The 72089-nt window shown below is 40.1% G+C and overlaps 1 protein-coding gene across 1 annotated transcript; it reads left to right on the top strand.

The window, feature by feature from the left end:
• The first annotated feature begins 31191 nt into the window (after positions 1-31191).
• On the top strand, positions 31192-64167 carry chrna4b (cholinergic receptor, nicotinic, alpha 4b). The gene is made up of 6 exons (XM_034173309.1): positions 31192-31628; positions 40679-40830; positions 49232-49276; positions 49363-49472; positions 54334-55756; positions 63937-64167. The coding sequence occupies exons 1-6, from the start codon at positions 31568-31570 to the stop codon at positions 64060-64062; spliced, it is 1917 nt and encodes a 638-aa protein (XP_034029200.1). The 5' UTR covers positions 31192-31567; the 3' UTR covers positions 64063-64167.
• Positions 64168-72089: the final 7922 nt, after the last annotated feature.

Genomic DNA, 72089 nt, shown 5'->3' with positions numbered 1-72089 from the left:
GTCACTGGATCAAAGAGCCATGTCTTTGATTAAAGAAAGAAAAAAATCAATGTCCACTCTGCGGGGGTCTGTTCTCTGTGGGCTTATAGCATGTTAAAAAGAAGCATATCTGACAAAGACATCTACAGCTGCATAATATCTCTGCCTGCACCTCTTTTGTCACGCTCAGGTATAGTAACAGTTAATCATACTGCTGGAAGTCAACAACATTGTTGCAAAAAGCCGTAAAACCCTCAAACCAATGGTAGACGAAGCTGCAACCAGAAATTACATGGTGAGATGCTAAAGAGCTTCTCTCATTCATGTCCACTCCACATACAGTAGTGTTCAGAATAATAGTAGTGCTATGTGACTAAAAGATTATCCAGGTTTTGAGTATATTTCTTATTGTTACATGGGAAACAAGGTACCAGTAGATTCAGTAGATTCTCACAAATCCAACAAGACCAAGCATTCATGATATGCACACTCTTAAGGCTATGAAATTGGGCTATTAGTAAAAAAAAAAAAAAAAGTAGAAAAGGGGGTGTTCACCAATAATAGTAGCATCTGCTGTTGACGCTACAAACTCAAAACTATTATGTTCAAACTGCTTTTTAGCAATCCTTGGAATCACTACACTAGTATTTAGTTGTATAATCAGTTTTCATGATTTCTTCACATCTGCAAGGCATTAATTTTGTTGGTTTGGAACCAAGATTTTGCTCATTTACTAGTGTTTCTTGGGGTCATTGTCTTGTTGAAACATCCATTTCAAGGGCATGTCCTCTTCAGCATAAGGCAACATGACCTCTTCAAGTATTTTGACATATCCAAACTGATCCATGATACCTGGTATGCGAAATATAGGCCCAACACCATAGTAGGAGAAACATGCCCATATCATGATGCTTGCACCCACATGCTTCACTGTCTTCACTGTGAACTGTGGCTTGAATTCAGAGTTGGGGGTCGTTCTGACAAACTGTCTGTGGCCCTTGGACCCAAAAAGAACAATTTTACTCTCATCAGTCCACAAAATATTCCTCCATTTCTCTTTAGGCCTGTTGATGTGTTCTTTGGCAAATTGTAACCTCTTCTGCACATGTCTTTTATTTAACAGAGGGACTTTGCAGGGGATTCTTGCAAATAAATTAGCTTCATACAGGCATCTTCTAACTGTCACAGCACTTACAGGTAACTCCAGACTGTCTTTGATCATCCTGGAGCTGATCAATGGGTGAGCCTTTGCCATTCTGGTTATTCTTCTATCCATTTTGATGGTTGTTTTCTGTTTTCTTCCACATGTCTCTGGTTTTTTGGTCCATTTTAAAGCATTGGAGATCATTGTAGATGAACAGCCTATAATTTTATGCACTCTGCGTATAAGTTTTCCCTCTCCAATCAACTTTTTAATCAAACTATGCTGTTCTTCTGAACGATGTCTTGAACATCCCATTTTCCTCAGGATTTCAAAGAGAAAAGCATGTTCAACAGGTGCTGGCTTCATCCTTAAATAGGGGACACTGATTCACACCTGTTTGTTCCACAATATGACGAACTCACTGACTGAATGCCACACTACTATTATTGTGAACACCCCCTTTTCTACTTTTTTTTTTTACTAATAGCCAAATTTCATAGTCTTAGAGTGTGCATATCATAAAATGCTTGGTCTTGTTGGATTTGTGAGAATCTACTGAATCTACTGGTACCTTGTTTCCCATGTAACAATAAGAATATACTCAAAACCTGGATTAATCTTTGTAGTCACATAGCACTACTATTATTCTGAACACTACTGTACATATAATAATAATTTTTTTGTTAGTGGATTAGCTTTTCAGCTAACTTTGAAAACAATTTGCGGATCAATTAGCTTCCGCAAAGGTTTGTTCCGCTAACATTTAGTGATTAGTCAATTAACATTAAAAATGTCTGTAAATCCTAAAATCATACATGTTTCTTCCTGTTTGACCTTTATAGGTGTTTGGCACCCAACATCACAACCAACATCCATCCATTTCTCAGCTAGTGGAGCAGATAACATCAGTTTTACAGCAAATTTGTACAAATGCTGGTACACGCACCAAATTTGGCATGCTGATTCCCAAGATAGTACTTAACAAATCTGGTCAACTGGCTGCTTGAAAATTCCAGATGGTGGCCATTTTCCAAGATGGCTACCCAAAATGACCTACCTAAAATTACTTTTTTGCATTGAAACGTTTCTGATCACAATGGATCTGTTTTACAGCATCAGTGAAATCCAAGATGGCGCCTAATTCCAAGATGGCCATCAAATCAACCCAGAATAATTTTTTTCTCACAAAATCAATCAATCAATCAATTTTTTTAATATAGCGTCAAATCACAACAAACAGCCAAAGGCGCTTTATACTGTAAGGCAAGGCCCTACAATAATATGTAAAACCCCAACGGTCAAAACGACCCCCCCTGTGAGCAAGCACTTGGCTAACAGGAAGAAACCTCCAGCAGAACCAGGCTCAGGGAGGGGCAGTCTTCTGCTGGGACTGGTTGGGGCTGAAGGAGAGAACCGGGAAAAAGACATGCTGTGGAGGGGAGCAGAATGTTGTTACTTGTTTGATTTGTGTGATCTTGATGTAAAATTGTAGGTTTTCAGGTTATGCTGGAATTTAATTTTTCATGTTCCAACAACAATGGCACTTGGTATAAACTTGCTATTTGTTCATGTTGACTGCAAATATTAAAATTACAACACAATATATTCAACACTTAACACCTTGACTAGGTCGACATGAAATAGTTTCAAAACATGCTGGCTGGAATCTATTAATACTGAATGTAATAAACTTCACTCTAATTTGGCACATAAAAATACAACATAACAAATACCATAAACGGAATTTGGCATCAATATAATTTTAATCGATAAAATAGGAGCTTTTCTTTGGAAATGGGAGGAAGCCAGCATACGTGTGGAAAACACTCATACTTTACACAGAACAGCTCAGGTCAGAAGTGATCTAACCTGAGACCTTCTCACAATGAGGAAACAGTGATAACCACTATTCTGCCCTCACATTTTTTTTAAATTCAAATTCAATTTTATTAATTTATATAGCGCCAATTCACGATGAGATCGTCTCAAGGCGCTTCACACAACATAATAAAAACAGAAAAAAACTGATTTAAAAATTTAAAAACACAATAAAAAGGCAAAACCATAAAAGAATACAAGAATAAACCTTTTAAATTATTGATGAATATTCCAATTTCATGGAACAGTACTGATTACTAATGTTTACACACACACACACACACACACACAACACACCACACACACACACACACACACACACATACATACACCCTGTAATGACAACTGTGAGCAAAATTTTGAGGGAAAAATTCATTTTACTCCATTTAGAAATAAGGAAGTAACATAACAACATGTGGAAAAAATGAAGCGCTGTGAATACTTTCTGGATGCACCGCAGCGTTACTTCACCTATAGCTAGCTTTAGAGCAACAGTTGCTTAAACTACACAGTCAAACAGTTGCCTGGCCTTTTCTCCTATATGGTGGATGGAAAAAAAAGCAACGCAATCTTTGTGGATTCAGAGCAAGTGTGCGTTCACCAAGAATGATAAGAATAAATTATACATGACTGAGGTGCCTTAGATGGCTCTGTCACAAGAATATATTCACATTGTCGTAAAACTTGCAAATACTTTTTAAAGTTTCACAACAAAAATGCCACAACAAAAATGGGTGAAACTCACTCACTCATCTACATTTTTGCTGTACAGGCCTGACACAGTTATCAATGTGAGGGGAAAAATATAACCATATTTAAAGCTACAGTATGCAGGATTTGGGGGGTTTTTTTATTAGCAGAAATGGAGTGTAATAAACTGTTTATTAGTATAATTAATTACCTGCAACAATGAATCAATGTGTTTTCATGTGCTTACAAGGAGCGCTTCATATTTAGATGGGACTGGGGCCCCTCATGGAGCCTGCCGTGTTGATATAGTAGCCCAAAAGGGAAATACTTACTCCAGGTTTCACATTTTGCAGAGTGGCCTGGAGTCTGAAAAATAAAAAGAGGAATCAATGGTTGCTCACCTGTTCTCTGTCTGCTGGTTACTAGTGCAGGCTGAGTTTGTGAGTCCCTATTTTTATAAAAATGGAGGGTCATACCTGCAAGAGAGCGTGACTCCCCATCGCCAAAGAAGTGTAGCGGGATGAAGGTCCCGGGTCCTGATTAAAAAGATGTTCCAGCTAGCTTGGCTAACGGGGAATTCCCTTTGGCTGACCTGGTAGAGGAATGGTCTTTAGTGCGAGGCGTCCGGGTTCAATCCCTACGCCATCCCGGCCGCAAAGGTCCTGCGGTCACAGAAACGAAAATCGTGACCGGTGACAGAATAATGCAATCTGCAACCTCACCACTAGATGCCACTACATTCTACCACACTGTATCTTTAACTTTAAATGACAGGTCATTGATTTTGCAGAATATAACTCAGCCAAATCTGAGATTTTTCACATACAAAACCGACAGTGCTGCTAGTTTGATGGTAAAATTTAAACAGATAAAGTTTCTCTTTTTCTCTCTGGCGTACGGTATCTCTGACGACAACAAAAAAGTCTTCTCAAGTTCACTGCTTTTTATGGAAAGAAGTGATGGGGAGAGGAAAATACTGTAGGTGGGAAAGAAAAGGAGCTATGAGGTGTATGTGTGAGAGAGAGAGAGAGAGAAAGCGAGAGAGAGATGAGGTGAGGAGGCGGAGAGAGGAGATGCAAGGGAGGGAGTAATATATCAGGGAGGGTGGAAAAGAGAGGGATAAGCCACACTTGAATGACGGGTTCCAGCAGAGTGAGCAGTTACGTGTGGTGTTAAACTGATTCATCCACATCTCTGTGATTGTTCACACTGACGTAGACTCATGGACCTGGAACACGTCAGGCCCTCGGCTGACGTGGAAGGACAAGAACTCTTCTTCTGCAAAACAACCACTTGAACCATCCTGAGACTTCACAGAATTCCACACTTGGTCTACGCCAGCTGTGGACCTGATCTGGAATGACTCAGACCATCAGGACTGAAGTCCAGCAGATGTTGGAAGAAGTTCAGTTATAGACTCGGTCTCTACTGAGGTGCTATGGATCTGTCCAAATGGTTACTATGATGAGCTTATTCTTCTTCAGCTTTCACTCACAAGGTAAATCCTGAACAGCAGCTTTAACTTTTATCAGCAATAATGTAAAAAAAAAAAAAAAGCTTGTTTGCACGGTTAGAACGTGCAGCCTTCAGAAGGAAAACCTGTGCAGGTTTCTGTACTTGCATTAAATAGGGGACTGGAGCACATCTGTGTTTCTTTCTTATTGACTGATAAGATGTTCGCTGCAGGATCACTTGTTAAGTAAAATGTATTGCAGTTCATGTATCATTGGTGTATGAAACGGCATTAATCAAGTTGTGGACAGAACTAGGTCCAGTCGCTCTGTCGCAGTAACTAGCGGCATCAGAAAACATAAAGAGGAAGTTCTACAATTTTTAACCAGGATGTTTTTAGGCTGAACTTTACACTTGAGACCAAAACCATTTTAAGTGGCCCAACATTTCATTTGGGTGTTAAAACCATCACAGCCTAAACGGCTAATACTAGTAGTAGTAGTTGAATACTTGTTGCCACTGAATAAGCTCCATTGTAATCCAATTACATTTTTTCAGCAAATCCGATTGATTAAGTGTGTGAGATTTCAGACCGTAAATATCGGGGTAACGGTGGCAACTGTTTCACATTTGGATGTATTACTTTGCGCTGAGGCTCTCGTGGCACTGCTCACAGGGACGTTAGCGTCATGATGTAAACACAAAATTAGCATGCCTGTTAGCGGTATAATGGAGTTGAGCTTTCCGTTCAGTTTTGTTGTTTATACTCTCATACCAGGAAAGTTACGCTATGCTAACAACAGCTGCCTTCATCTTCTGGACTCCTAATGCTATATCCAGGGTTTCATGTATCCCATAATCCCTTGCGCGCCAGAGAGACACTGCAGTCAAAACAACATAGAGAATGTTGAGCAATAATGTCTATAAACCCAGAGAATATATTCACGAGAGTTTTAGGCACAATCTAATAATAGTTTTATGTTGCGATGTAATGGTGTTGTCTGTGTGCACTGGTTAAAGTGCAGCGTGATCAGAGCATCTCAATGCAGTTCTCAGTGTTACTGAGATCTCGCAGTGCAGCGACCTCTCCGAAGTTTGCGGGATTTGAAACCTGAAAAGGGTGGATGTTTTCTACTACCCTATATGGTGGCCCCCAGTGGTGAACAAAAGGCAAGCAGAAGCAGTGCCACTGTGCTGCAGCACAATAGTAAAAACCTGTTTTTATATGAATTGGAAGCTAAGCAATGCCACTTTTGGTTTATTCAAATTTTCTGTGGAAAATAAAATGAATACATGAAACAAAGAACTGTATCAGATTTCACTGAATCACACTGAATCATTGCATAATAATAATAATAGTAATAAGTATGATCCCTGATTGTATTGTAAGCCTCTCTCTCTATAGATTTTATATATATATATATATAAAGATAGATCTGCTGTGGGACACTGCCAGCAATGACAAATCTGTTGCTTACATTAATAGATAAAACAGAGTTTTCCCCCCATTATTTTAAAACCTTAATATTAAGGTGAACATTATGAACAAGAATTAAATGTTACTTCAATACAAAGGAAACGGGAAATTTAATATAAACAAGTTATTCTCACATTATTTCATTGCCCATACTTAGAGTTTACATATCACTGTATATATGTACTAGTATTGATGGTAATCTCATGAAAGTGAAATATCACAAGATTTCAACAGTAACATTCAAACTGAAAACTACACATATTAAACAGTAGTTGTCCCAAGCAAGAAGCTGAACCTTAAATGCATCTAAAATAGGTTCCAGCTTGAAAAATTAATTTCCCTATAAATCACTGAAAAATCTACAAATATAAATGTAATTACTGCTGCATCAGATGTCATCAGGTGACTTATTAATGATATATTGTATATAAAGAGTGAAAAATACACTTGTGGAATGAGTTTTTTTGGAGATGTGTTGGAGGATGTGGATCTTGAAATTTGTTATTCTGATTATTGAGATCTCAGTGTGCCCAAGTTTCATTCACAGAGTCGTGTAAAGCACCTAACTCTTCCACAGTCACCGGTAAATAAACCGCCCACACTTCTTCAGGGAACATAAATTGCACACGTTACTGCTCTGGTCAAAGTCAGGAAATCTTACAACCTCCCACATCCACACTCACAGTCATCAGACTGGAGAAGGTTTGACAAGGTTAAATGTGGCGGATTGGCCACGACTCGAGCCACTACTATATCACTCATTCCACTAAAAACCACGTTAATCAGGATAAGCAGAACACATGCTGGCTTGTGGAGTTGTGTAGAGACAGATTAGAACCATGTCATCTTCATATCTGTTTACAGCTGCAGCGCTGTTATTTCTCACCAAGCTTTGTCCAACAGGAAAAAAGTTTGCAGTGCACTTTATTTACTGTGTACAACCTGAACATCTTACAAAAGGAAAATGCTGTGATATATCTGCGTGTAAATCCTCGTTTGTAACACTGTGCTGCTGCATGCGTCGTCTTATTATGGTTAGCCACTTGGGGCAGTGCTGCACGCAGTCGCAGAATACAGCAGAGAATAAGCAAAAAAGAAGGAGGCAGGGCGAATTTTTCTTCACACAAGGTTTGTCGCCATCATGAATAAATAATTAGGCCTACTAGCGCGGCTACTTTGCATGCAGACACATGGCGCAGCGGCGTGCACTTCATCACTGAGCCACACTGGCCATGATTACATGGAATTCAGTCGAATATCCCCTTTTCCACTTACAGTTCAACTGCTGACTAACTACAATATGCAATAGTTGGTCAAAAGGTAAAAAAAAAAAAAAAAAAATATATATATATATAATATATATATATATATATATATATATATATATATATATATATAGGATGTTTCAGTTCGAAACAGGCCGACGACGGCGCGCTGGAAGCGCTGCAGGACGTCCCGCTCTGTGGAAAGTCCTTACAGCGACAGAAACACCCATAATCTCTCATCAGCCGTTAAACTTTTCACCAAAAACCAGCTTAATTTCTCGAATAGTGTCCCTCGGATATTCCTCACAGGTCCAAAAAATTTTGATAAAGCAACGCGTGCCGTCGGAGCAGCATGTGAAACAAAGGAATTCAGCCGAGAGGGCGGGACCACATCTCACTCAAGGCCTGCCCACAGTGAAATGACGTCACGACACGCGTGAAAAAACTCACGCAAGCGCACGAGAGTTCAAGCATTGGTGGAATCGCACGTCATTCAAATCCATATAGTTAAAAAATAAAAATAAAAGGGTCGGTTTATTGTCTAATAGACCTCGATATTATAATAACCAAGTGGCCTCTGTGTGCGTGCATGTGTAAGGCTTCGATCACAGAGGAAATGGGGAGAGCTGACATTTCCATTTGGTGTGCTTGTGTATTTTGGGTCAAGACTGAACGCTGCAAAATGGAAAATTGTTAGGACTAATATTTTTGGAGAAATTTGGGATATTAGCTAACAACAATGCACCATGGGAGTTTGGGGTTTTAAATGTTGCTATTGTGGTTCATGTTAGTTATCAGTGTTGTTAGTGTTATTGATTTGTGTTTTTGTAGTTCAATTGGTTTAGTCAGTTTAGTTAAATGTCATGTTGCCACTACCATGAGTGAAACCTGTAGTGCTTTTGATGTCTTCCCCCACAGTCTGTGTTTGTGGGTGTGTAAGATTAAAAACACTGCTTGCAGCAGGATGCAGAAAAGACAAAAAGGTGTGTGTGTGTGTGGTGTGTGTGTGTGTGGTGTGTGTGTGTGTGTGGTGTGTGTGTGGTGTGTGTTGTGTGTGTGTGTGTGTGTGTGTGTGTGTGGGTGTGTGTGTGTGTGTGTGGCTTGTGTGTGCCTGAAGGCATATAATTTCAATCATGAACAACCTGGGGAGAGCTGACATTTGCTGTTTGGTATGCTTATGTATTTAGGATGAACGCGGCCAAAATGGAAAGGTGATAGGACTAATATTTTTGGAGAAACTACAGATATTAGCTAACAACACTGAACAATGTGCTAATTACATTCTGGACTCGCATGCCATTCCACCAGGGGGCAATAAAAAATCTCTATATTGAAAGTGTACCTGCATACATGGTGTGTGCATAATTTTGTTTAGTAAATTCAATGTAAGTCCATAATCTAATTGTAAATATGTTAAAAACACACAGATGACACAAGAAAGTGAAAGCACTTATTTTTATTGTGGTCCATTTAAAAATCAAATGACAAAATAGAAGTAATAATAAAATAAAACTAATAATACTACTGATGATGATGATGATGATGATGATGATGATGATGATAGCAGTTAATGATTAGTCAATAATGATAGTAATAATTAGTCAATAATGATTAGTCAGATAGTCAATTAAGACAGTAAATGAACAAAAAAAATTATACAATTAACAGGAAATGAAGGATTGAGTTCTTCTTCTAAAAACTGTTGAGGTCTAAGGTTCTAAAAACATTCTGGACTCACACACCATTCCAACTCATTATAGAAATTTTGCACAATTTATTACCACCCTTGAAAAATGTCAGCTGCCTATTTTATAAACACGACCCAATCTAGAGCCCGTGGTTCCCTACAGCATGCTAGTTATTTTTACAATTGAATAAAAATATAGCTCACACATTCACTTTTGGTGGAACTGATTTAGTGTTGACATGCTAATAAAAAAAAGAGGGTGGGGGGCATCACACATTACTTTTTTATTACATGCTGGCATGCTTAAAACATTTGCAGAGTACTGTATCTTTTTTCTATTAAATTCTGTGTGTGTGGAAGACTAGCAAAGTCAGAATTACATTGTTCACCTGTTGTACTGTATGTATGACAATAAAACTCTTGAAAAAGGGGTCCATTATAGAGCAGTTAAAAGTTGGAAGGAAAAAAATGTAGACATAATTAATTTTACAAAATAATAATATGTAAAATTAATTATCTGAAGCTATGAATTTATTATATCAATAAAATTCATAGCTTCAGATTATTTCAATTTCCACAATACAGCCACTGTGACAATTATCATCTTATGTACAGTATAAAAGGCAGCTGTATGCATCTATGTATTTCTGTGAATAACTGCCACATCATTTGTTAGAGTCAAACAAAAGGGGTACCATAGCATTTATTTTATCATACAGAATATGTAGAATACTTTGATTATGGACACTAGTTCACACAATCACATTTATTTTATCGTCCAGAAGATGATACTTTCATGATGCACATGAATTCACACAATCATCCCCAGGGGGCATTCATGTCATGCAAAAGTACAGACCATCATCTATGTAAGTTCTGAATTACTCTCAAACCATTACACCACCGAATCCAGGGACCTATAATTTATAAATCTGGACTGTCCATCACAAATCAACAAAATCTCACCTCCAGGCCTGGCTGGGTACAGCGATAAAACATGTCAAATGAATTCAGAGATCATTTTTTTCATCCTCTTCAGATGTTTCTTCTCATATGTTGCTGACACACCAGAGACCTCATACCACCTTGCAGTATTCAAATCCTCCTGATATTACATTCTGCAGCCTTATCATTCAGATAGTGCACACATTGCTATTTACTGTGTGCCTTATGAGAATATCATTGGGAGCTGAAGCATTACCATACTGACTAAAGCTTTTATTACTTTTGTGAGGTAATAAAGGAACACGTGGGGTCTACTTGCTGCCTTCTTTATTCCTGCTGCTTTTAATTCCTTAAATATGGTTTTCTTTTTGAGTCCCTGTTTTGGAGGTTGAGTACCATTATTTGTTTCTCTTTGTGAGCTTTTTGAAAAAGGTTTGCTCTTCTAAATGACACACTCTTTGTTGCAGCTCACGTTTTTCTTGTTATTACAAGTCCCAAATGGAGGCTACAATTGTAGGGTTTTTTTTTTCTCTCTCTCTCTCTCTGAATTAAATTCAGAAAACCCATACAAGCTTTTAGCAAAGACTGGTCCTGCATCAAATTCTTCACTTACCTATTTTGCACACTCATTAATGCCTGATGGACCTGTTTTTAAACTGTAGCAGCAGTTTCCTTAAAGTATAGCTCATCTAAAAATTTGAATTAAAATGAACACATTTAGAAATTAAAATATTCTTAAGAACTATTTATGCATTTTCTCAACATTTACCGGCAGCCGCTTTTAGGATTTCTTTAGCTTTATCTTTGTTTCGTAATAACCAAAGAGCCCCTTAACCTCTCACCTTAGAGTTGTACTAAAACCGATGAGATAAGTTGATGACTAACAGGGGTGTATATCACGAGTTTCCTCATGATACAATATCTACTCTTTGGTCAATGATATATTTCCTAATATCACAAAGTCTGTCACAATTTCATGATTTCAAAGGCTTGTGATTGATTTGAGGCAATATCATATGTCCATTATCTGCCTGCCACTATAGGCTGCTACAACCTTCCGATGTTTAGATTTAGATAGTGCATATGGATGGAAATGGCAACACAAGGATGATATGGGAATTTAAAATAAAGGCATGATGATACGATCAATGCATTCACTTTGTATTGATGATTGGAACATTGATTGGTGAATTGATACATTGATCTGAAATGATCTATTATTACCTCTACAATCTCATACGGGGTCAGTTTTAGTGAGAGGTCATTCAGGTTTAGGTTCCAATGCACACGTGGAAACACACTGGATGTTCCCAGAATGCATCATCACTCACTGATCAGTGTTTTCCTCAGTAACAAGGGAGGAAAATGGAGTGTTTTTGAAAAAGTTGTGAATAACTTTATTGTACGTGAAACTGATCATCTTATGTTGAAGGAAACTTCAGACATCTGTCTTCACAGTTCATGTATGGATGGAACATGTGAAGTGAATGTTCACAGAGAATAAGAGGACATTTCGTGAAATGACTGAATGATTTGTGGCGAGCAATCTCACACTGATTTTGATATTCCCCCACCCTGGTGACGCTTAATTTAAGTAAGTAGGTACTGAAAATGGATGGATCATTTATTTAGGCTTCTTGGTTGTTCAGATCATTTGTTTTGGAGACATATTTTCCTTGACCTTTGACCAAACTACTCTAAAATGTAATCACCTCTAGATATCTATCCAAGTACTCACCAAGTTTGAAGCACGTCCATCCAGATGTTTGAGTTATCTTGTCAACACACACACACACACACACACACACACACTGACTGGCAAAAACCAGAAACCCAATTTTTTTATAAATGAGAAAACTGCAGTTTAAAATGAAGACGTTTAAAAAATAGGTAGCTGCCATTTTTTAAGGGTGGTAATAAATTATGCAAAGCTTCTATAATGATTTGGAATGGCGTGCGAGTCCAGAGTGTAATTATCAATGTCCATTGTTTACTGCTGTTACATAATGTCTCCAAAAATATTAGTCCTATCAACTTTCTGTTTTTGCAGTGTTCATCCTTGACCCAAAACACATAAGCATACCAAACGGCAAATGTCAGCTCTCCCCAGTTTCTCCGTGATTGAAGCTAGACACACGCATACATGTACACAGAGGCCACTTAGCTTTTAATATATAGGTAGATTTGAAGGAAAGCGCATTAGAAATGCACAGATTTCTGTAAATTCTTTCATATTTTGCACACTGAAAATTATTTAAGCAACCAATTATCTCAGCATGCCAACTAAAAATGTGTCATTCTGGAGATACTGGGTTTTGCATGTGAACCCTTCATGTGCAGTGCAGGAGATTCACAGGATTGGGGTTTGGAACTGCTGTAGTAAAGACGTTATGCAGGGTGAGATAGAGTAGATCCAGTCAGAAATCTACAGTATCTGCAGAGTGAGTCAGCGGTATGTGCACATTCCTTGAAAAATAAATAAATAAATTTTAAAAGTCATCATTGTACTGGTTGGTCCTCCAGCAAGGTGACAATCACCTACTGGAATAGGAACAACAGCACAGTTGTAAACAGCTCTTATTTCTCATTTGTAATTATACTGCTGTGCACCGAGCATTCGCCTACTCACTATGTGTGTCATATGAAACAATATTGCATTTTTTGATTGATTATTTCCCTCCAAGGCTGCAGTGATAACCCGGTGAAAGAGGGGAAGGAGGGCTGTGAGTGGGAAGAACTTATAATTAAAGTCGTTCTATAACAATTGGTGAACTAACACTGTCCCCGAGCTTAAATGTGGCCTCGTCTTGTACAGGTGGTGTTCCTATGTGTGCACTTCATCGGAACATAATGGCACATGGATGCCTGTGCATGGGAACCACCGTGTCAGCAGAGACTACTATAAAAGACTACAGTCTTTTATGTATAGTAATTAAAGTGAATTGAATTTTGCAACAACAGATTACAACATATTAGTTTAAACCTCAAGCGGCTGTTGACTTAATCAAGTCCTATGTGGATTTCATAAGAGCAACAAAAGAATTGAAAGCCCAGCTTCATGTTATTAAGACAATAGTTCCATTCAACATTGACATTTTTCAGTCACGTTGTAGTCCACCATTGCATGTGTAAATAAAACGTCTGCTGGTCACAGAGCTTTGTCTTATCGTGCCCCTGTCAGATTCTGTGGAGACTTTCAAGTCTAGACTTAAAACGCACTTATTTTTCCTTTCGTATGTCTAGCATACTGGTATACTATGGTACTATGCTTCCTGCCCTTTTAAATTAATTTTATTAGTAAACAGAGTGGGTCTCGGCCTCAACTTTATCTAAAGTCTGGGTCTTTTAGTAAAGGTTTGTGTCATAATTTCGGCCAGATCTGGGCTTTGATTCGGGTTTTCCCTCTTTCTTTTTTCCCCTTCACGTGTTTTGATTTGTCACTTTGTTTCTTTGTTACTTTTCTTACTTTGGTCATGGTTCAGTTCTGTTCTTGTTTTATTCAGTCAGTCTGTGTTGTCATTGTTTATCATTTAGTTATCATTTGTTTTTTGTTGTTTCCATTGCTTATATGATCTTTTGTGCTTTAATATCAGGTTTTGTTTATCAGTTAGTCTCTGTCTTATTTCTTGTCTGTTTAGTCATTTTTGTTTTTGTAGTCAGATCCTGTTCAGTTTCGTCTTACTGTTTATTTTCTTACTATTTTCTTATCAGTTCTCATGTAGGGTCTTCTAGTTCTTATGCTCATGTCAGATTTTAGTTCTTGTTCGTAGTAATATTATATTTGGTTGTAGCTCTGTTCATTGTTCCCTGTTATTCCTCATATTATGTTCACTCCACGTCCTGCACCTGCCATTATCTTATTCGCTCACTTTGATTCAGTCTGTTTTGTGTTCCATTCACTCACGCTCTTTGCACCTGATCACACATCTTTGTGTCTTACCTCACTCCTCCTTGTGTTGTCCTTCCTCACTATCTTGCAACATGCTTTATCTTGGTTGGCTTTATCTTATTAGTCCACCAGCATTTAAACCCTCACAGTCTCACAGCTCACCGCCAGTTTGTTGTCATTTCATGCACACATCCCAGCCTTTGTATTTAGTCCTGATTCTTGCCTTGCCGTGTACCATGTTTTGTTACGCCTTTTTGCCTCATCCTTGAAAACTGTGTTTGCTTGTGCCTTTGAACCCTGCCAGAATATGACTGCGTTTTTGCTTGACCCCTATTGTGCCTCTGCTCTGCTGACTGACCACCTGTGTACTGAACCAGAGCCTAGAATAAAGACCATGATTTCTCACACGCCTAAACCAAGTTTGGGAGTCTGCTTCGCAGGTCCAGCCACTCCTGGTGCCGGGCCGCACGCCTTGACAGTTTGGACTAGTGGCCGGCAATAACCTTGGTATTTCTTCTGCTTTCCTGTTGTTTATTGCTGACGAATTACACCTTAGCTGTAGTTTTTTTCTGGCCAACTGATTCTGATTTTTTCTTTTTCTCTCTGTCCGAGATGTGGTGAGATCCACATGCTGGGTTCGATGGTTTCTGAGGCAGATGCGGGGTGGACTCCGCTGGGGCAGATCCAGCACATGGCTCGATGACACCCCCTCCCACCTGATGGTGGAGTGGATGCATGCGTGGACTTCTTCTTCTTTTTTTTTTCTTTTTCAATTGTTGTTGTGTTGTGTTCTGTACTGTAAACCTTTCTGGTAGAAAGGCCTAAGCAGTGGGTCACCCCTTTGAGTCTGGTCTGCTTGAGCTTTCTTCCTCAAATGATCAATCAATCAATCAATCAATCAGAGGGAGTTTTTCCTTACCACTGTCACCTGTGTTGTTGCTCTAGGGGATGGTAAGGTTAGACCTTACTTGTGTGAAGCGCCTTGAGGCAACTTTGTTGTGATTTGGCGCTATAAACTAAATAAATTCAAATGGATTTGAATTCCTGCACTGCAACAAAGTTAAGTTAATAATCACTTATCACTTAAAAAACCTTCAAGAAAAGTTCATAAAAATCTGTTCATGCCTTTGAGTTGTTTGTTCATGGAGGCAAGCAGACAAACAAACTGAGACAATGGCAGCCTTCTTGGCAGCGGTACAGTGCATATGTGAAAACAGTTTCAGGCAAAAGGTTTACTGGCAAAGATAAAAATCACAATTCACATCAGTTTTTATTTCTGCAGCTGTTTTTGAAAAGTGGTAACAGGAATGAGACTAGATTAGAGACCGGAGAGCCCACTGTGGACATGAAGCTTGGATTCCTTGTATTGTTGAAGGTTAATCAGTAGGGGAGGGGCAGGAGGTTGGGGAGGGTGATGCGGGGGCTGAAGGAGAGCCTCCGCCTTCAGCTGTTTTCTTTCACATGAGAATAACACGGACAGCGTGTTTGAAGACGGAGGATAACTGTGCAGAGGATCAAGGACACTTAATGCTGCAGAAAAAAAACTTTACCAGCAGGCATTTCTTATTATGTTCAAGAATGAATGGATGACGTGCAGCTGCTGGGCGCATGTCAGTAAAGTCCTTAGTGATGTGTGGAAAAAGTGGAAAAAAGAAAATAGTTTCACAGTTTGTGAACTTGCAGGCTTTGTGCTATTGAGCTTTTACTGTTTAGTAGCAGGGGCAGCACAGTAGCTTAGTGGTTAACACTGTTGCCTCAGCAAGAAGGTCATGGGCTCGAGTCCCACCTGTGGCCTTTCTGTGTGGAGTTTGCGTGTTCTCCCTGTTTGCGTGGGTTCCCTCCGGATGCTCCGGCGTCCTCCCACATCCAAAGACACGCAGGTTAGGTGGATTGGAAACTTTAAATTGTCAGTAGGTGTGTGTGTGACTGTGTTTGTCTGTCTGTATATGACCCTGCGACAGACTGGCATCCTGTCCAGGGTGAACCCCGCCTCATGCGCTATGACTGCTGCGATAGGCTCCACCCCCCTGCGACCCTTAATTGGAGTAAGCGGTTGAAGATGAGTGTGTGTTGGGTAGCGACCAAGGACTTTTAAAAAGATTAAAAGTTTCATTAATAGTTGTAAAGTCCAATTGTTCATAGTAAGCTGAACTCCCCAAACAGACCTTTGGACTGTTTGGATCACTGTGATTTTAGTCTCAAATTATTCACAACATACTCCAAAATCTATTTTCCTGCTGCGTTAAAATATTCAACTGTTGATTATTTGCAAGATTATCCTTTCACTGAACCCAGTGAAATACAGTGAGGAGTTATTTCATTGAGGTCAAAAGGTCCAGAACACTACTTAAGGTCAATATAAAGAAAAAAGAGTATATTTGGAGCAAAAGAACTTGGGGTGCAAGTGATTTAAATGCAAGATATGCTGTTAGTCTTAAAAGGTACTGAGACACCGTAAGGTATGACTGCATTGAGGCAAAGGTCAGTATGTTTGTGGTCTTTCTCGGGAGGAATGATTAATTGGATTTAATTCAGACTCTGGGTCCCTTATGGATTTAAATAAAAGATTTGCACTTCAGTGTTAATGGCGACTCAGCAGTGAGGTTTGATTGCACTGGGGTCAAAGGTCAAAACATGCTTCTATTCCTTTATTGAGCGGAAAAATGATTTCTGGAACAAATGCAATCTTGGGGTCCCTGAGTGATTTAAACCAGAGATGTATGCTTTAGTCTGCATGTTGCTGGGATACAGTGAGAGGATGACTTCATTTAGATCAAAGGTCAAAATGCATGTCTGGAGTGGAATTAATAAAAACTTGCAGAGCTCTCGAGGCTCAGTTGTTACTGAGGGTCTGAGTTATGAGTGATATTTCTTAGACACTCCACCATGACCAGTGAAACACCTCTGTTCAGTGTTCCACAGAATATTGGTTTATTTATTGCAGATTAAAAAAAAGAAAAGAAAATCAGGAATGAGACTCCTGAAATATCATCTGCTACCTGTATTTTATTTGTTTGTTTGTTTATTTGTTCATTCATTCATTTTTTAAGGTCAAGCTAGCCGCGCTGTCAAGCAGGTCTTGCAATTCTCCACTTTCGCTCTTCTAATCCATAAAACCACTTAATATTTTGCATTATTATATGCCTACGACAATACAAGCGCTCGACTGGCTGATTTCCGGTGTTGCAGACCGAACAGTCCCCCCCTAAACGTCAGTCCCCCAACCCCCGCCTTCACTGCGCATGCGCCACCATCAATTCTCCGATTATCACCTCATGTCTGCTTCAAACTGCCTCCAGTCATCATCTATCTCAGCAACAGATATCTGAACTTTTGTGCAACAATCATTTCCACATAAATTCAGCATATTTCATAATAAAGATGGAGGAAGTGATCAGAGTGCACAGCTTCTGCTGCAGCGCCTTCGTCATTTCAAAGCGTCAGTAACGACCCACCAATTATCGCCTTGTTTCTGCTTAAAAATGACTTTAGAATGATTTAAGAGGTTTTACTTTGTCATCTGATGGTTAATAATCACATTATTCTCTTTGATGACTTTGGGTGCACAGAGTCCATCTCAGACGAGTTGCTATGGTCCCAAATGGTGCATGCGCAGTAAAGGCAGGGCAGACCAATTTTTAGAGGGGGACCATTCGGTCTGCGTCACCGGTCTGTTATTTTCCCATATCAGACTGTTACCATGACAGTCGGTCTGGATTGAATATTAGATTTGCGACTTTGTTTACAATTTTCACGGCGCAAAATATAACAAAACAAAAAGCAAACAAAGAAATTATGAGCAACAAAGAGGACCATTCTCAGAGTGAATTTTATGACACTGACAAGTTTGAATTGGAGGAATTAACAGCAAATGAGCTTGAAGTAGACATGCACAATAAAGACCAACAAGATGAAAACACAGCTCCGAACAGCTACATAATAAATTATTAACCTCGCTTGCTTGGTGTGTACGGGAATATCTGATATTTTCCCATACAGACCTTAATAATACTTTATTGTGCAATATTACTTTTAACATTGTAACACACTTCTAAAGGTGATGCCACATCACACCTATGACCAGTCTTTAAATCACCACAGTGTGCCGAACACAGCACATAATACTCATGACAATTGTTTGTGAACTTTTCATTTAGTTAATGGCGTTGAGCGAACTGATAGTCATCAAAATGATATGTCATCAAAATAACTGTTCTCATTGTTGTCTCATCTCTGGTGTCTGTGCAGAAACAATCATCAGAATGAACCTTTTCCTCGCAATGATCAGAGCACGTCTGGGTTTGTGAAGCAGTCTTAGCTTTGCAGCTGATATGTATTAGTAACTATTTATATAATCAGGTGGTGGCCACCAACCACGGTGCACTTGGTTTCAGTGCGGGAGGTTCCCGGTTCAAACACCACCCCTGCCACATTTCTCCATGTAATTGGAGTTGTGTCAGGAAGGGCAGCTGGTGTGAAATTTGTGCCAAATCAAAATACAGATCCACCTTGGATCTGCTGTGGCGACCATCCATACCATCCATCTATCCATTTTCTTCCGCTTTATCCGGAGTCGGGTCAGGGGGCAGCAGCTCAAGCAAAGCCGCCCAGACCTCCTGATCCACACACACCTCCCAGCTCCTCCAGGGGAACCCCGAGGTGTTCCCAAGCCAGCTGCAAGACGTAGTTCCCTCCAGCGCATCCTGGGTCTTCCCGATGGACGTGCCCAGAACACCTCTCCAGCGAGGCGTCCAGGGGACATCCGGAAAAGATGCCCGAGTCACCTCAGCTGGCTCCTTTCGACGGGGCGAGCAGCAGCTCGACTCCGAGCTCCTCCCGAGTGACCAAGCTCCTCACCCTATCTCTAAGGGAGCGCCCAGCCACCCTGCGGAGGAAACTCATCTCGGCTGCTTGTACTCGCGATCTCTTTCATTCAGTCATGAGCCAAATCTCATGACCATAGGTGAGGGTCGGAACGTAGATCGATTGGTAAATCGAGAGCTTTACCCCCCTGCTCAGCTCTCTCTTCACCACGACGGTCCGATACAGCGACCGCATCACTGCAGACGCTGCACCGATCCGTCTGTCGATCTCACGCACTATCCGTCCCTCACTCATGAACAAGACCCCGAGATACTTAAACTCCTCCACTTGAGGCAAGGACACTCCATCAACCTGAAGAGGGCAAGGCACCTTTTTCCGGTCGAGAACCATGGCCTCAGATTCGAGGTGCTGATCTTCATCCTGGACGCTTCACACTCGGCTGAAAACCACCCCAGTGCACGCTGAAGGTCCTGATTTGACGAAGCCAACAGAACCACATCGTCCGCAAACAGCAGAGATGAGATTCTGTGGTTCCCAAACCGGACCCCCTCTACACCCTGGCTGCACCTAGAAATTCTGTCCATAAAGATAATGAACAGAACCAGTGACAAAGGGCAGCCCTGGTGGAGGCCAACGTGCACTGGAAACAGGTTTGACTTTCTACCGGCAATGCGACCAAGGTCCTGCTGCGGTCGTACAGGGACCGGATAGCTCTTAGCAAAGGACCCCGGACCCCGTACTCCCAGAGCACCCCCTACAGGGCGCCTCGAGGGACACAGTCGAACGCCTTCTCCAGATCCACAAAGCACATGTGGACTGGTTGGGCGAAATCCCATGAACCCTCGAGCACCCAATGGAGGGTGTAGAGCTGGTCCAGTGTGCTGCGACCAGGATGAAAACCACACTGCTCCTCTTGAATCCGAGGTTTGACTATCAGTCGAATTCTCCTCTCCAGTACTCTGGAATAGACCTTACCGGGTTGGCTGAGGAGTGTGATCCCCTGTAGTTGGAACACACCCTCCGATCCTCCTTCTTAAACAGAGGGACCCCCCACCTCGGTCTGGCCAATCCAGAGGCACTGTCCCCGACCGCCATGCGATGTTGCATAGGCGTGTCAACCAAGACAGTCACACAACATCCAGAGACCTTAAGGGTACTCAGGACAGATTTCATCCACCCCAGGAGCCCTTGCCACTGAGGAGCTTTCTGACCACCTCGGTAACTTCGGCCTGGGTAATGGATGACTTCGCCTCTGAGTTCCCAGTCTCTACTTCCTCTTCGGAAGACATGACGATGGGAGTCAAGTCTTCCAAAGGGATGACTTGACCCTGAGTGCAAAATAACGGAGCAGCCAGAAGGAAGAGACGGGATGTTATTAAACATTTTATAGCTATGTACACTGGAGAAAAACATAAAAATAGCTGGGGTGCCATAAAAATACTGTAAAACAATGGAAAATAAATATTCATTAAAATCCATGAAATAAATATCACTGAGGTCAGTTTTTATGTTTTCAGTTTTTTACTTTTTACATTAGACGTGCAAATTAACAGTTAACCTTTTGTAATTTTATGCATTTCTAAAAATACAAGAAAAATCCATACAATCACTTTTTTCTTTAACTGTGTGGCTTTGGCTAACAGATGGTACTCCCACCTTTGATCCTTTTTGGGTGTATTAGTTCTTTGCATGTTAATATTTCCCTACAAATTTGTTACTCCTCGCTGGAGAGGTGTTCCGGGTACGTCCCATGGGAGGAGGCCCCGGGGAAGACCCAGGACACCGCTGGAGGGACTACATCTCTTGGCTGGCTTGGGAACGCCTTGGGGTTCCCCGGAGGAGCTGGGGGAGGTGTGTGTGGATCGGGAGGTCTGGGTGGCTTTGCTTGAGCTGCTGCCCCCGTGACCCGACTCCGGATAAAGCGGAAGAAAATGGATGGATGGATGGATGGATTATCATCATCATTATTATTATCATTATTATCTGCTGTCATTTAAGTAATTTGTTTAGAAATGATATATTTTACACAGATCATGTCAGAAAATTGCAAAGCCAGGAGGGTGGCCAAGTTCAAACCCCACCCTAACACATTTCTCCATGTAATGTGGCGTTCCGTCAGGAAGGGCATCCGGCTTTACTGTGCTAATTCAACATGTAGATCCACCTCAGATTTGCTGTGGCCATCCTGAGTGTAAAACAATGTCGAAAAACTGATTGGCAGGCGAAGCTGGCGGCTTGAGCAGACGGCATGCTTGTGCATGCACAGGACCAGCCTGTGTGCGTGGGACTGTGAGAGGTGTGCATCTGAATGTGTCTACAGAGAGCAGCAAAGAGGTATGTGAGTCACTGAGGAAGAACATGTGTTTGGAAGTGCAGGCTGACCTGCTGATCTCGGATCCTGAGGCTGTTCAGATCAATACCCCACACGCTTCAATGGGTGTTGGGAGCCAGTCAATAATGCTACGTGGGATTCAATCCCTTTGTGACTCATGTCAGCTGTTTGATGAACCTGGAACGTATCCTCACACTCTTCTTATTATGTACACATTGTGGACACATTATCTGGGACAAACGTCAGTGACGGTACAGTTCTAAAGTGGATTGTCGACATTGTGGCTGATGTCACACGACGACAGCTGGATGGATTTTATTCAGTAGGAACCATGACTAACAGTAATATATTCAAATTTACTGAGTAACACACAGACCCTTTTGCAGGATTGTGTGGAGATTTGTCCACTGTGGAACATTCTCAAAGTGTATTCCTCTGATTGAGTACATTTCTGTGCAGAAGCGGTCAGCATCTTGCACTAAGAACCACACCTACTTCTAATCCATCATCAAATCTGTATCTACTAACTATCCAGCAGGTGGCAGACACAGAGGAGGTGATGGTCTAGTGGTTACAGCGTTGGGCTTGAGACCAGAGGATCCTCGGTTCAAATCCCAGCCTAACTGGAAAATCACTAAGGGCCATTGGGCAAGGTCCTTAATGCCCTAGTTGCTCTCGGTGTGTAGTGAGCGCCTTGTATGGCAGCACCCTCACATCGGGGTGAATCTGAGGCATTATTGTAAAGTGCTTTGAGCATCTGATGCAGATGGAAATGTGTTGTATAAATGCAGTCCATTTACATCTATGGGATCTTAAAAAAGCATAACAGATGTGCAGGTGCTTTTTAGAATGGTCTTGTCTTGACTTTTGAGTCACTGTGTTAACAAACTGAAGGGCATGGACTCATTTATCTGCTTGTCTATCTGTTCACTCATTGCATTTTATAGGGTACATGTGAGAATGTAGGTATATTTTGGATTAATTTGGCCATGCAGGTTTTTTTTTAATTTTCAACAGCTGCAGGCACACAGGTACGGTGGAACATGGCAAGTGAGATTTATCATTAAAAGATTCATAACATAACCCTAAAAACAGCTGAATGATATAGCAGCCTCTTATCCTTCTATAGGGGAAAAAGACTGGCATAGTCATAAAAACAAAAGCATAAAAAAAATGCAATTTACTCTAGTGAAAAATACCTCCAGGAGCCACAGCTCCATTCTCTTTACTGTATACAAGGGGGGAAGAAAATCCTCACTCCAAGAGGTGTGTGTGTGTGGTGTGTGTGTGGTGTGTGTGTGTGTGTGTGTGTGTGTGTGTGTGTGTGTGTGTGTGTGTGTGTGTGTGTGTGTGTGTGTGTGTGTGTGTGTGTGTGTGTGTGTGTGTGTGTGTGTGTGCAAATCTTTGTTGTAATAATCAGAAATCTATCAGTGACTGAACAGCAAATTTTGATATTCATTTACTGAATACTTGACGTTGAAATGTAATCACAGCTTAATTTATTTTAGTAAAACATTTGACTTTGAAAATCACCTTTCTGAGTGTTTGTGGTCTGAGTCTTAATTTTGAACCCCTAAATAGTCATTTCAAGCTGTGTGATTCCAAAAACATTATTTTCAGCATGTTTTTATGTCAGGGTTGTCAGTTTCTTAGAGAATATTCCCACATAATTCATCACTTGTACGCAGATCTAAATTTTAACTTTGCAGTTTAACCAAGCAAATTTGCAAAGCAAGTTTTGACTTGATTTAATTTTTTTTACCTGATTTGTGCTCACTGAAATAGAGAAAGTGAATATAGCCTAATATGATAACAGTAAAGTAAGAATACAGTGGAACATGAAGCAGACACAAAGTGACATTCATACCACAAAAACTCAAGGTTTCAGTGAAATCTTATCTATATGTCCTGTGTTCATTTCCTGTGTGTCTCTTTCAATGTGATGCAGCTGTTATCACAGCTGGCAGTTTATCATGGACGTGCTGTAATCATGGAGCAGCACTAAGCAGATACTGACACAATTAAAAAAAAGAAAATGGCAGAATTTTTTGAAGTGAACTCATGTCCAGATTCATGTCATCATGTGGTTCTACAACAACAGAGATGCCAAAAGATCTTTAATGGCATCAGTAACAAGATGAAGATATTCTGTCAATTAGGATTAAACTTTTCTGAATCCTCAAACTTCATTCAAGATACAACAACAACACAAACTGACCACCTAAGTCCAGGATTAATAAAACAGGGACCCGAAATTACTGGTGTTGGTCCCTATACTGAATTATACAGTATGTGAGAAAAACCGCTTTGCCCTTTAACCTTGCCATACCTTCAGTGTTGACAGTAACCTTGACCTCACTGACCAACCTAAGCTTGGTCTTTGACCTATGACCTTTAATCCCAGGCATGGTAGGGTTTAATTACATAGGTGAATGCTGAAAACTAGTGTCAAAGGTCAGTGAGTTTAAAAGTTGGACTACCAGTTGCTCTACTTTCCCAGCTTACGTGATCTGAAAATGTGTAAACAGTGAAACATCTGCAAATCATGAAGTATGTTTAAATATAGAAAATTCATTTTTAAAGCTGTACATGTCATAGAATGAATGAATTGTGTTTTTGATTGGCCAATACTTTGTGTGCATGCATAGTATAAAATAGTGGGAATAGAAAATGTAAAATGGTAAATGGACTGCATTTATATAGCGCTTTTCCATCTGCATCAGATGCTCAAAGCGCTTTACAATTATGCCTCACATTCACCCCAATGTCAGGGTGCTGCCATACAAGGCGCTCACTACACACCGGGAGAAATAGGGGATTAAAAGCCTTGCCCAAGGGCCCTTAGTGATTTTCCAGTCAGGCGGGGATTTGAACCCATGATCTTCTGGATTCATGCCCAACACCTTAACCACTAGACCATCACCTCCCCTATGAATGTATACTCAACAAAAATATAAACGCAACACTTTTGGTTTTGCTCCCATTTTGTATGAGATGAACTCAAAGATCTAAAACTTTTTCCACATACACAATATCACCATTTCCCTCAAATATTGTTCACAATCCAGTCTAAATCTGTGATAGTGAGCACTTCTCCTTTGCTGAGATAATCCATCCCACCTCACAGGTGTGCCATATCAAGATGCTGATTAGACACCATGATTAGTGCACAGGTGTGCCTTAGACTGCCCACAATAAAAGGCCACTCTGAAAGGTGCAGTTTTGTTTTATTGGGGGGGGGATACCAGTCAGTATCTGGTGTGACCACCATTTGCCTCATGCAGTGCAACACATCTCCTTCGCATCATCCGTGAAGAGAACACCTCTCCAACGTGCCAAACGCCAGCGAATGTGAGCATTTTCCCACTCAAGTTGGTTACGACGATGAACTGGAGTCAGGTCAAGACCCCGATGAGGATGACGAGCATGCAGATGAGCTTCCCAGAGATGGTTTCTGACAGTTTGTGCAGAAATTCTTTGGTTATGCAAACCGATTGTTCCAGCAGCTGTCCGAGTGGCTGGTCTCAGACGATCTTGGAGGTGAACATGCTGGATGTGGAGGTCCTGGGCTGGTGTGGTTACACATGGTCTGCGTTTGTGAGGCTGGTTGGACGTACTGCCAAATTCTCTGAAACGACTTTGGAGACGGCTTATGGTAGAGACATGAACATTCAATACATGAGCAACAGCTCTGGTTGACATTCCTGCTGTCAGCATGCCAATTGCACGCTCCCTCAAATCTTGCAACATCTGTGGCATTGTGCTGTGTGATAAAACTGCACCTTTCAGAGTGGCCTTTTATTGTGGGCAGTCTAAGGCACACCTGTGCACTAATCATGGTGTCTAATCAGCATCTTGGTATGGCACACCTGTGAGGTGGGATGGATTATCTCAGCAAAGGAGAAGTGCTCACTATCACAGATTTAGACTGGTTTGTGAACAATATTTGAGAGAAATGGTGATATTGTGTATGTGTAAAAAGTTTTAGATCTTTGAGTTCATCTCATACAAAATGGGAGCAAAACCAAAAGTGTTGCATTTATATTTTTGTTGAGTGTATGAATGAATGAATGTGCGTGTAGTAATGTTATGATTTTATTTGATTCATTTTGTGATCTATTCCTCAGAGGGAAGTTGCATGATTTTTTTTTTCCTGAATTATCTCATAGGTGTGAAAACAAGATTAGGAGTTAACCCGGTGATCCAACTCCACTCAGCAGATTTTTGGCTTTAATCTGACTTTTAGAGGTTTAAACTCTTCATTCCATCCCCGTTCCAACTGGGTTTTAATTTAGACTTGATTTAAACTTTGATTACACTGTGCAACAAAGCTTCATCGCACAGGTATTCAGATTGCAACCTGCTCCCTCATTTGCCTGCAAAAAGGTGAGTGTGTTTGGACTGTGACCCTCTGAAATCGAGCTCACGCTATCTGCTTAGCAGTCACTAAAGCCTTTCCACCGTCAGGACACATTGAATTATTAAGCAGGCTTCTGCAAAAAAGGTGAATCCCACCTCCTCTTACACTCCCTCAACGTTCTAAAAGCTACAGTACACAGATGGTCCATGTCTTTGGCTGAGCACGCCATACGCCCATTTTGTTTATCCACGTGGGCGTGACATAAACCGTGTCGAGCAGCACGCCTTAATTGGTGCCATTTGTGCACCCTGCCCTTTAGTCAAAGTGAGTTTCTCTCTTCTCGTGGTCCTGTGCAGCTGTGCGGCTCCGCTTAGAAATTCCTGTCAGCAGTCCAACTAAATAATTGGCTATCACTGATCTGATTGTTAAGAGGCGTCCGCTCTGCACCACACGTACGTCTGTGCTGTGTCGGCACAGTGCTGACAGAAATCGTTTCATCTGTCAATCATAGTCACTGGATCAAAGAGCCATGTCTTTGATTAAAAGAAAGAAAAAAATCAATGTCCACTCTGCGGGGGCTTTTCTCTGTGGGCTTATAGCATGTTAAAAAGAAGCATATCTGACAAAGACATCTACAGCTGCATAATATCTCTGCCTGCACCTCTTTTGTCACGCTCAGGTATAGTAACAGTTAATCATACTGCTGGAAGTCAACAACATTGTTGCAAAAAGCCGTAAAAACCCTCAAACCAATGGTAGACGAAGCTGCAAACCAGAAATTACATGGTGAGATGCTAAAGAGCTTCTCTCATTCATGTCCACTCCACATACAGTAGTGTTCAGAATAATAGTAGTGCTATGTGACTAAAAGATTAATCCAGGTTTTGAGTATATTTCTTATTGTTACATGGGAAACAAGGTACCAGTAGATTCAGTAGATTCTCACAAATCCAACAAGACCAAGCATTCATGATATGCACACTCTTAAGGCTATGAAATTGGGCTATTAGTAAAAAAAAAAAAAAAAGTAGAAAAGGGGGTGTTCACAATAATAGTAGCATCTGCTGTTGACGCTACAAACTCAAAACTATTATGTTCAAACTGCTTTTTAGCAATCCTGTGAATCACTACACTAGTATTTAGTTGTATAATCAGTTTTTCATGATTTCTTCACATCTGCAAGGCATTAATTTTGTTGGTTTGGAACCAAGATTTTGCTCATTTACTAGTGTTTCTTGGGGTCATTGTCTTGTTGAAACATCCATTTCAAGGGCATGTCCTCTTCAGCATAAGGCAACATGACCTCTTCAAGTATTTTGACATATCCAAACTGATCCATGATACCTGGTATGCGAAATATAGGCCCAACACCATAGTAGGAGAAACATGCCCATATCATGATGCTTGCACCACCATGCTTCACTGTCTTCACTGTGAACTGTGGCTTGAATTCAGAGTTTGGGGGTCGTCTGACAAACTGTCTGTGGCCCTTGGACCCAAAAAGAACAATTTTACTCTCATCAGTCCACAAAATATTCCTCCATTTCTCTTTAGGCCTGTTGATGTGTTCTTTGGCAAATTGTAACCTCTTCTGCACATGTCTTTTATTTAACAGAGGGACTTTGCAGGGGATTCTTGCAAATAAATTAGCTTCATACAGGCATCTTCTAACTGTCACAGCACTTACAGGTAACTCCAGACTGTCTTTGATCATCCTGGAGCTGATCAATGGGTGAGCCTTTGCCATTCTGGTTATTCTTCTATCCATTTTGATGGTTGTTTTCTGTTTTCTTCCACATGTCTCTGGTTTTTTGGTCCATTTTAAAGCATTGGAGATCATTGTAGATGAACAGCCTATAATTTTATGCACCTGCGTATAAGTTTTCCCCTCTCCAATCAACTTTTTAATCAAACTATGCTGTTCTTCTGAACGATGTCTTGAACATCCCATTTTCCTCAGACTTTCAAAGAGAAAAGCATGTTCAACAGGTGCTGGCTTCATCCTTAAATAGGGGACACCTGATTCACACCTGTTTGTTCCACAAAATTGACGAACTCACTGACTGAATGCCACACTACTATTATTGTGAACACCCCCTTTTCTACTTTTTTTTTTACTAATAGCCAAATTTCATAGTCTTAAGAGTGTGCATATCATAAAATGCTTGGTCTTGTTGGATTTGTGAGAATCTACTGAATCTACTGGTACCTTGTTTCCCATGTAACAATAAGAAATATACTCAAAACCTGGATTAATCTTTGTAGTCACATAGCACTACTATTATTCTGAACACTACTGTACATATTAATAATAATTTTTTGTTAGTGGATTAGCTTTTCAGCTAACTTTGAAAACAATTTGCGGATCAATTAGCTTCCGCAAAGGTTTGTTCCGCTAACATTTAGTGATTTAGTCAATTAACATTAAAAATGTCTGTAAATCCTAAAATCATACATGTTTCTTCCTGTTTGACCTTTATAGGTGTTTGCACCAACATCACAACCAACATCCATCCATTTTCTCAGCTAGTGGAGCAGATAACATCAGTTTTACAGCAAATTTGTACAAATGCTGGTACAAGCACCAAATTTGGCATGCTGATTCCCAAGATAGTACTTAACAAATCTGGTCAACTGGCTGCTTGAAAATTCCAGATGGTGGCCATTTTCCAAGATGGCTACCAAAATGACCTACCTAAAATTACTTTTTGCATTGAAACGTTCTGATCACAATGGATCTGTTTTACAGCATCAGTGAAATCCAAGATGGCGCCTAATTCCAAGATGGCCATCAAATCAACCCCAGAATAATTTTTTTCTCACAAAAATCAATCAATCAATCAATTTTTTTAATATAGCGTCAAATCACAACAAACAGCCAAAGGCGCTTTATACTGTAAGGCAAGGCCATACAATAATTATGTAAAACCCCAACGGTCAAAACGACCCCCTGTGAGCAAGCACTTGGCTAACAGGAAGAAACCTCCAGCAGAACCAGGCTCAGGGAGGGGCAGTCTTCTGCTGGGACTGGTTGGGGCTGAAGGAGAGAACCGGGAAAAAGACATGCTGTGGAGGGGAGCAGAATGTTGTTACTTGTTTGATTTGTGTGATCTTGATGTAAAATTGTAGGTTTTCAGGTATGCTGGATTTAATTTTTCATGTTCCAACAACAATGGCACTTGGTATAAATTGCTATTTGTTCATGTTGACTGCAAATATTAAAAATTACAACACAATATATTCAACACTTAACACCTTTGACTAGGTCGACATGAAATAGTTTCAAAACATGCTGGCTGGAATCTATTAATACTGAATGTAATAAACTTCACTCTAATTTGGCACATAAAAATACAACATAACAAATACCATAAACGGAATTTGGCATCAATATAATTTAATCGATAAAATAGGAGCTTTTCTTTGGAAATGGGAGGAAGCCAGCATACGTGTGGAAAACACTCATACTTTACACAGAACAGCTCAGGTCAGAAGTGATCTAACCTGAGACCTTCTCACAATGAGGAAACAGTGATAACCACTATTCTGCCCTCACATTTTTTTTAAATTCAAATTCAATTTTATTAATTTATATAGCGCCAATTCACGATGAGATCGTCTCAAGGCGCTTCACACAACATAATAAAAACAGAAAAAAAACTGATTTAAAAATTTAAAAAACACAATAAAAAGGCAAAACCATAAAGAATACAAGAATAAACCTTTTAAATTATTGATGAATATTCCAATTTCATGGAACAGTACTGATTACTAATGTTTACACACACACACACACACACACACACACACACACACACACACACACACACACACACATACATACACCCTGTAATGACAACTGTGAGCAAAATTTTGAGGGAAAAATTCATTTTACTCCATTTAGAAATAAGGAAGTAACATAACAACATGTGGAAAAAATGAAGCGCTGTGAATACTTTCTGGATGCACCGCAGCGTTACTTCACCTATAGCTAGCTTTAGAGCAACAGTTGCTTAAACTACACAGTCAAACAGTTGCCTGGCCTTTTCTCCTATATGGTGGATGGAAAAAAAGCAACGCAATCTTTGTGGATTCAGAGCAAGTGTGCGTTCACCAAGAATGATAAGAATAAATTATACATGACTGAGGTGCCTTAGATGGCTCTGTCACAAGAAATATATTCACATTGTCGTAAAACTTGCAAATACTTTTAAAGTTTCACAACAAAAATGCACAACAAAAAATGGGTGAAACTCACTCACTCATCTACATTTTTGCTGTACAGGCCTGACACAGTTATCAATGTGAGGGAAAAATATAACCATATTTAAAGCTACAGTATGCAGGATTTGGGGGGTTTTTTTATTAGCAGAAATGGAGTGTAATAAACTGTTTATTAGTATATAATTAATTACCTGCAACAATGAATCAATGTGTTTTCATGTGCTTACAAGGAGCGCTTCATATTTAGATGGGACTGGGGCCCCTCATGGAGCCTGCCGTGTTGATATAGTAGCCCAAAAGGGAAATACTTACTCCAGGTTTCACATTTTGCAGAGTGGCCTGGAGTCTGAAAAATAAAAAGAGGAATCAATGGTTGCTCACCTGTTCTCTGTCTGCTGGTTACTAGTGCAGGCTGAGTTTGTGAGTCCCTATTTTTATAAAAATGGAGGGTCATACCTGCAAGAGAGCGTGACTCCCCATCGCCAAAGAAGTGTAGCGGGATGAAGGTCCCGGGTCCTGATTAAAAAGATGTTCCAGCTAGCTTGGCTAACGGGGAATTCCCTTTGGCTGACCTGGTAGAGGAATGGTCTTTAGTGCGAGGCGTCCGGGTTCAATCCCTACGCCATCCCGGCCGCAAAGGTCCTGCGGTCACAGAAACGAAAAATCGTGACCGGTGACAGAATAATGCAATCTGCAACCTCACCACTAGATGCCACTACATTCTACACACTGTATCTTTAACTTTAAATGACAGGTCATTGATTTTGCAGAATATAACTCAGCCAAATCTGAGATTTTTCACATACAAAAACCGACAGTGCTGCTAGTTTGATGGTAAAATTTAAACAGATAAAGTTTCTCTTTTTCTCTCTGGCGTACGGTATCTCTGACGACAACAAAAAAGTCTTCTCAAGTTCACTGCTTTTTATGGAAAGAAGTGATGGGGAGAGGAAAATACTGTAGGTGGGAAAGAAAAGGAGCTATGAGGTGTATGTGTGAGAGAGAGAGAGAGAGAAAGCGAGAGAGAGATGAGGTGAGGAGGCGGAGAGAGGAGATGCAAGGGAGGGAGTAATATATCAGGGAGGGTGGAAAAGAGAGGGATAAGCCACACTTGAATGACGGGTTCCAGCAGAGTGAGCAGTTACGTGTGGTGTTAAACTGATTCATCCACATCTCTGTGATTGTTCACACTGACGTAGACTCATGGACCTGGAACACGTCAGGCCCTCGGCTGACGTGGAAGGACAAGAACTCTTCTTCTGCCAAACAACCACTTGAACCATCCTGAGACTTCACAGAATTCCCACACTTGGTCTACGCCAGCTGTGGACCTGATCTGGAATGACTCAGACCATCAGGACTGAAGTCCAGCAGATGTTGGAAGAAGTTCAGTTATAGACTCGGTCTCTACTGGAGGTGCTATGGATCTGTCCAAATGGTTACTTATGATGAGCTTATTCTTCTTCAGCTTTCACTCACAAGGTAAATCCTGAACAGCAGCTTTAACTTTTATCAGCAATAATGTAAAAAAAAAAAAAAGCCTTGTTTGCACGGTTAGAACGTGCAGCCTTCAGAAGGAAAACCTGTGCAGGTTTCTGTACTTTGCATTAAATAGGGGACTGGAGCACATCTGTGTTTCTTTCTTATTGACCTGATAAGATGTTCCGCTGCAGGATTCACTTGTTAAAGTAAAAGTATTTGCAGTTCATGTATCATTGGTGTATGAAACGGCATTAATCAAGTGTGGACAGAACTAGGTCCAGTCGCTCTGTCGCAGTAACTAGCGGCATCAGAAAACATAAAGAGGAAGTTCTACAATTTTTAACCAGGATGTTTTTAGGCTGAACTTTACACTTGAGACCAAAACCATTTTAAGTGGCCCAACATTTCATTTGGGTGTTAAAACCATCACAGCCTAAACGGCTAATACTAGTAGTAGTAGTTGAATACTTGTTGCCACTGAATAAGCTCCATTGTAATCCAATTACATTTTTTCAGCAAATCCGATTGATTAAGTGTGTGAGATTTCAGACCGTATAATATCGGGGTAACGGTGGCAACTGTTTCACATTTGGATGTATTACTTTGCGCTGAGGCTCTCGTGGCACTGCTCACAGGGACGTTAGCGTCATGATGTAAACACAAAATTAGCATGCCTGTTAGCGGTATAATGGAGTTGAGCTTTCCGTTCAGTTTTGTTGTTTATACTCTCATACCAGGAAAGTTACGCTATGCTAACAACAGCTGCCTTCATCTTCTGGACTCCTAATGCTATATCCAGGGTTTTCATGTATCCCATAATCCCTTGCGCGCCAGAGAGACACTGCAGTCAAAACAACATAGAGAATGTTGAGCAATAATGTCTATAAACCCAGAGAATATATTCACGAGAGTTTTAGGCACAATCTAATAATAGTTTTATGTTGCGATGTTAATGGTGTTGTCTGTGTGCACTGGTTAAAGTGCAGCGTGATCAGAGCATCTCAATGCAGTTCTCAGTGTTACTGAGATCTCGCAGTGCAGCGACCTCTCCGAAGTTTTGCGGGATTTGAAACCTGAAAAGGGTGGATGTTTTCTACTACCCTATATGGTGCTGCCCCCAGTGGTGAACAAAAGGCAAGCAGAAGCAGTGCCACTGTGCTGCAGCACAATAGTAAAAACCTGTTTTTATATGAATTGGAAGCTAAGCAATGCCACTTTTGGTTTATTCAAATTTTCTGTGGAAAATAAAATGAATACATGAAACAAAGAACTGTATCAGATTTCACTGAATCACACTGAATCATTGCATAATAATAATAATAGTAATAAGTATGATCCCTGATTTGTATTGTAGCCTCTCTCTCTATAGATTATTTATATATATATATATATATAAAGATAGATCTGCTGTGGGACACTGCCAGCAATGACAAATCTGTTGCTTACATTAATAGATAAAACAGAGTTTTCCCCCCATTATTTTAAAACCTTAATATTAAGGTGAACATTATGAACAAGAATTAAATGTTACTTCAATACAAAGGAAACGGGAAATATTAATATAAACAAGTTATATTCTCACATTATTTCATTGCCCATACTTAGAGTTTACATATCACTGTATATTATGTACTAGTATTGATGGTAATCTCATGAAAGTGAAATATCACAAGATTTCAACAGTAACATTCAAACTGAAAACTACACATATTAAACAGTAGTTGTCCCAAGCAAGAAGCTGAACCTTAAATGCATCTAAAATAGGTTCCAGCTTGAAAAATTAATTTCCCTATAAATCACTGAAAAATCTACAAATATAAATGTAATTACTGCTGCATCAGATGTCATCAGGTGACTTATTAATGATACATACTTGTATATAAAGAGTGAAAAATACACTTGTGGAATGAGTTTTTTTGGAGATGTGTTGGAGGATGTGGATCTTGAAATTTGTTTATTCTGATTATTGAGATCTCAGTGTGCCCAAGTTTCATTCACAGAGTCGTGTAAAGCACCTAACTCTTCCACAGTCACCGGTAAATAAACCGCCCACACTTCTTCAGGGAACATAAATTGCACACGTTACTGCTCTGGTCAAAGTCAGGAAATCTTACAACCTCCCACATCCACACTCACAGTCATCAGACTGATGGAGAAGGTTTGACAAGGTTAAATGTGGCGGATTGGCCACGACTCGAGCCACTACTATATCACTCATTCCACTAAAAACCACGTTAATCAGGATAAGCAGAACACATGCTGGCTTGTGGAGTTGTGTAGAGACAGATTAGAACCATGTCATCTTCATATCTGTTTACAGCTGCAGCGCTGTTATTTCTCACCAAGCTTTGTCCAACAGGAAAAAAGTTTGCAGTGCACTTTATTTACTGTGTACAACCTGAACATCTTACAAAAGGAAAATGCTGTGATATATCTGCGTGTAAATCCTCGTTTGTAACACTGTGCTGCTGCATGCGTCGTCTTATTATGGTTAGCCACTTGGGGCAGTGCTGCACGCAGTCGCAGAATACAGCAGAGAATAAGCAAAAAAGAAGGAGGCAGGGCGAATTTTTCTTTCACACAAGGTTTGTCGCCATCATGAATAAATAATTAGGCCTACTAGCGCGGCTACTTTGCATGCAGACACATGGCGCAGCGGCGTGCACTTCATCACTGAGCCACACTGGCCATGATTACATGGAATTCAGTCGAATATCCCCTTTTCCACTTACAGTTCAACTGCTGACTAACTACAATATGCAATAGTTGGTCAAAAGGTCAAAAAAAAAAAAAAAAAATATATATATATATATATATATATATATATATATATATATATATATATATATATATATATATAAAAGATCGATCCAAGTGTTGCTAGCTATAATTTTACGGTAACATTTTTTTCTGAATCATTTCAAATAGTCAGAAAATGAATGCTGCCCTCATGATAGAAGGCTATAAAGTTTCAGTCATAATCACAACTTTAATTCCCTATCACTTATGAAAAGGAGCACACTCCGCATAGTATATAATGCAGTATACAAGTTTGAAAAGCATTTATTACCAGCCTGACCTTGATTTCAATATCACCAGGATTCTTGATATCATGTTGAACAGATAATGAAGCAGTGACAGTAGTCCTTTCAAAATCAGGTTTCTTTGTATCTCTTCAAACAATTTACTGAAAACACCGGATTGACTGAGCTCTTATACTGTGACCCTTTAAAGCTGTGTTAAAATGAAGACCTGAAATGTAGGTTGACATGAGTTACCATTATATCCATTTAAAAAGTAAAATGCTGTCAATGTACATGCAAATAAAATGTATTTTCCTGACTAGAACATCATTTTCACTGAACTTGCATATGTTATTTTAGAGTTAGAATACTGCTGATCTGAGTTACTTGACTGGACTTTACAAACATGCCTCTTTATTTTCATGACTTTCTTTGCTAACAAAATTTTAACTATTAGAGAAAAAATTACTCATAACCATCCCAAAGACGTATCGTTATCTTTGGCTGCTTTCAGTGATGCCGGTATTTGGTTAGACTCTTTCTCTCCGATTGTTCTGTCTGAGTTATTCTCATTAGTTACTTCATCCAAACCATCAACATGTTTATTAGACCCCATTCCTACCAGGCTGCTCAAGGAAGCCCTACCATTATTTAATGCTTCGATCTTAAATATGATCAATCTATCTTTGTTAGTTGGCTATGTACCACAGGCTTTTAAGGTGGCAGTAATTAAACCATTACTTAAAAAGCCATCACTTGACCCAGCTATCTTAGCTAATTATAGGCCAATCTCCAACCTTCCTTTTCTCTCAAAAATTCTTGAAAGGGTAGTTGTAAAACAGCTAACTGATCATCTGCAGAGGAATGGTCTATTTGAAGAGTTTCAGTCAGGTTTTAGAATTCATCATAGTACAGAAACAGCATTAGTGAAGGTTACAAATGATCTTCTTATGGCCTCGGACAGTGGACTCATCTCTGTGCTTGTTCTGTTAGATCTCAGTGCTGCTTTTGATACTGTTGACCATAAAATTTTATTACAGAGATTAGAGCATGCCATAGGTATTAAAGGCACTGCGCTGCGGTGGTTTGAATCATATTTGTCTAATAGATTACAATTTGTTCATGTAAATGGGGAATCTTCTTCACAGACTAAAGTTAATTATGGAGTTCCACAAGGTTCTGTGCTAGGACCAATTTTATTCACTTTATACATGCTTCCCTTAGGCAGTATTATTAGACGGTATTGCTTAAATTTTCATTGTTACGCAGATGATACCCAGCTTTATCTATCCATGAAGCCAGAGGACACACACCAATTAGCTAAACTGCAGGATTGTCTTACAGACATAAAGACATGGATGACCTCTAATTTCCTGCTTTTAAACTCAGATAAAACTGAAGTTATTGTACTTGGCCCCACAAATCTTAGAAACATGGTGTCTAACCAGATCCTTACTCTGGATGGCATTACCCTGACCTCTAGTAATACTGTGAGAAATCTTGGAGTCATTTTTGATCAGGATATGTCATTCAAAGTGCATATTAAACAAATATGTAGGACTGCTTTTTTGCATTTACGCAATATCTCTAAAATCAGAAAGGTCTTGTCTCAGAGTGATGCTGAAAAACTAATTCATGCATTTATTTCCTCTAGGCTGGACTATTGTAATTCATTATTATCAGGTTGTCCTAAAAGTTCCCTAAAAAGCCTTCAGTTAATTCAAAATGCTGCAGCTAGAGTACTGACGGGGACTAGAAGGAGAGAGCATATCTCACCCATATTGGCCTCTCTTCATTGGCTTCCTGTTAATTCTAGAATAGAATTTAAAATTCTTCTTCTTACTTATAAGGTTTTGAATAATCAGGTCCCATCTTATCTTAGGGACCTCGTAGTACCATATTACCCCAATAGAGCGCTTCGCTCTCAGACTGCAGGCTTACTTGTAGTTCCTAGGTTTGTAAGAGTAGAATGGGAGGCAGAGCCTTCAGCTTTCAGGCTCCTCTCCTGTGGAACCAGCTCCCAATTCAGATCAGGGAGACAGACACCCTCTCTACTTTTAAGATTAGGCTTAAAACTTTCCTTTTTGCTAAAGCTTATAGTTAGGGCTGGATCAGGTGACCCTGAACCATCCCTTAGTTATGCTGCTATAGACGTAGACTGCTGGGGGGTTCCCATGATGCACTGTTTCTTTTTCTTTTTGCTCTGTATGCACCACTCTGCATTTAATCATTAGTGATCGATCTCTGCTCCCCTCCACAGCATGTCTTTTTCCTGGTTCTCTCCCTCAGCCCCAACCAGTCCCAGCAGAAGACTGCCCCTCCCTGAGCCTGGTTCTGCTGGAGGTTTCTTCCTGTTAAAAGGGAGTTTTTCCTTCCCACTGTAGCCAAGTGCTTGCTCACAGGGGGTCGTTTTGACCGTTGGGGTTTTACATAATTATTGTATGGCCTTGCCTTACAATATAAAGCGCCTTGGGGCAACTGTTTGTTGTGATTTGGCGCTATATAAAAAAAATTGATTGATTGATTGATTTTCATTGCATTGGATGTACTGTTCAAGACTCATTGATATGTTTGATTGGCTTCAGTAAAGAATGTTAACATAGTCTTACATCACTGCCTTCGAATTATTCATGTATTTGGAAAGTTATTTTCATATTTTCAAATACGGGTAAATCGGAAAAAGTTGTAATTTCTTCTAGAACACAGTGAGGCAAACTTCACTCCTAGACTGTGACCCTTAAAGGAAAAATGAGTCTTGCATTTAGCTTTATTCAATTTTCCTCACAATTGTTTCTTCAAAATTCTCATTTATATTGAGTCTTCCATGATAATCAACAACAGTTCCTTTTTAATTTTTAGAAACAAATATATATAATTTTTAAGATTTTTATTTTTGTAGGCCTAATTGAAGTTCAAAATGCTCCCACCTCGATTTTATTATATTTTATATTTCGTCATAAATAAACACTCAGTACCTCCCAGCAATGTTTAGTTATGTTTTATCAGTTTATTCAAGGCAAGAGATAGACGTTTCCTCTGAGAAAATCCAATTAGGTGGGATTTTTCAGAGAACCTAAAATATAAATTGTCCTTTCCAAGGAAAAAAGGTTCAGTTGTGCACCTTTTTCACAACAAAATGAATGAAAATAAATATAAAATATAAATCTCCCCCTATCCTGACATTTTGAAAAATTAATGATGATAAACAATTTAGTTTTTTTATTTGGCCTATAAAACTGTTTCAGTAATTCGCCTTATTTCAGAGTAAAAATATTTTCTATCTGCTAAAAAAAAAAAAAAATCATTGCCAAATAAACCAGTACTACACATAGCTATCACTTTTTATGGGGCTGGGGAAAATTCAGTCAAAAACATAAACAAATGCACAAGTTACTGAAGTGTACAGCAGCGATGCCTTCGCCTTCCAAATAGAACATGCAGAGTAATGAATCCAACATGGCAACGAACTTTGTCTGAAATAAAAACTTGCAAACTTTTAGTAGCATTTGAGCATAACATAGGATTTAATTATTGTGTGTGTGTGTGTGTGTGTGTGTGTGTGTGTGTGTGTGTGTGTGTGTGTGTGTGTGTGTGTGTGTGTGTGTGTGTGTGTGTGTGTGTGTGTTAATGTTCTGATGTGCAGTCAATACCAAGTGTTTGGACAGTGACATAATTTGGTCATTTTGCGTCTGTACACTACCACAATGAAGCTGAAATTAAACAAGATGATACAACAATAATAATAAGTGCATGTCAGTTCTACTACTTTACTATTGTTACTATGAAAATAGTAGAAATTGAGAGATTTTTTTGCCTTGAAACTACAGGCCCTAGTCATTAGGAGGGTGCTGCAGCTCCCTCAGGATTCCTACTTTCATTGTCTGTCTTGGTTAAACTCATTGAATTAATGTTGACCATCTCAACACCATGAGTCCTTCTTGATTGTTCTATATCAACTCCATAGTGGTGGTGCACAAAAATCAACGCCGCAAAAAATGGTTACTGTCCAAACACCTATGGACCCAAGTGTAAACTGGAGTTTTGTTCTGGTTCAAGCCAGCCATGCAAAACGCAGGACATCCAATTCTGACTTGGTGGGGTACACATCAGCACATCTACAGCATTTGATTACCATTAAATTGTCTTTATTGCATCAATTGTTGCGTCTGCCCAAAACACACCATGTCCAGTGCTTTAGCCATTATGCTAACAGCCTCGCCCAGTGGTGCCAATTGCTATGTTAGTCTCAGAATGACTTTAGTCTACTTAGCCTCAACAAACGTGGATCCAGAATACAAAAACACATTTTTTGACCCCTTTCAGTTGGTTCAGATGTTAATCCTTTGCATTATTCCTTCTTACGGCCCCCAAGCTCCTTATTGAACTGGGGGAAAGGGTGTTTGAATACAATACGCTGCTCCTTCTGTATGGAATTAGCTGTAGAATCACCTAAATTTTGGGGGCCTGGTCTCGTTGAACACTTTGAACACTTGCAAAATGTCAGTTGGTAAATAATGACTTCTTTATCATGTGCTTTAGAGTAATATGTTTAACTTTTTGGTATGTCCTTTGGGTGAAAATTGTATAAAAACACCTTTAGGTCATAAAGGTTTCAGGTAACAGTATCAGTTGTTGCTGTACTTATATGTACACCCCTACAATAGATCCAGCAGCTGTTAATGATCTGATGTGACGAGCTAAATTAAACCTGCGTCAGGTTTATGGGCAGCTTCTCTCATCTGAAAATGTAGAGACACTTCAAGGTTGTTAGATGCTTGAACACCACACTGATTCAGGTGTAAACAGGAAGAGACAGTGTCGTGAAAAGAAACAAAGCCTTTTTAATAAGGTATTGATTCTAAGTCTTCAGAGGTAGAGGATGCCAGATTTTAGGCAATGAAGGGCAGCCCATCTGCTGTGACTGAATGAGTGGGAGGACCAGTGAGGAAGGCCCTCAGCATAACAACACCTGCATTCCTGTTCTAAGATAGATACTAGATAGATGGGTAGGTAGAGAGGTGGGTAGGTGACTGGACAGATAGACGTATAGGTGGGTGGGTAGGTGATGGATAAATGGATAAGTGTATAACTGGGAAGGTAGGGAGGTGGGTAGTTGAGTAGATAGATCAAAAAGTCATTTTTGCCTCTATAGATCAACTTTTAATGAGGTAATATAAAAACAATTCCCCCTGGCTTACATATATAGTAACAATATGCACAATAAGCAGTGCAACAACATGTACAATATAACGCTCCACCCCAATAAAGAAATACTGTTGTAATGTCAGGCTACAATGAAATATATGTGAGGGTCGTTAAATAAATCACTTCCAATGATATATTACTGTGGCAGTGAATTACTTGCACAGATGCACAGTCTCCAGATTGGAAAAATGTCTACTTGAATATGAAATAATAATTGGAATACAAACAACATTGCAGTGTGCAAGCCTTGGGACAATCCCCATCTCTTTAATTGTTCCCAGACCTCGTTAAGGCGTCTCAGTGTTTTGTCAGATGATTCTAAAAGGACAAAACAGAGATTGAATTCCTCCATCAGAATGCCTAGGAAACAAAGTGAGGGAGGAAGGAGAGGTGGATCGCTTCATCAGCGCGACCGTTTCGAGACAACGGATGTCCTCACATTCCGATTTGGTCTTCCTCTGCCTTCCCTCTCTCTCTATCTTGCTATTTGTGTCATCTCTCATGTAACCACTCCCCCACGTGTGCATAATAGAGGTCACCCTTTTTTAGACTACACTGTTTTTGCAAAAGCAGATCCTTTATGCTTATGTGACATTGTTTTAGATGCATTGTAGAAAAATGCATGCATAAACTTCATGCAGCTGTGCAAAAAGGGAACAAAACATTTTTCATGATTTAGTTACTTTTGAGACGTCTGTACAAAAGTACAGGTGAGCAGTACAAGTGACAACATATTAGACTGGCATAAATACTTAAAAGTGTTACAAAAGCACATGTTTAGTTTCATCTCATCTTAACCCTCTATCATTTTTTTGCTGTCAGTGTTTTCTCAGCCTAGACCTCAGGCCCATGCTGAAGAGAGGCTGCTCCAGGACCTGTTTCTACATTACAATAAGCTTTCCCGTCCAGTGAAGAACACTACAGACACTGTGTTTGTCCACTTTGGTCTGTCAATTGCTCAGCTTATTGATGTGGTAAGAACAGCACCAAATCTCTGTTAGATCAGACAGACAGGTATCTTTCCAGTTCCTGATTCTGCAGATTATTTTTTTTTATTATTATTATTATGTATTTTATTTTATTTTATTTGCAGATGGGTTTGTCTAACTTTTGAGTAATCATCAACAACCAGTAAATGAGGAATCAAACAAAACATCATCAACATTTTGATGATACACAATAATAAAAATGGCTAGGTTAGGTTATGGTTAGTTAAAGAGAATCGTAACCAGTGATGATCATCATATTTAAAGGGAATGAAGGATTTTTTTTTTTAACTTAGATCCTATTTTTAGATGGTTTGGCATTAAAATTTTTACTCTGGACAAAAACAAATTTTATGGACCCAGTATTGAGTTACAATGCTAAAACCTTCACTGGCTAAAAAGCTATACAAGATACGCCTATGGGGCAAGCTGAAAACCTTAAAGGAAATCACTTTTTGTTACCACTGAATCTGGAAAATATCATTAGAAGTGTCTGGTAGTAAGGAGAGGATCCCGATGGAGATATACCGTGCATGTTTACCTCAGTAAATGAAAAGAAACTTTTTAAAATGACTGCTTATACAGTTAGCATCTTACCTTAGCCTTTGTCTGTTGCGGCAATGCTGCGCTCAGTCATTACAAGTTGACTCTCGATGAGGGATTCATACGTCTTCTTGCAACAGGAATGAGCACCTATTAACACAAAATCAAGACCAATTGTATGACAAGAAGTGATGCAGACACATCTTCCAGATAGAACATAATAATGTGTTTCTGTGTAGGCTCTCAGTTGTCCAGGTGGTTTCCATAGTAGAGAAGCTTGAATCTTCAACTGGACTGGGTTGCTTGACGCAAGGACGTTTTGCTTCAAATCGCAGAAGCTTCCTCAGCTAAAATTCTTGCTCTGGTAGTCTGACTTCTGTCTTGACTCTTGTAGAGAAGAATAAAACAGAAGCCATAAAAGCTGGAGTTTTAAACCTAACCAGTCCCCTCCTACCGAGAGGCCGACTGCTATAGGCTAGTGACTAAACAATAGCTCTAATTAGCACCTATTGTGCTCTACTACGCACCCTCCTAATGACAGGGCAGCTGTCCCTCGTAATGATGGGACGGAAGCCTCTCCTGATGGCTCTCTTGATGACTCTCCTGATGACGTGAATGACTCATTACCATGAACAAATGACTGAAACTGCTTTGACCTGAGTACCCCATTGTAAACAGGGGACAAAGCGTGTCTCAGACCCCCTCCCCAGTTAAGGCTGGGTTTCAACCGTTTCACACAGAATGCCTCTTTGACCCCTCTCTCAAACCATTTCTTCTCTCTGGCTAAGATTTTAACTTCCTTTAAGGTGGAGATGAACTGCAGACTGCAGACTGAGCACTGCAGAAGGACCAAAGCATCCTTATCCTGCCAGCAGATAAAGGCAGATGCACGGTGGTCCTGAACACATCGGACTACGAGGCCAAGATCAACAACTTGCTCAGTGACTCCAGTACATACGAACGTCTGAAGAGAGACCCCACGAGCGGCTATAAGAAGAAAATCATTAGCTACCTCCAAAACCTGGAGAAAGAGGGACTCATCGACAGACAGACATACTACAGAATTTACCCTGGGGACGCCACTCCATGCATCTATTGACTGCCCAAAATCCACAAACAGGACGTGCCACTCAGGCCTATTATATGTAGCACAGATTCCATCACAATTTGGCCAAGCACCTCAAGTGGATTTTGGCTCCTCTAGCGGGTAACTCAGACCACCATGTGGAGAACACACAAGATTTAGTGAACAAGATCAAGGACCTGCAGCTGGAGGCAGATGAAACTATGGTGTCATTTGATGTGACATTGTTGTTCACCTGCATCCCCACCACTGAGGCCATCTCAGCTGTGAGGCAGAGACTGCTGGAGGATGTGTCTCTACTTGAAAGGACCAAACTCACACCAGACCACATCTGCCAACTCTTGGAGATCTGTCTTAACACCACGTTTTTCCTGTTTATGTGGAATTACTACAGGCAGATCCATGGTTGTGCGATGGGGTCTCCGGTATCCCCCATTGTGGCCAATCTGTACATGGAGCGAGTGGAGAAGACAGCCTTGACATCTTTCACGGGCATCTCTCCCAGTCACTGGTTCAGATATGTCAATGACACATGGGTTAAAATTAAGCAACAGGAGGTTGAGAACTTTACAGAACACATCAACTCGGTGGATTCCAATATCAAGTTCACACGTGAGGATGCCAGAAACAACCATTTAGCCTTGTTGGACTGTGATGTTACGATTGGAGAGAACAGGCAGCTCCAGACAGGGGTTTACAGAAAACCCACTCACACTGACCAATATCTGCTCTTTGGCTCAAACCACCCCCTTGAACACAAGCTCGGGGTGATCAGGACTCTTCAACACAGAGCCCTACAGGTGCCCACAACTGCAGAGGGAATAGCTAAAGAACAACAACTTGTACGGAAAGCCCTCACAGTATGTGGGTACCCACGATGGTCCCTGAACAAAGTGCAGAAGTCCCAGAAAACAAAGAGACCAGATAGACAGGAGACGGAGACAAGAAGAAGAGGAGTGTCTCTCCCTTATTTAGCAGGAGTAGGGGAAAAACTACAGAGGATCTTCAGACAGCACAAAATCCCAGTTTATTTTAAACCGGTTAACACCTTGAGAGAGAATTAGTTCACCCTAAGGACAGGATCCCTAGTTACAAACAGAGCAATGTAGTGTATTCTATCAGATGTCAGGAAAACTGAAATGAACACTACATAGGTGAGACTAAGCAACCTTTACACAAAAGGCTATACCAGCACCGCAGAGAGGTCACCAGTGGACCTCAGTCTGCAGTTCATCTCCACCTTAAAAACACTAACCACACGTTTGAGGACAAGGAAGTTAAAATCTTAGCCAGAGAGAAGAAATGGTTTGAGAGAGGGGTCAAAGAGGCATTCTATGTGAAACGGTTGAAAACCAGCCTTAACCGGGGAGGGGGTCTGAGACACGCTTTGTCCCCTGTTTACAATGGGGTACTCAGGTCAAATCAGTTTCAGTCTTTTGTTCATGGTAATGAGTCATTCACGTCATCAGGAGAGTCGTCAAGGGAGCCATCAGGAGAGGCATCCGTCCCACCATTAGGAGGGACAGCTGCCCTGTCATTAGGAGGGTGCTTACTAGAGCACAATAGGTGCTAATTAGAGCTATTGTTTAGTCACCAGCCTATAGCAGTCGGCCTCTCGGTAGGAGGGGACTGGTTAGGTTTAAAACTCCAGCTTTTATGGCTTCTTGATTATTCTTCTCTACAAGAGTCAAGACAGAAGTCAGACTACCAGAGCAAGAATTTTAGCTGAGGAAGCTTCTGCGATTTGAAGCGAAACGTCCTCGTGTCAAGCAACCCAGTCCAGTCGAAGATTCAAGCTTCTCTACCATAATAATGTGCATTCAATACACCAGATTAAAGTGGACTGATGCAAGTTTTGATGACATCTACCAGTTTGTCATGGTTCAGGTTTGATCATGTCTCTGGTGTTGTCTCCTCTCTGGGTTACTAGTGTTATTCTCTGTGCATTTTACTGTACCTCATAGCAAATCATCCTCTAATGGTGCTTTTATTTTGATGTTTGCTCCTTGTGTGTTTCATTGGCTTTACTTCCTGTCTCACAGACACTCTGACTTAAGGTTTCTTGTGCACATCCATTTTAGTAATTTAGTTGTGCACTGTCAACCACAATTTGTCACTCCAGTCTCACTTTCCATACCTGTTTTCTAGTGGGGTTTTTTCTTCCATGTTTGATCTACAGTTGCCAACCCAGGCTGCCTACTTGTGTTTCTCAAGCATAGCCTGCCTTTTCTTGATTCATCCACCGGGTATGATTAATAATTGTGTTTTGACCCTCTGCCTGTTTCTCTGGACTCTGTGTTTGCTGCTACCCTCATGGACACTGTTGCTCTTTGGACTGCCGGTGTACCAACCTTCCACCCGTGTCCTCAACTGTGCCGTCAGCCTGTTTCCACACGGGCTGTACTGCTGATCGTCCCGCTGACTCTGTGGGTGTTTGTATCAATACTGGCTGCCACTAAATCTGTTTGAACTATACACCAGGGTGGTTCTCTGCTCAGGGGTTTTCTGACTATCAGGAAATATTACTCAAGGTTTCAGATTGCAAACCACTGAATGCCTTTTTCAAAAGCAGACTGTTTAAATCACTCTGGAAAATCCATATGTTTACTTAGCCAGCACAACTATTCCTTCTCCCAAGTGAATTCTCGTGTATAGGGCAGTGTTGCCAATTTGGTGACTTTCTCGCTAAATCTGGCGACTTTCCAAACCTTCTTGACGACTTATTTTCTCAAAAGCGACTTGCGACAAATCTAGCTACTTTTCCTGGTGTCACTGGCGACTTTTTTGTTGTTTCGTGATTCAGAAACAAAAGCACGTATTGATCTAGTCTCTGTTCTCACTGAGCGGCAGCGCATTCCGCAACCTACGCTAAGTCCACTGCTGCTGCAAAGCCACAGAGCCCAAAGCACTGAGCGGAGGGATACCTGCAATCCTCCGCGTTCAAACACTCAAGCGCGATGCCCCCGCAGCTGATGACTCGGACTCGCTCAGCCTTTACTTCGTTTGCTACGCTGTGATTAATCAGTCTAATTCTACTAAGTCTAAGTCTACTTTAATATTTTTGGCCAAAATAAAAGGAATGGGAAGAGGAGGAGAGCAAACAAGAAGAACAGCAAAAGCAACAACATAAAGATTTAACATCAGACGAACTGGACAAGATTGAAGACGGGAAAGAAGAAGAGAACGGTTGCCAAGGATGAAAATATCTTGAGACTGACATAAAATAGTCCCAAATACTTACGCATTTTTATCAAGTTCTGTTAACTTAAATAAATATTTGTGTGTTAGCTCACTGTGTGGGACCATGGTATAATTGGATTAAACAATGAGAAGCCGTGCATTATATGGTTTGAATGCACTTCGTGGAGTAACACCACGACGCGAAGCAGTGTTTTAGACCCTGCGTCGTGTATTCAAACCGTATAACGCACGGCTTCTCGTTGTTTAATCCTTACTTCAATGGTCTCTCCCACAACTTTTTTTTTTCTACAGCATCTGTGACGACATCATACTATGCAAATAATATGCAAATTAGATGATGATGTCATTTAGCGACTTCTGGCGACTTTTAAGACAGCCAATAGCTACTTTTCTTACTGATGAGTTGGCAACACTGGTCTAGGGGAGCCAATGAGGCTTGTGCCCCCAACAACATGGATGTTCCAATTCCATCTCACTTTAACACATTAGATTATGATTAGTGGCATTGAAATTAATTCCTAGTCTCAATTAGTACAGTAACGTGCATGTGTGTGTTGGGGGGGGTCAAAGGTAAACAGTTCAACAGGTCAGCACTTCTCATGCACGTCTCTCTTCCATCTGAAGCATAAAACATGCAAAGATGCTGAGTGCAGCTTTAACTCTGAATGTGTGCAGGCTGTGCCTCCGGTTGGGACGATGCTCTGGGTTTTGACGTGTGATTAGGTGACAGTGTTTGTTCCACATGCCTGCTGTTGGTGAGAGCCGGCTCTGGGTGAAGTTGTCTCCTCCTGGAGCGGTTCATGGACTGTTGTGTCTTAGACACTGCTGGTGAAAAGCTGGAGAAAACATGCCAGCGGTGGCAGCAAGACAAGATACATGAAGACGGTGTTTCTGCATAACGCACAGCCCGTTATTCTTTCTTGCTGTTGTAGTGGGATGAAGGTCCTGGGTCCTGATTGAAAAGACGCTCCCGCTAGCTTGGCTAACGGGGAACTCCCCTTTGGCTGACCTGGTAGAGGAATGGTCTTTAGTGCGAGCTGTCCGGGTTCAATCCCACCGCCTTCCCGGCCACAATGGTCCTACGGTCACAATCTGGCATCACGAACAGGATGTGGGTAGTCACAGAACATGCTTAAATGCACCTGTGACTTCGGGACAAAGTCAAAAATGGTGGGGAGATATGTAGCAGGATGAAGGTCCCGGGTCCTGATTGAAAAGACGTTCCCACTAGCTTGGCTAACGGGGAATTCCCCCTTGGCTGACCTGGTAGAGGAATGGTCTTTATTGCGAGCCATCCGGGTTCGATCCCACTGCCGTCCCGGCCACAAAGGTCCTACGGTCACACTGTATTATACAACACTGACCTGTCAGGTTAAATAGAAGATATGCTGTTTTCCTCTGTAAGCTGCAGTGGTGGGCACAGTTCAGCTAATCAGCTAACAGCTAAATAGTTAAGATAACTTTTTCAATAGCAGATTAGCTTTTCAGCTAACTCTGATAACTAATTAGCTTCCAGAAAATTTAATCCTTCTAGCTTTAAGTCAGCAACATTCATTTTGAATAAAGTCCAGAACATTTGTAAACCCAAAAAATGAAACATTTGTTTCTGTTGTAGCTTTTGGCTTGACACGGACTTTACACCGAGCGCCCTCTGGTGGCCATTTTTTGGCCGATGAAAACATTGCAGAGCTCAATATAAATACATGTAATTTGATCACTTTTCAGGTGGTGGCCAAGTGGTTAATGCACTTGGTTTCAGTGCGGAAGTTTCCCGGTTCGAATCCCACCCCTACCACATTTCCCCATGTAATGTGGAGTTGTGTCAGGAAGGGCACCCGGCGTAAAATTTGTGCCAATTCAACATGCAGATCCACCTTGGATTTGCTGTGGTGACCCCGAGTACAAAACAAGGGAGCAGCCGAAGGGACTTACTGATCACTTTTCAAAGGGGTCAGACTTGTCAATAAAGTCAATTTAATCTACAACGGTTCATTTCAGCTCAGCTTGGTGTATAAATCTGATAATTCCAGGTAATAATAGCTATCAGCTGGCTGTTAGAAGCAAGTTAGAGACCAAACAAAACCAGCTGATTTCAATAGATAATCAATGCAGCCCGAGCTTGTTGTCATCGGATGGCCAGTCGTGGAAGTACGAATTCTCGCCTTACGATTTGCAACTTCACCAGAAGTGACAAAGTACAGGCAACAGGCCTCACCTTGAGCAAATGGAGGAGAAAGAAGCCAGAGTAAATGCATTAATTAGATTATTAAAATGATTTTGTATGCATATTTATTCATTTGATATATTTCCTGTTCGCTTAATACTTTCTGTAATGTGAATAAATGTTGAATGGGATTGCTTTAATTTTATTTGTTCATTTATTTATGTACTTTTTGGTCATATTGGCGTGCTAAACCTTTTTGGGAGCCTCCATGTTTATGCTACGACATGTAGCTCTGTTTCTTTAGAGCTCCGTACTCATAGAGCGCAAACCTCCATGAACACTAGTTTCCAATTCCACAAACTTTTACCTTGGAAAAAATTTTCAACATCAGAGTCCTGTTAGAGGTGGCTTTTCATAAGTTAAAATATAACACAAAACATAGATCAAAACGGATTTTCACTGTTAAAATCAATTATCCGCTGAATTCGCAATAAGGATCAGATGCGGCTCAAACGTAGGCTATTTATTGAGAGTGCCAGTTTGCACCTCATTGTCAAAAATGAGAGTAATCGAGGCACTTTTGATTGAGATATAATGCAAAATGTACACCAAATGGGCTTCAGATGTGGATCAAACTTTGTCACGTGATAGTGAGTGTCAATCTGCATCTCACTTTCAAATATAAGTGATTGGGGCACGCATGATTTAGATAAAATGTAAAATATACATTAGATGGGGTTTCAATGTTAGATTTAAATGGCTACAACTCTGTAATCTGGATCAGATCCAGATCAAACCTTTTCAGATAATAAAGGATACCATCCTACATAATGGTCTCAAATATGAAAGAAATTTGATCTTTTTTTTTAGTTATGAATTTTTGAAAATTCGTTCAATGTTATAGATAGGGATTTTTCCAAGATTTTTCCTGGTTGTGACATATGAGGTTGAAATTTGAATCAGTGCTTGCCTATCAGGATATGAATCTTCAGTAAAAATTTCATAACGATATATGAAAAATTGTGGGCTCCTGTTCACAAACAGACAATCAAACAAACAAACAGAGGTAAAAACATAACCGCCACCCAACTTCACTGGCGGAGGTTAGCCAAAGTTAAATTCATATAATAAAAGTTATTGGTTATATAACTTGTTAGCTATTTGTAGCTTCAGCTAAATGTTTTAGCAGCATACTGCTTTAGCTTTACCATAGTTAAGTTTTCAGTTTGCTGAATTATCAAATTATCAAAGCTAAATTTTATATTATCTATATCCACTACTGGTAAGTTGTAGAAATACCTATATTTGATTTACAGGCTGATGAAATCTAGCTAAAATAAAAATATATAATTTGGGACTGAATTTTATGATCTTTTTTTCTGTTTATGTCAAATAAGGATGAGAAGAACCAGATGATGACCACAAATGTCTGGGTCAAGCAAGTATGTCACAGTGACATCACAAAGACCTGTTGGTGATGCAGTGAAACAGGTCACACAAAGCTAAGTGCCGTGTATGTTATTCTCAGGAGTGGAACGACTACAAACTCCGCTGGAACCCGGAGGAATATGAAAACGTCACCTCCATCCGAATTCCCTCTGAGATCATCTGGAGGCCTGATATTGTCCTTTACAACAAGTGAGCATCTGTACCGAATGTTAAACTGTGAAAAATAGAGTGAGCACTTAAACAAAATGGGTGCTTTTATATGACTTGATGACTGGTTCTAACAGTTGGCTTGACTTGAGGGAAAACAAATTTTCTGTTGTTGTGACCAACATTTTTGTGCTGTGCCACGTTGGCATAAGGTTATTTTCTTGATATGATTAAGAAGAAGGTCGGCTTTAATGGATCTAATTGTAAACAACATTCTGCACTTTGTGCAAAGAAATAAATCAGGCTGGAGAGTCGAATATGAAATGTTGAAATGTAACTGGCTGTGTTTGGAAATGCCACAAAGAAATGTGTGGAATGTGACAGACACATACACAGGTATCTATCTATCTATCTATATATCTATATATCTATATACAGTGAGGAAAATAAGTATTTGAACACCCTGCAATTTTGCAAGTTCTCCCACTTAGAAATCATAGAGGGGTCTGAAATTTTCATCTTAGGTGCATGTCCACTGTGAGAGACATAATCTAAAAAAAATTCCGGAAATCACAATGTATGATTTTTAATAATTTATTTGTATGTTACTGCTGCAAATAAGTATTTGAACACCTGTGAAAATCAATGTTAATATTTGGTACAGTAGCCTTTGTTTGCAATTACAGAGGTCAAACGTTTCCTGTAGTTTTTCACCAGGTTTGCACACACTGCAGCAGGGATTTTGGTCCACTCCTCCATACAGATCTTCTCTGGATCTTTCAGGTTTGGAGTTTCAGCTCCCTCCAAAGATTTTCTATTGAGTTCAGGTCTGAAGACTGGCCAGGCCACTCCAGGACCTTGAAATGCTTCTTACAGAGCCCCTCCTTAGTTGCCCTGGCTGTGTGTTTGGGGTCATTGTCATGCTGGAAGACCCAGCCATGACCCATCTTCAATGCTCTTACTGAGGGAAGGAGGTTGTTTGCCAGAATCTCACAATACATGACCCCATCCATCCTCCCTTCAATACGGTGCAGTCGTCCTGTCCCCTTTGCAGAAGAGCACCCCCGGAGTATGATGTTTCCACCCCCATGCTTCACGGTTGAGATGGTTTTCTTGGGGTTGTTCTCATCCTCTAAACATGGTAAGTGGAGTTGATTCCAAAAAGCTCTATTCTGGTCTCATCTGACCACATGACCTTCTCCCATGCCTCCTCTGGATCATCCAGATGGTCACTGGTGAACTTCAAATGGGCCTGGACATGTGCTGGCTTGAGCAGGGGGACCTTGCTGCCCTGCAGGATTTTAAACCATGACAGCATCATGTGTTACTAATGTAATCTTTGTGACTGTGGTCCCAGCTCTCTTCAGGTCATTGACCAGGTCCTCTTGTGTAGTTCTGAGCTTTCTCAGAATCATCCTTACCCCACAAAGTGAAATCTTGCATGGAATCCCAGACCGAGGGAGATTGACAGTCATCTTGTCTCAGAGTGATGCTGAAAAACTAATTCATGCATTTATTTCCTCTAGGCTGGACTATTGTAATTCATTATTATCAGGATGTCCTAAAAGTTCCCTGAAAAGCCTTCAGGTAATTCAAAATGCTGCAGCTAGAGTGCTAACAGGGACTAGAAGGAGAGAGCATATCTCACCCATATTGGCCTCTCTTCATTGGCTTCCTGTTAATTCTACAACCCCTGGCAAAAATTATGGAATCACCGGCCTCGGAGGATGTTCATTCAGTTGTTTAATTTTGTAGAAAAAAAGCAGATCACACACATGACACAAAACTAAAGTCATTTCAAATGGCAACTTTCTGGCTTTAAGAAACACTATAAGAAATCAAGAAAAAAAGATTGTGGCAGTCAGTAATGGTTACTTTTTTAGACCAAGCAGAGGAAAAAAATATGGAATCACTCAATTCTGAGGAAAAAATTATGGAATCACCCTGTAAATTTTCATCCCCAAAACTAACACCTGCATCATATCAGATCTGCTCGTTAGTCTGCATCTAAAAAGGAGTGAACACACCTTGGAGAGCTGTTGCACCAAGTGGACTGACATGAATCATGGCTCCAACACGAGAGATGTCAATTGAAACAAAGGAGAGGATTATCAAACTCTTAAAAGAGGGTAAATCATCACGCAATGTTGCAAAAGATGGTTGTTCACAGTCAGCTGTGTCTAAACTCTGGACCAAATACAAACAACATGGGAAGGTTGTTAAAGGCAAACATACTGGTAGACCAAGGAAGACATCAAAGCGTCAAGACAGAAAACTTAAAGCAATATGTCTCAAAAATCAAAAAATGTACAACAAAACAAATGAGGAACGAATGGGAGGAAACTGGAGTCAACGTCTGTGACCGAACTGTAAGAAACCGCCTAAAGGAAATGGGATTTACATACAGAAAAGCTAAACGAAAGCCATCATTAACACCTAAACAGAAAAAAACAAGGTTACAATGGGCTAAGGAAAAGCAATCGTGGACTGTAGATGACTGGATGAAAGTCATATTCAGTGATGAATCTCGAATCTGCATTGGGCAAGGTGATGATGCTGGAACTTTTGTTTGGTGCCTTTCCAATGAGATTTATAAAGATGACTGCCTGAAGAGGACATGTAAATTTCCACATTCATTGATGATATGGGGCTGCATGTCAGGTAAAGGCACTGGGGAGATGGCTGTCATTACATCATCAATAAATGCACAAGTTTATGTTGATATTTTGGACAATTGAAAGGATGTTTGGGGATGATGAAATCATTTTTCAAGATGATAATGCATCTTGCCATAGAGCAAAAACTGCAAAAACATTCCTTGCAAAAAGACACATAGGGTCAATGTCATGACATAGGGTCAATGTCAATGAGCAGATCTGATTTGATGCAGGTGTTAATTTGGGGTATGAAAATTTACAGGGTGATTCCATAATTTTTTCCTCAGAATTGAGTGATTCCATATTTTTTTCCTCTGCTTGGTCTAAAAACTGACAGCCACAATCTTTTTTCTTGATTTCTTATAGTGTTTCTTAAAGCCAGAAAGTTGCCATTTGAAATGACTTTAGTTTTGTGTCATGTCTGTGATCTGCTTTTTTTCTACAAAATTAAACAACTGAATGAACATCCTCCGAGGCCGGTGATTCCATAATTTTTGCCAGGGGTTGTAGAATAGAATTTAAAATTCTTCTTCTTACTTATAAGGTTTTGAATAATCAGGTCCCATCTTATCTTAGGGACCTCGTAGTACCATATCACCCCAATAGAGCGCTTCGCTCTCAGACTGCAGGCTTACTTGTAGTTCCTAGGGTTTGTAAGAGTAGAATGGGAGGCAGAGCCTTCAGCTTTCAGGCTCCTCTCCTGTGGAACCAGCTCCCAATTCAGATCAGGGAGACAGACACCCTCTCTACTTTTAAGATTAGGCTTAAAACTTTCCTTTTTGCTAAAGCTTATAGTTAGGGCTGGATCAGGTGACCCTGAACCATCCCTTAGTTATGCTGCTATAGACTTAGACTGCTGGGGGGTTCCCATGATGCACTGAGTGTTTCTTTCTCTTTTTGCTCTGTATGCACCACTCTGCATTTAATCATTAGTGATTGATCTCTGCTCCCCTCCACAGCATGTCTTTTTCCTGGTTCTCTCCCTCAGCCCCAACCAGTCCCAGCAGAAGACTGCCCCTCCCTGAGCCTGGATCTACTGGTGGTTTCTTCCTGTTAAAAGGGAGTTTTTCCTTCCCACTGTCGCCAAGTGCTTGCTCACAGGGGGTCGTTTTGACCGTTGGGGTTTTTCCGTAATTATTGTATGGCCTTGCCTTACAATATAAAGCGCCTTGGGGCAACTGTTTGTTGTGATTTGGCGCTATATAAATAAAATTGATTTGATTTGATTTGTGTTTCTTCCACTTTCTAATAAATAATCATAACAGTTGTCTTCTACCAAGATGCTTGCCTGTTGTCCTGTAGTCCATCCCAGCCTTGTGCAGGTCTACAGTTTTGTCCCTGGTGTCCTTAGACACCTCTTTGGTCTTGGCTATGGTGGACAGGTTGGAGTGTGATTGATTGAGTGTGTGAACAGGTGTCTTTTATACAGGTAACAAGTTCAAACAGGTGCAGTTAATACAGGTAAAGAGTGCAGAATAAGAGGGCTTCTTAAAGAAAAAATAACAGGTCTGTATGAGCCAGAATTCTTGTTGGTTGGTTGGGGGTCAAATACTTACATACAACATACAAATAAATTATTTTAAAAAACATACATTGTGATTTCCGGATTTTTTTTTAAATTTTTTTTAGATTATGTCTCTCACAGTGGACATGCACCTAAGATGAAAATTTCAGACCCCTCCATGATTTCTAAGTGGAAGAACTTGCAAAATCGCAGGGTGTTCAAATACTTATTTTCCTCACTGTATGTAGCAGTACCCTATTCAGTCAAGGCTTTTTGCTGTCTTCAGTATGTCTGAAAGTGTTTCTGTACGTAACATGACAAACTGCTACACTGGCTGTCCTTTCACGTATTTATGGAGAGTCATGGCACATGGAGCTATATATTTTTATTTCCTGTTGAACTTATTTATAACGTCTGTGGAGCCATACTCATTTCGTAAAGCAGTAATGTAAATGTGAGTATTGTCAGCAAATGACATGAGTCTGAATAAGATGCTAACAGATATTTTAAGCAAAAGAAAGAAAATAAGATTATGGCACGCTCACCTCTGAAGTAAATGGTTGCTTGTAGTTTAAATAATTTTCTTTCCAGCTTGTTAAATGAGAGAATTTCATTGTAATGAGAAAAAAAAATACTTATTGAAATCTGTCTGGCATTTTGATAATTAAAACATTTAGTGAATTAAAGTTTTATTATGTGTGAGTACTTTTTTAATGCTTCTCATTCTGTTCTTCATCTCCAGTGCTGATGGTGACTTTGCAGTAACTCACCTCACAAAGGCACATCTGTTCTACGATGGCCAGATAAAGTGGATGCCACCAGCCATTTACAAGTCTTCGTGTAACATTGATGTCACCTTTTTCCCATTTGATCAGCAAAGCTGCAAGATGAAGTTTGGTTCGTGGACTTATGATCGTGCCAAAATTGATCTGATCAACATGGCCAGCGATGTGGACCAGATGGACTACTGGGAGAGTGGAGAGTGGGTCATCATGAATGCAGTGGGAAAATACAATACCAAGAAGTACGAGTGCTGCACAGAAATCTATGCGGACATCACTTACTATTTCATCATTCGTAGACTTCCACTGTTCTATACTATTAACCTGATTATCCCCTGTCTACTAATCTCCTGTTTGACTGTGCTGGTGTTTTATTTGCCATCACAGTGTGGAGAGAAGATCACCTTGTGTATCTCAGTGTTACTGTCCCTAACCGTGTTTCTCCTGCTGATCACCGAAATTATTCCATCCACATCACTGGTGATTCCACTGATTGGAGAATACCTGCTCTTTACCATGGTTTTTGTCACACTCTCCATCATAATTACTGTCTTTGTGTTAAATGTGCATCACCGATCACCTCAAACTCATGGCATGCCTCAGTGGGTGCGTCGAGTGTTCTTAGACTTGGTGCCTCGAGTCCTCTTCATGAAGCGTCCCCCAGGCACAGCCAAGCAGCACTGCAAGAAGCTTATTGAGATGATGTACCGTCCAACTACAATATCAGCAACAGGGAACTCCCAGGCATTTTGGGCTGGGTTAGAAACAGGACTGAGACAGATGGGTCAAGCTGAGAAAGCACTCCCCAAAACTCCAAATGATAGCCCTAAAATCCTTGTCTCTTCCCCTTCGCCAACTTCCTCACCGATTCAAAAACCTAACTCAAAAGAACCTGCACTGAAGGCAAGCATTTTCCATCAGTCCCCACCAGGTAAATATTCAGTTCTGTCAGAGAACCAACCCCAACATGGTTCAGCAGCATCGTCCTCACAACTGTCCTTACCCCCAACATCGTCACTGTGCCCTTTTCGGATCCAGTCCAAAGAAGAACCAAAAGCACTGGCTCCAAACGGCCGTTCACACAGCGTGGAGCAAATGTGTAACCACCACAGCGATATTTCCCAAACAGCTGGGCATTTGTGTCGCTCCCACAGCTTCCAGTACTGCTATCTACACGATGAAGCTCCTACAATCAAAGGGGTGGCAGGGAAATTAAAGAAAGTGGTGCCTGCAGAACACCTGGAGGAGCCCATCACACCAAAGTCCACAAAAAATGCGAGTACTCAGCAGCACACTGTGGTCATATCCCCCGCTATGCAGCAGGCCATAGAGGGAGTTCAGTACATCGCGGACCATCTCAGGGCAGGGGATGCAGACTTTTCAGTGAGTTCACAGAATTTTTATGTTAATGAACAGCTTGTAAGTAAGTCACATCACATGTTACTGATATGATTGAAGTTTGGTGAGACTTTTTCAATTTTAGATGTTTCAGGCAATCAGTTTGTACAGTATTTTTAAGGTAAGGTTTCTATTGTTTTTACTCTAGTTTGTGATGTGTTTCTGAAAATTGTTCACTGTCATCAAGAATAGAATATAGATTTAATTAATTTAATTAGCTTATAATGCGCCAAATCACAGCAAAAGCTATCTCAATGCGCCTTACATAAAACAAGTCAACATAAAATTGAATAAACAATTAAAAATGAATTTTAAAAAAATCAAATACATAAATAAAAACAGAAGTAAAAGAATAAAACAAATAAAAATAAAAACTATTCATAAGAAAGAGAATAAAAATAGGATTTGAGTCTTGACTTAAAAATATCCACGGACGCTGACTGCCTCACGGTTGCAGGAAGACTGTTCTACAGGGTGGGCGCACGATACGAAAAGGCTCTTTGACCTGCTGACTTCTTCTTCACCCTGGGAACACAAAGAAGTCCTGCATCCTGTGACAGCAAACCCCGGGCCGGCACGTAGAGTTCCACCAGATCAGCCAGATAATATGGCGCCAGTCCATGAACTACCTTATAAGTCAATAACAAAACCTTAAAATCTGCTCTCACAGAGACAGGGAGCCAGTGCAAAGATGCCAAAATGGTCAGAAGTCTGGCAGCAGCGTTCTGAACCAGCTGAAGACCCCTGATGCTGGACTGTGGTAACCCTGAAAATAGAACATTTACAATAATCTAGTGTAGAAGAAACAAAAGCATGAATCAGGGTCTCAGCATCAGCCTTAGACAGGATGGGGCGGATCCTCGCTATATTTCTCAGATGGAAAAAAGCAGTCCTAGTAACATCCCTGATGTGAAGGTCAAAAGACAACTTGGGATCAAAAGTTACCCCAAGGTTCCTCATTTTGTCCATATGATGTATGACACATGAACCCAGGCTGAGCGCCAGCTGGTCAAACTGATGCTGATGTCTCGCTGGACCAAGAACCATCATTTCAGTCTTATCAAAGTTTAAAAGTAGGAAGTTACTAGACATCCAACTTCTCACTGATAGAAGACAGTCTTCCAGGGATTTTATGGGAGTGAGATTTCCCACAGTTATCGGCATGTACAATTGAGTATCATCAGCATAACAATGAAAGGCAATCCCAATCCTCCGCAGTATACGCCGAAGGCGTGCCACATACAAGGAGAAAAGCAAGGGGCCTAAAACAGATCCCTGTGGAACCCCAAATCTCATGTCAGCAAGGTCAGAGGTAGTGCCATTATACAAGACACATTGAGAATGACTGGACAGATATGACGTCGACCAGGTAAGGGCACTTCCAGTAATCCCAAAAAAATTCTCCAACCTATCGAGCAAAATATGATGATCCACTGTATCAAACGTAGCACTGAGATCTAACAGCACCATAACCGTAGTGGTTAATATTGATCTGATGTTCATGGAGAGTAGTGGGTTATAACATTAAAAAAAAACTTTGTATGGATAAATATGACAATTTCAGATTCCTAGACCTTTCAAATTTGCAGAGGTCTGAACATGTCATTTTTTTTATTATTATAGTTGGTGTGAGAGAGCAGGCTAACTGGTCTGCAGCCAAAATGCTTCAGAAATACAGTAGTGTTCAGAATAATAGTAGTGCTATGTGACTAAAAAGATTAATCCAGGTTTTGAGTATGCGAGGGCTGTCCGTAAAGTATAGGTCCTTTTTATTTTTTTCAAAAACTATATGGATTTCATTCATATGTTTTTACGTCAGACATGCTTGAACCCTCGTGCGCATGCGTGAGTTTTTCCACGCCTGTCGGTGACGTCATTCGCCTGTGAGCACTCCTTGTGGGAGGCGTTGTCCAGCCCCTCGTCGGAATTCCTTTGTCTGAGAAGTTGCTGAGAGACTGGCGCTTTGTTTGATCAAAATTTTTTCTAAACCTGTGAGACACATCGAAGTGGACATGGTTCGAAAAATTAAGCTGGTTTTCAGTGAAAATTTTAACAGCTGATGAGAGATTTTGAGGTGATTCTGTCGCTTTAAGGACTTTTCACGGTGCGAGACGTCATGCAGCGCTCTCAGGCGGCGTCATCAGCCTGTTTCAAGCTTAAAACCTCCACATTTCAGGCTCTATTGATCCAGGACGTCGTGAGAGAACAGAGACGTTTCAGAAGAAGTCGGTTTAGCATTTTATCCGGATATTCCACTGTTAAAGGAGATTTTTTTAATGAAAGACGTGCGGAAGGGTCCGCGCATCGGGACCCAGCCGACGCGGCGCGACGGCACAGGAAAAACAGCTCCGTGTTGATAACCATTTGTTAAAATCCAGTTGGCTTTTGATGGCTTTCAGTGGAGTGAGTATATGAGAAATTGTTTATCAGCTGGAGATGTTCCAACTTGTCCTCAAGGCTTCCAACAGAGATGTTTTTCCTGTGGCGGAGCGTCGCGGCGGCTGCGAGCTGACGCTGCAATCCGCCCGCACGTCTTTCATTAAAAAAAATCTCCTTTAACAGTGGAATATCCGGATAAAATGCTGAAACCGACTTCTTCTGAAACTTCTCTGTTCTCTCACGACGTCCTGGATCAACAGAGCCTGAAATGTGGAGGTTTTAAGCTTGAAACAGGCTGATGACGCGGCCTGAGAGCGCTGCGCGACGTCTCGCACCGTGAAAAGTCCTTAAAGCGACAGAATCACCTCAAAATCTCTCATCAGCTGTTAAAATTTTCACTGAAGACCAGCTTAATTTTTCGAACCATGTCCACTTCGATGTGTCTCACAGGTTTAGAAAAAATTTTGATCAAACAAAGCGCCAGTCTCTCAGCAACTTCTCAGACAAAGGAATTCCGATGAGGGGCTGGACGACTCCTCCCACAAGGAGTGCTCACAGGCGAATGACGTCACCGACAGGCGTGGAAAAACTCACGCATGCGCACGAGGGTTCAAGCATTTCTGACGTAAAAACATATGAATGAAATCCATATAGTTTTTGAAAAAAATAAAAAGGACCTATACTTTACGGACAGACCTCGTATTTCTTATTGTTACATGGGAAACAAGGTTCCAGTAGATTCAATAGATTCTCACAAATCCAACAAGACCAAGCATTCATGATATGCACACTCTTAAGGCTATGAAATTGGGCTATTAGTAAAAAAAAAAAAAAGTAGAAAAGGGGGTGTTCACAATAATAGTAGTGTGGCATTCAGTCAGTGAGTTCGTCAGTTTTGTGGAACAAACAGGTGTGAATCAGGTGTCCCCTATTTAAGGATGAAGCCAGCACCTGTTGAACATGCTTTTCTCTTTGAAAGCCTGAGGAAAATGGGACGTTCAAGACATTGTTCAGAAGAACAGCGTAGTTTGATTAAAAAGTTGATTGGAGAGGGGAAAACTTATATGCAGGTGCAAAAAATTATAGGCTGTTCATCTGCAATGATCTCCAATGCTTTAAAATGGAAAAAAAAAAAAAAAAACAGAGACGTGTAGAAGAAAACGGAAAACAACCATCAAAATGGATAGAAGAATAACCAGAATGGCAAAGGGGTCACCCATTGATCAGCTCCAGGATGATCAAAGACAGTCTGGAGTTACCTGTAAGTGCTGTGACAGTTAGAAGACGCCTGTGCGAAGCTAATTTATTTGCAAGAATCCCCCGCAAAGTCTCTCTGTTAAATAAAAGATGTGCAGAAGAGGTTACAATTTGCCAAAGAACACATCAACTGGCCTAAAGAGAAATGGAGGAATATTTTGTGGACTAATGAGAGTAAAATTGTTATTTTTCGGTCCAAGGGCCACAGACAGTTTGTGAGACGACCCCCAAACTCTGAATTCAAGCCACAGTTCACAGTGAAGACAGTGAAGCATGGTGGTGCAAGCATCATGATATGGGCATGTTTCTCCTACTATGGTGTTGGGCCTATATTTCGCATACCAGGTATCATGGATCAGTTTGGATATGTCAAAATACTTGAAGAGGTCATGTTGCCTTATGCTGAAGAGGACATGCCCTTGAAATGGGTGTTTCAACAAGACAATGACCCCAAGCACACTAGTAAACGAACAAAATCTTGGTTCCAAACCAACAAAATTAATGCCTCACAGATGTGAAGAAATCATAAAAAACTGTGGTTATACAACTAAATACTAGTTTAGTGATTCACAGGATTGCTAAAACAGCAGTTTGAACATAATAGTTTTGAGTTTGTAGCATCAACAGCAGATGCTACTATTATTGTGAACACCCCCTTTTCTACTTTTTTTTTTTTTTACTAATAGCCCAATTTCATAGCCTTAAGAGTGTGCATATCATGAATGCTTGGTCTTGTTGGATTTGTGAGAATCTACTGAATCTACTGGTACCTTGTTTCCCATGTAACAATAAGAAATATACTCAAAACATCTTTTTAGTCACATAGCACTACAATTATTGTGAACACTACTGTACATGTAGTTAAACTTTACTAATTTTGTGCCACTGAGAATGAAAATTAGTTTTGAAACTGTTGACCAGCTCTAGTTTTTAAAATCTGATATTGGGTCCGCATATACAACCCTGACTTAGAAATCATGGCGGATACGTGAGTTATAAAGGGATAGGATCTGAATTTAATTTCAATCAGAATTCGCTAAATACATCTTTGACTGAATCTAGGAATAAACCGTAGGCAAATAGGTTCAATGCTGGAGTATTTACTTCAGGTGCAGTAGAAAAATGGAGTCCAACCGTACCTGCAGATTACTGCTGGACAGTAACAAGAGACGCTCCATTTAATGAAGACAAGAGACAGGCCAAGAAACGCAGAGCAGGCACCGAATAAGAACTGATCTGTGTACTTACATGAAAATACCTATGTTTATGATGCGTCAAGAAAACTCTACTATCAACACAATATAATTATGTAGACGTAAAGTCAAAGAAACTTACAGTAAATATCTTGGAAACAGTACCCACTCAGCCATTTTTCAGACATATTTGAAATTAGAATGCCAAAATCCATTAAAAAATGCATATTTTACTTCTGAAGCATACAACTTCTAAAATTTGTGTAATACAACAGTCAGTGTAACATGATGAGATGGTCAGGGGTGTTTATTCTCTTACTTTTGGGGCACATCTGTATAAAGGAGATGAAAGAGATGTTTTAAATAATTTATGAATATTGCAAGAAAGGATTGGACTACAAAGTTTTACAAAATACTGATTTTAGCCAGTAATGAGTTCCATTACAGTTTGAGGCAGAACCATATGTACTGACATAAAAAAATAAACATATTCCATGATTTCACAAATTAAAGAATTTTACCAAAACGTGCAAAAATAGTTTATCTTAGGCTCGACTACAAGTCAGTGAAGCAGATAAGAATTTTAATTTAAAAGAACTTTTGGGTGTTGTGTGTGTGTGTGGGTGTGTGGGGGGGGGGGCTTGACAGTGGTGCACATTTTTAGAAGTGACCTTTTAAATGTCAGCACAATAAATTGGCTGATGTAAAGCAAAATAAATAAATAAAGAGTACACATTTGAATTTACATAATGAATTGCAGAATTAATAAGTGTTCTGCATAAAATATTAGAGAACAATTCAAGACATTTGTGGAGATTTATATGTACAAAAATAGGTATTTAAGAAATTACAATCATGAACGTGATAAGCGAATGACATCATTCACACATCAGCAGTTGATGCTCCTGAGGTGGCTGCATACAACTGTTCAGGGGCGTAGGTTTGCATATGGACCATAGGGACAAGTCACAACCAATATTTTGGGATGGCAAAATAGTCCCTACCAATACGTAGCATTTTTTTAATATAACAAAATCATTCACTATTTTTTTGTGAACTCAATACTATAATTTTAGTCGTCACGTTTTGTGTTTTCGACGTGTCAGAGTGACAGGGTTACCCATGTTGCAATTTCATTAGTTCACGTTCTTCTCACATGGACGTAAACAAAGCGCATCTCGTGGCAGGCAGTGCTTCATTTGTAAAGTGGGAGGTCCCGGAGCGCAGAGGATGGGTGGCTCCGGTGGTGTTGCCAGATGTACGATAATTATTGTATTTGTACGATAGTTTTGCCCTCTGCACGATGTACGATCAATAAATGTACGATCAATAATGGGAAAAAAAATCCAATATGTACGATAATTTCAGTTGGTTGCCCAAACACGCATCTCTCTCTGACACCCAAGAATCATTTTGCAGGTGTTGCACTCAGGCGGCATTAAAGACACACCACACACAGGGCTGCTGCAGGCTTTGGGCTGCCGGGACAGTCATTTGAAAGCCCGCCCCCTCTCATACAAAGTAATGAGTTCCATCCAATCTGTGCCGTGACAGGAAGATTCCCCAACCAACATCTTTTTTTTTTTTTTTTTGAAACTTTATTTCAACAAATGCAATAACAAACGAAGAAAACACAAGAGCAAAGAGATATACAAGAAAAATAAAAAAAAAGTTCAAGTTCCTTATGGAAGTGTCAACATTTTTTCTGTGTTCAACAAAATCTGCACAAGTGGCATCGGATGACGACAGCGACCTCGAGGTTGAATTCGACTCTTTCTAGTCTGGTAATTAACACGTTTGTGTCCCTTCACAGAAAAAAAAAAAATCTTTCTAGTCTGGTGGTGCATTTGTGTTCTTTTTGTGCCATAGTTTCCCCATTACTATAATTACTGTTTAAAAATGTGACATAAAATTCTTTGTAAAAAAAAAAAAATGCTAAAATAGCTACGTTGTATGCGTTTTGTTTGTGTACGACAATTTCTCCCAAAATACGATACTTTTGAGGTTTTGGTACGATAGTTTCATATTTCATATCTGGCAACACTGCTCTGGTGCAGAAAAACAAGAAGGGCGGGGCTTGCGAACAATGCTGTGCGCCACACTTAAAATAAACTGCACACCCACACAAACACGCACGCACACCTTCACAAATGACACTAACATCCTGCCTTTTCCTCAAGAATTACTACATTTATGTTTGCTGTCTGTCTCTGTACTTTTCTGTCACTTTTGCGCTCTTTTTCATACTTTTCCCTCGTTTCAAAAGTCACCGAACGCACTTTACCGTAACATATGCAACATATAGCACACTGTTGGAACGCACGGGTTCTTGGCTTGCTGTCAGTGTTGACATTTTTTAGAGTGAGGGCTTACATGAGAACTTACGGTAATGAGAATCAGCGGCGCACTAGTGTGAAACTTCCGTGTTTTTCCTCTGCGTTATGACATCACAGGCTTACGTTTACCGTAATACACCATATACCATTGTAAAGCCCCTTTTTTTTTGGCAAATTAGGTTGCCAGATACCTACAACTGCATTATTGATGAAGAGAATAGATTATACATCTTGGTTGCAAAAACTTTGTTTTTGTTAGCTCCACAACTATTTTTTTTGTTGTTGTTGTTGTCTTGTTCTCTCAGGTGTAGGCCAATAGAATAGATTTGTGATTTTGGGTGCAATTTTGTTATTTAAGCTATTTGTTTGTTTGCCTACACACTTAATAATGTAAATAAAGTGTTAAATTATTCAGCATTATGTCATCATATGTTATGTATTATGCTGTACTTGTGCGTCTAATGGTATGAGTGGGTTAGGGGGTGGTGGTGGTGGGCAGGGGGTGGGGTGGTATTGTCCCGACCAAACCTACGCCCTTGCAACTGTTTATGTCGTCACAAAGAGACAGAAGCTCGTATTTTGATGGCAAAGAGGTGACTGTGTTACGGCTGGAAGACGCATCAGATTCCCTGCAAAGTTGCTGAAATAATAAGGGAGCCTCAAAAGGATGTGAAATGTTACAGAATAAGTGCAATAACTGTAAAAACAACTGTGAAAATTATTGTGTTCACTAAAAACACTCACTGTCAATGCAACACACTTCCTATCCTTTAGCCATAAAACAGGTGTGTTTGAAATGATAGAACCTCTGTACTTTAACCTTGAGATTTTTGTAGCACATACAAGCTCAGATTGAGTGACATTCAGGAGACAGCTGCCTCATAATGAAAAAAAAAAAACACCCATGTGAGAGAAATCAACAGTGAAAACTGACAGTAAAAAGGAAAGTGTGGGTGTAAATTGAAATGTTCTTCTCTCTCCTGTTTCTCCTCTGTGCCAGGTGAAGGAGGACTGGAAGTACGTGGCGATGGTCATTGACAGGATTTTCCTCTGGATGTTTGTCCTGGTGTGCATACTGGGATCTGTGGGGCTCTTTCTTCCCCCTTGGCTGGCTGGAATGATCTAAAACCTTGCCGTCAAATATAAATGGACAGAAACTCTAAATAGGAAATTGATATTGTCTTTTTTAAGTGTTTAATTTATATTACCAGTTCTTCTTTTTCCAGGATAACCCCCCTGCCCTGAATTAATTCAGATTACTTGTTTTTTGCCCCATGTTATCTTCACGCAGAAACAATTTTAAATATCTACCACTAATTCTTTCAGGTGTATAAATTCTTTTTTTTTTTTTTTTTTGTGAGGGAAAAAGTCAAACTTTATAATTTACCACCTTTGCAAAGACAATTAATGAACATTAATTTTTTTTTTTTTTTTTTTTTTTTTTTTTTTACTGCAGAAAACATCCAAGAAAACCAACACTCAGAAATGAAATGTACTATTTGTTGGGGGCACAGTGTTTTATTACAACTCTAAATCAGAAGAAGTTGGGACAGTATATAAAAATGCAAATAAAAAGAAAACGACTCTGACTCTTTCATTTACTCTGATTTCTGTTTCATTGAAGACCGTATGATGAACTCAAGATATTTCATATTTTTGTGAGGCTATCTTCATTGCATTTGTTAATATGCATCCATTCCTGCATTTCAGGCCTGTAACTCCTACCCCCCCCACCACCACCACCACCACCCACAAAAACAATGATGTCATGTCATTTGAAACAGGTGATGTCAACAGGTCAATGTAATCATGTTTTGATACAAAAGGAGTATCCACGAAAGGCTGAGTCTTTGAGGAGCAAAGATGGGCAGAGGAATTACAGTTTGTGAGCAAATGCATGACAAAATATTTGAAGTGCTTAAAAACAATGTTCCCCAAAGGGAGTTTGGAAAGGATTTTTATATTTCTTCCCCTATTGTGGATAACACAGGCCAGTCTGCAATACAGCCGTTTGCTTTTCGTGATGCCTTCACAAAAATGGGGTAAGATTGGGGATAATATCATTAAAGTATTCAATGAATCTGGAGGAAATTCAGTGTGTAAAGGACAAGGGTGCAAGTCTAACATTGATATCAGTGATGTCTGATCACTCAGACACCAAGAACCATCATTCATTAATAGCTGATATAACCACACCAACAAGGGATTACTTTGGAAAACCTTGTCAAGCACTACAGTGCAGAGTTACATTCATAAATGCCACTTAAACTTTACTGTGGAAAAAAAAGCACATTATGTTAACCTTTTCCAGAAGTGGTGTCAACTTCTCTAGACTCAGAGGTATCTGAGATGGACCATCACACAGTGGAAACATGTTTGTGGTCAGACCAATCAGTATTCCAGATCTTTTTTTTTAATGATGACTGTGTGCTCTGGACAAAACATAAAAAGTACCATCCAGACTGTTATCAGCAGCGAGTCCAAAAGCCAAAGTCTGTCATGATGTAGAGTTGTGTCCGTACCCTTCGCAATGGTCATGGACACTTTGGTGGCAGCATTAATGCAGAAAAGTAAATTGAGATTTTAATGAAGATATGCTGCCTTCAAGACAACATCTTGTCACGGTACATCCATACAGTTTTCAACAAGTTAATGCAAAACCACATTCTGCGCACATTACAAAGGCATGGCTGTAGCAGGAGAGGGTACGGATATTGGACTGGCCTGCTAGCAATCGTAACCTGTCCCCAAAAGTGAATGTGTGGAGAATTTTGAAATGAAAAATCATGCAACGACAACATCCCTGTACTGTTGCACATTTAAAGATGTGTAAATGGGACAAAATAACATCTAAAACATTTCATCACTTGATATCATCAGTGTGAAAATCTCTTTAACTGTTGTGAGAAGCAATGGCAACATTAGTAAGAGCACCCCAACATATGCTGGAATGTATTGCAGGCCTTAAATGCAGGAATAGATGTATATTGACAAATGAAATGTTGACCAGAAAAAAAACATGAATAAAATTCTTTATTGGTATTTTGAATTTTTCCCATACATCCTAAAATATTAGCTTTTGCTGTAAATTTTAACTCTGCACTTATTTGAAAGTCTGCATATTCATAAAAAAAAAAAATCATAATTTGTGTGTGCAAAGTGATGGTGATAATGACGGGGTGCGAATATGCTCTGGGAAGCAGTTGTGTGCACGTTGAAGTGCAGGTGCTGCCATGGCAACTGATTGGCTGCCAAACCGGTCTTGTTGTTTTTCATTTATTTTTATTTTTTTTTAGCTGGAGAGGTGGAATCAGCAACTACATTCAATATTTCCTGAATATTTCTTTTGATCAAATAATCTCCTGTCACAGAACACGTGTTAATGGGGAGTCAAAAAATGATCTCTGTTGCTTCATGGCCGCATGTCACTTCAGGTCCTGACATTAAAAGACATAAACAAAAGCAAGAGCACATTTCACATTACGGGGTACTGGTGGGTGGAGGTCTGACCCCCTAATTAAGACTTTGACACCTCTAAACTGGACCGTATCATTTCCTAACCTTTGTTGAACGTCTCTGTCTGCCTCATTTCTGTCACTTCAGCGGCTTTTACATCTGATACAAGCAGTGTGATGTATGTGGTCACCACATACATCACACGTGGCACGACTATGTTGCCCCATTGCAAAGGTTCCTTGAAATGTGGCCAACACAGACTTCTTTCCTCCAAAAACAAAGGTCACAACACATTTCCTTTGCGGCCCAAACTATCCCAACAATCACTGCATGACTTTTTTTCTCCCCCAAAACAAAACAACTAGTGAATTTAATAAAAGAAAATGTTGCTAGGTGACAGGGGAGCACTAATGACACAATAATGAATTGCTCTGTGGACTAGACAGTGTCATTACAGAATGGTTGGTCTGCACTGGCTCTGCAGTCCAGATCTTCGTGGGGCACAGCCTTGAAAGGGTGCAGCCCTGAACTGGGACACAGCCATAGTGTGCGGAGCAAGCCAGTGGACACTGTAGGAGGTTAAAAAGGAACTATGCAACAGTTTTGTCTTGCAAATTCAGGGACACTGACCAGGTATGCTTTGAATGAAAATGCCTCAGTCTTACGACGAACTGCTTTATGGCACTACAATACATACATGCCCCCTATTAAGGCACTGGCTAGCTAACAACTACAACGACAAGACAATGAAGGCTTTGTGTGCATTATTATGGCAGAGTCGATGAAAAAGCAAAGAAAATCAATCAATCAAAACTGTCGGATGAAGCAAGGAAGAAAAAAAGAGTGTGTGACCAAGCAAAGGGTCACACACTAGTCAACCTCGGTCGGGCTTTCTCGGAATGGCGAGAGCTGAAAGATAAAGTGTACAAAACATGTCCACTGAAAACAAAGCACACGGAAGGAAGGAGGGACGGCCAGCAGTGGGTTATAGGACGGTTTTGTGACATATTTAGTCCGAGTTGTAAGGGGAGCTTCGTGCCTTGTTAATGTAAATAACTGGCTAGTTGGTACTTTATCATCAGAGGTTCTGAATTAGCTTGAATAAAGTGACACTGATTAATGCTAATGTTGGGTAGTTTCAAACTTTTGCCTTAACTTAAAGTTTTTGCTACCTAACATAGCTAACATTAGCTAGCTAAAGGTGCCCTGACACTTACACGCCTTTGATCCGCGCACTTGCACGCACTCTGCCATGCAGGAGAGTAAACTCGTATCAAACTCATTGTAAACCATTGGAAACTGTGTGCGACTTCATACACTTGCACAAAGAAAATTTTGAAATGTTCAAAATTGTCATCACACATTAATTACATGAACTTCAAGTGAACACTACGTAAACAATTCAAAAACACTGCGTGAGTGCGAGTGATTGCGTCAGTGCACTGCATCACAACGCAGCTCGTCTGAACGATTATAACAAGATATTAAATCTTTCATAAACATACTTTTACAGCTACTTATAAGAAGGAATGAACATGCAACTGTTTTACCATGCTATGACAATATAAACATTACAAATAATTACCTTTTTAAACAGTTCCAAATATGTTCTCCACCTCATTAAGCACGTGTGAGTATGAGAGAGAGAGAGAGAGAGAGAGAGAGAGAGAGAGAGAGCGAGAAGCTGCATCCGTAGATTCCTCTGTGATTCCAAAAGGGATTAGAGGTGTTTTCAAAAGCCACCTCAGACATAAAATGATTAATCCGCTACGAAATAATTATTTTATATACACAACGTCCAGCGCACAACCTGTGGCACCCAGTGCAACAAAGCACGGCGTCCAGCTGGGAACACAGCGGGTGGGATCGCCATGACGAAGTGCGTACAAGTGCGCGGATCAAAGTCGTGCAAGTGTCAGGGCACCTTAAACTTAATATTTGCCATATCGAAAATTAGTTAATGTATGTAGAAACCCTGCACACAGTACAACTTTTGTTTGTTGCATCACCAGTTACACAGTTTCATTTCTTGAAAAGAAGACATAAAATTTCAGTTTGCCAGAAGGCACATGGGAAACTCAAGCCTAGATTTGTTTTTTCTTGTACGAAAATCCTTCTCTGCTCCACTCCACCTTGAAGTTGCGACTGCAAAGTGTAACAGGCAAAAGTTGCACTATTTTATACTCTTTGAAATAGTTAATGAACCGTTTGACTGTTTCTCATTGTAAGTCTGTTCGCTTCTTCCACTTCAGCAAACAACACATTGTAACGTTACACCTGAATGTCCAGAGATGACCTCTGTTTTGACCTCAGCCAACAAATGATCGTATTTCCGCTGACTCAAACGAAATCCAGCCGTTGATCATTACATAAAAACACAGCCGACAATGGCAGTTTGGCACAACATGGACCACAGGATGTTTTTATGAATATGTCTTAGGGTGCGAAATGCAACTTAATGATTTGAAAATTAAGCCAAGATAATAATTTATTATACAATATGGCTCCTACATATCATAACTCCTAAAAATATCAACAAACAAGCTCAAATCTTTTTCTGTGCAAAAATTATTTTCATTTGTTGCTAGTTTTCTGTGGAATTAATACAATATTGAATGAAATGAGGATGTTCTTTATGAAAGCACAAACTCATTTCTTTTAAAAGGCATGGATTTCATTTGCATAATCTCAGTGTCACATTCTCAGACACAAATTGCCATGCAAATAGAAAAAAATAATAATTATCTGTAAATGCCGTGGTATGAAATTTATCTTTATGACCTTCAAAGTTCATTTCAATTAGGCAGTGGGCAGATATGTCAACACTTTCATAATTAATCTGGACAAAGAAAGCTGTTTAAATGTAATAAATGTTACAGATTACACCGGTAGTTTCACACCTTTTTGGGTGTAAAAATTAACATTAAAACATAATTATAGTTTTTCTCCCTTTCTGCTTTGCTTTAGTTCATTTTTTTGGAGGGGGGGGGGGGGTCATTTAAATTAGCTTTAACAGTCCATTGAGTGAGTTATTATGACTTAGTTTCAATCAATCAATCAATCAATCAACTTTTTTCTTGCCATCCCCTCATTGCCCCATCCCCGTAGAGACGGTGCCTGCTCCCAGACTACCAATAACCAGCAAAATCTATTTAAGCATAAAAATTCAAAAAGAAAAAATAATATAGCACCTTCAACTGCACCACAGACTAAAACAGTTAAATGTGGTCTATTAAACATTAGGTCTCTCTCTTCTAAGTCCCTGTTAGTAAATGATATAATAATTGATCAACATATTGATTTATTCTGCCTAACAGAAACCTGGTTACAGCAGGATGAATATGTTAGTTTAAATGAGTCAACACCCCCGAGTCACACTAACTGTCAGAATGCTCGTAGCACGGGCCGTGGCGGAGGATTAGCAGCAATCTTCCATTCCAGCTTATTAATTAATCAAAAACCCAGACAGAGCTTTAATTCATTTGAAAGCTTGACTCTTAGTCTTGTCCATCCAAATTGGAAGTCCCAAAAAACAGTTTTATTTGTTATTATCTATCGTCCACCTGGTCATTACTGTGAGTTTCTCTGTGAATTTTCAGACCTTTTGTCTGACTTAGTGCTTAGCTCAGATAAGATAATTATAGTGGGCGATTTTAACATCCACACAGATGCTGAGAATGACAGCCTCAACACTGCATTTAATCTATTATTAGACTCTATTGGCTTTGCTCAAAAGTAAATGAGTCCACCCACCACTTTAATCATATCTTAGATCTTGTTCTGACTTATGGTATGGAAATAGAAGACTTAACAGTATTCCCTGAAAACTCCCTTCTGTCTGATCATTTCTTAATAACATTTACATTTACTCTGATGGACTACCCAGCAGTGGGGAATAAGTTTCATTACACTAGAAGTCTTTCAGAAAGCGCTGTAACTAGGTTTAAGGATATGATTCCTTCTTTATGTTCTCTAATGCCATATACCAACACAGTGCAGAGTAGCTACCTAAACTCTGTAAGGGAGATAGAGTATCTCGTCAATAGTTTTACATCCTCATTGAAGACAACTTTGGATGCTGTAGCTCCTCTGAAAAAGAGAGCTTTAAATCAGAAGTGTCTGACTCTGTGGTATAACTCACAAACTCGTAGCTTAAAGCAGATAAGCCGTAAGTTGGAGAGGAAATGGCGTCTCACTAATTTAGAAGATCTTCACTTAGCCTGGAAAAAGAGTCTGTTGCTCTATAAAAAAGCCCTCCGTAAAGCTAGGACATCTTTCTACTCATCACTAATTGAAGAAAATAAGAACAACCCCAGGTTTCTTTTCAGCACTGTAGCCAGGCTGACAAAGAGTCAGAGCTCTATTGAGCTGAGTATTCCATTAACTTTAACTAGTAATGACTTCATGACTTTCTTTGCTAACAAAATTTTAACTATTAGAGAAAAAATTACTCATAACCATCCCAAAGACGTATCGTTATCTTTGGCTGCTTTCAGTGATGCCGGTATTTGGTTAGACTCTTTCTCTCCAATTGTTCTGTCTGAGTTATTTTCATTAGTTACTTCATCCAAACCATCAACATGTTTATTAGACCCCATTCCTACCAGGTTGCTCAAGGAAGCCCTACCATTATTTAATGCTTCGATCTTAAATATGATCAATCTATCTTTGTTAGTTGGCTATGTACCACAGGCTTTTAAGGTGGCAGTAATTAAACCATTACTTAAAAAGCCATCACTTGACCCAGCTATCTTAGCTAATTATAGGCCAATCTCCAACCTTCCTTTTCTCTCAAAAATTCTTGAAAGGGTAGTTGTAAAACAGCTAACTGATCATCTGCAGAGGAATGGTCTATTTGAAGAGTTCAGTCAGGTTTTAGAATTCATCATAGTACAGAAACAGCATTAGTGAAGGTTACAAATGATCTTCTTATGGCCTCGGACAGTGGATTAATCTCTGTGCTTGTTCTGTTAGACCTCAGTGCTGCTTTTGATACTGTTGACCACAAAATTTTATTACAGAGATTAGAGCATGCCATAGGTATTAAAGGCACTGCGCTGCGGTGGTTTGAATCATATTTGTCTAATAGATTACAATTTGTTGATGTAAATGGGGAATCGTCTTCACAGACTAAAGTTAATTATGGAGTTCCACAAGGTTCTGTGCTAGGACCAATTTTATTCACTTTATACATGCTTCCCTTAGGCAGTATTATTAGACGGTATTGCTTAAATTTTCATTGTTACGCAGATGATACCCAGCTTTATCTATCCATGAAGCCAGAGGACACACACCAATTAGCTAAACTGCAGGATTGTCTTACAGACATAAAGACATGGATGACCTCTAATTTCCTGCTTTTAAACTCAGATAAAACTGAAGTTATTGTACTTGGCCCCACAAATCTTAGAAACTGGTGTCTAACCAGATCCTTACTCTGGATGGCATTACCCTGACCTCTAGTAATACTGTGAGAAATCTTGGAGTCATTTTTGATCAGGATATGTCATTCAAAGCGCATATTAAACAAATATGTAGGACTGCTTTTTTGCATTTACGCAATATCTCTAAAATCAGAAAGGTCTTGTCTCAGAGTGATGCTGAAAAACTAATTCATGCATTTATTTCCTCTAGGCTGGACTATTGTAATTCATTATTATCAGGTTGTCCTAAAAGTTCCCTAAAAAGCCTTCAGTT

Source organism: Thalassophryne amazonica, chromosome 6, assembly GCF_902500255.1.
Source record: "Thalassophryne amazonica chromosome 6, fThaAma1.1, whole genome shotgun sequence".
Classification (NCBI taxonomy): Eukaryota; Metazoa; Chordata; class Actinopteri; order Batrachoidiformes; family Batrachoididae; genus Thalassophryne; species Thalassophryne amazonica.
This window is presented reverse-complemented; position numbering and strand designations above follow the sequence as displayed.

Excerpts from the sequence above, each read along its gene's own strand:
- chrna4b (XM_034173309.1), top strand. The coding sequence starts at position 31,568 with ATGGATCTGTCCAAATGGTTACTTATGATGAGCTTATTCTTCTTCAGC. Across the intron at positions 49,473-54,333 it reads GATATTGTCCTTTACAACAA|TGCTGATGGTGACTTTGCAG; the intron begins GTGAGCATCTGT and ends CTTCATCTCCAG. Across the intron at positions 55,757-63,936 it reads CAGGGGATGCAGACTTTTCA|GTGAAGGAGGACTGGAAGTA; the intron begins GTGAGTTCACAG and ends CCTCTGTGCCAG.